Below are 66,645 nucleotides of genomic sequence, written 5' to 3' on the forward strand. Positions count from 1 at the left end.
CGGTGTATTTTGCGTCGTACCTGAACTCTAATTCCTATTAATATTTTTAACATCTATAATTTTCAAGTCAGAAATAAAGATCAAATCGCTAAAGAACATCTAAGAGTGTTATGAGAAAATAATTTATATATTTATACTGCGATATTTGATTCTAACTAGCATACTTTTTGTATTCCTCCATTATATTTTTAACTGTCATCAGATAAATCGATATTTCATTCGTAATAGCCTTATTTGTATAATTTCATTACACTTTAAACAAGCGAAAATTTTGTTCTATTCTGTTCTTTTTATATTAAGAATTTTAGGCTATGAAACCTTTTAAATAGATACATAATATTATCTGAAAGTACATTGTCAGTTAAAGCCATTGTAACAGATAAACTATCCTATGAATTTAAGAGAGAATACAATAGAAATTATAACATGTAAATTATACTATAAATATAAGAAAGAATAGAATTGCAATTATAACATATAAACTATCTTATACATTTAAGAAATCATACAACAGAAATTATAACATAAACTATCCTATGAATTAAAGGGAGAATAAAGTAGCAATTATAACATATAAACTATTCTATGAATTTAAGAGAGAATACAATAGCAATTATAACATAAAATATCCTATGAATTAAAGGGAGAATGCAATAGCAATTATAACATATGTACTATCCTATGAATTTAAGAGATAATACAATAGCAATTATAACAAACTATTCTATGAATTTAAAAAAGAATACAATAGCACTTATGACATATAAACTATCCTATAAATTTAAGAGATTATACAATAGCAATTATAACATAAAATATCCTATCACTTAAGACAGAATACAATAGAAATAACATAAACTATGAATTAAAGAAAGTATATAATAAGTATCTATTAAAAAGCTTGCCCTATGTCTGAATACTCTATGTAAAATTTAAAAAGTTTAGACCAAGAATTGGCTGAGTAATTTGGTAGAGACTGCAGAGGTCAATTTTTTAAAACTTTGACTCGAATTAAAAATATTGATTTATGTTTAAGTAACCTACATCTAAAATTCAAAATGTTTAGACAAGTCAGCTTGTATTGAAATGAAAATTTCCAATCCAAACAAAAGGGGATGTAGGTATAGGTAGATGAGAATCCTACAGACAAAGACATGTCAACGTGTATTCTAATGAAAATTTCTAAGTCCATACAATAGAGCACGTAGGTATAGGTAGATGAGAATCCTATAGACCAAGACAAGTCAACGTGTATTCATTTGAAAATTTCTAAGTCCAAACAAGAGGGGATGTAGGTATAGGTAGATAAAAACCTTATAGGCTCAGACATGTCAGCATGCATTCAAGTGAAAATTTCTCTCTAATAAAGAGGGGGTGTAGGTATCAGTAGATGAGAAGCTACTTCACCAAGACATGTCAGCGTGTATTCAATTGAAAATTTCTAACTCCAAACCATAGAGAACGTAGGTATAGGTAGATGAGAATCCAACAGACCAACACAAGTCAACGTGTATTCAAACACAAATTTCTAAGTCCAAACAAGAGGGGATGTAGGTATCGTGAGATGAGAAGCTACTAGACAAAGACGAGTCAGCTTGTATTCAAATGAAAATTTCTAATCCAAACAAAAGGGTATGTAAATATAGGTAGATGAGAAGCTACTAGACCAAAACATGTCAGCGTGTATTCAATTGAAAATTTCTAACTCCAAAAGAGGGGATGTTGGTACCGGTAGAAAAGAAGCTAATAGGCCATGACGTGTCAGCATGTATCCAACTGAAAATTTCTAAATCTAAACAAGAGGGGATGTAGGTACCGGTAGATAAGAAGCTTATTGGCCAAGACACGTCAACGTGTATTCGATTGAAAATTTCTTAGTCCAAACAAGAGAGGATGAAGGTCCCGGTAGATGGGAAGCTTATAGACCAAGACACGTCAACGTGTATTAAAATTTCTATGCTCAAACAAGAGAGTATATAGGTAGCGGTAAATAAGAAGCTAGTAGACCGAGACATGTCAACATGTATTCAATTGACAATTTCTAAGTCCAAACAAGAGAGGGTGTAGGTATAGGTAGATGAGAAGCTAATAAACCAACAGTCAACACATGTCAGCGTGTATTCAAGTGAAAATTTCTAACTCCAAACTATAGAGAACGTAGGTATATGTAGATGAGAATCCAATAGACCAGGACGAGTCAACGTGTATTCAAACACAAATTTCTAAGTCCAAACAAGAGGGGATGTAGGTATCGGGAGATGAGAAGCTACTAGACCAAGACTCGGCTTGTATTCAAATGAAACTTTCTAATCCAAACAAAAGGGGATGTATGTATTGATAGATGAGAATCCTATAGACAAAGACATGTCAGAAATTTCCATTGGAATACACGCTAAGTCCAAACAATAGAGTACGTAGGGATAGGAAGATAAAAATCCTATAGACCAAGACAAGTAAACGTGTATTCATTTGAAAATTTCTAAATCAAAACAAGAGGGGATGTAGGTATACGTAGATGAGAAGCTAATAGACAAACACAGGTCAGCGTGTATTGAAATACAACTTTCTAAGTCCAAACAACAGGGAATGTAGGTATCGGGAGATGTGAAGCTCCTAGACCAAGACAAGTCAGCTTGTATTGAAATGAAAATTTCCAATCCAAACAAAAGGGGATGTAGGTATAGGTAGATGAGAATCCTACGGACAAAGACATGTAAGCGTGTATTCAAATGAAAATTTCTAAGTCGATACAATAGAGGACGTAGATATAGGAAGATAAGAAACTAATAGGCCAAGACAAGTCAAAGTGTATTCAATTGAAAATTTCTAAGTCCAAATAATAGGGGATGTAGGTAGGGTAGATAAGAGGCTGATAGACCAAGACATATCAGCGTGTATTCAATTGAATATTTCTAAGTCCTAACAAGAGGGGATGTAGTTATAGGTAGATAACAAGCTTATAGGTCAAGACAAGTAAACGTGTATTTAAATGAAACTTTCTAAATCAAAACAAGAAGGGATGTAGATATAGGTAGATGAGAAGCCAATAGACCAAGATAAGTCAACGTGTATTCAATTGAATATTTCTAACTCCAAATAAGAGCAGATGTAGCTACCGGTAGATAAGAAGCTGATAGGCCAAGACAAGTCAAAGTGTATTCAATTGAATATTTCTAAGTCCAAACATAGAGGATGTACGTATAGGCTGATGAAAACCTATAGACCAAGACAAGTCAACGTGTGTTCAATTGAAAATTTCTAAGTCAAAACAAGACGGGATGTAGGTATTGGTAGATAAGAAGCTAATAGGCCAAGATATATCAGCGTGTATTCAATTGAATATTTCTAAGTCCTAACAAGAGGGGATGTAGTTATAGGTAGATAACAAGCTTATAGGCCAAGGCAAGTCAACGTGTATTCAATTGAAAATTTCTAAGTCAAAACAAGACGGGATGTAGGTACCGGTAGATAAGAAGCTACTAGACTAAGACATGTCAGCGTGTATTCAAATGAAAATTTCTTAGTCCAAACAAGAGGGGATGTAGGTATAGGAAGATGAGAATCCTATAGACCAAGACAAGTCAACGTGTATTCAAATGAACATCTCTAAGGCCAAACAAAGGGGAATGTAGGTATAGGTAGATGAGAATCTAATAGGCCAAGACAAGTAAACGTGTATTCAATTGAATATTTCTATGTCCAAACAAGAGAGGATGTAGGTATAGGTAGATAAGAAGCTAATAGGCCAAGACAATTCAACGTGTATTCAAATGAAAATTTCTAAGTCAAAACAAGAGGGGATGTAGGTATTGGCAGATAAGAAGCTACTAGACAAAGACATGTCAGCGTGTATTAAAATGAAAATTTCCAAGTCCAAACAGTAGAGGGTGTAGGTATCGACAGATGAGCATCCTATAGACAAAGACAAGTGAACATGTATTCAATTGAAAATTTCCAAGTTCAAACAAGAGGGGATGTAGGTACCGGTAGATGAGAAGCTAATAGGCCATGACGTGTCAGTGTGTATTTAGGTGAAAATTTCTAAGTCCAAACAAGAGGAGACGTAGGTATGGGTAGATGAGAAGCTAATAGGCCAAGACATGTCAGCATGTATTCAATTGAAAATTTCTAAGTTCAAAACAGTGTAAGAAAGTATCTGGAATGCCCGATCGAGCCTGCTGCCACCTTGGGTACATGTAGACGTTGCAAAATGCTTTCTAATCTGCTAGGCCCATCGAGACTTAGTTTTTTTCTTTCTCTGGACCGTGTAGGTTGGCGTCTGGAAGTGCCCGATCTGCGCCTACTCTTACCTTGACATATCAACGTGTATTCAAGTTGACACTACTAAGTTCAAAACGGGCGTTAGGTACCGGTAAATGTGAAGATTATCAATCTAGACATGTTGAAATTTATGTTCACACATAGGGGATGGCGAGAGGGGGAATAGGGATAAAGAATAAAAAGAGAGAGATAGACAGATCTAGATAAATACAGAGGTATAAACTGAGACAGGGAACACAAGCATTGTTTTTACTGGTTAATTTTACACCAGAATACACTTTTAGATTTTATGTAGATTTTTTTCTGTAGGGAACAAGCAAATAGCACACATAATATCTAGACATAAATATATACATAAAACAATTAGTTATGAGATATATCTGAACTACTCCAAAAAGACAATAATAATGAATATCATCACTCACCTTTGAAAATTATCCAGGCTGTATGCCTACTTACATTCCATCAAACACCAGAAAATCATGATCCATTGTTTGGTTGACTTTTTATTTTGTTTAATTTTTTTTTTTCTTTTCATACACATTTGTAATTGTGTCTTGCTTTAATCAAGTATTTTTTTTAGTTAACCTGTGGTGTTGGGAGAGGGGTTAACATGAATCAATCGGAGAGAAGTTAACATGAATCAATTTTGCTTAAACATTTTTTTTAATATATATGTATATATTAGTTTACGGAGTCATTGCAGTACCAAGTCTGACACTGTAATTGCTTGAAAAGTATTGCATTGGGAAGGGTTCTTTTATTTATTTTTTTTTTTTCTTGAGGTGTGCGGGAATTTCAGTAGGGGAAGTTTCTGCTGATTTCAGGTTCCAAGACAGTAAAGTTGTATTTTATTGTTTGTGCATCAATTTCTTACAGATTTTTTTGTGTTATGAAGTGAAAATGAATGACTTGCAAAGACATTTACATGTTTGCATTCTTTTTTATTTTTTAATTCTTCACTTTTTTTTTGTTTTAATGTCCCAAGAGTGAACGAAGACGGATAAGTCTTATTCAGCAGAGTGGAAAAAAAAACAGGGTACTTTTGGCTGTCCTCAATAGATCTGTCCAGAGTAAAATGTGTCCAAGTTATTGCCCTAATAAAGTGAGAACCATACCCCAAAACTAATGCAGAACTCTACTTATGTATTGCACAGCTACAAGAGCTAACTTGTCTAGGATAAGTGCCATATAAATTTGCAAAACTCACTATATAGCTCTACTTATTAACCGATATGAACTTAAATTGCCGAACATGTCTCAAAAATTTTCTACAGAGCTCTACTTAGAAATGAGCACTCTCAAAGAATTTGTCCAACATAATTTTGAAATATGTTTTTTTTAAGTTACCATAGAGCTCCCAAATAGGAAACTTGTTTCAAATTCTTGTCATATGTATATGTATATATTTTTAAAAAACTACAGTATATCTATCCTTATGTATTGACATTTATGTTTTCAAAACATACTGCAGAGCTCTTCATGTTTTCTGAATTTTATGCCTTCATCTATTAATGTATTGAGCACTCTCAAAGTATATTCGTGTAGCTGAATTGCCATACATGTTTTCTGAAAGTCTATATTTAGCTCGACTAATGTATTGAACACTGTCAAAATAAATTTATGCAGTTGAAATGCCATGTCTGTTTCTCAAATGTTTTATTTAGCTCTACTAATATATTGAGCACCCTGGAAGTAGATTTGTCTAAAATAATTGCCAAAATGTTTCCAAATCTTACTACAAAGCTCTATAAATTCATTGAGCACTCTCAAAGTAAATTCGTCTTGCATAATTAAACAATGCAATTTTAAAATTTACTACACAGCTATACTAAACTATGGAGCACATGCAAGCATCATTGGCATATATGTTTTAAACTTACAAAAGAGCTTTACTCGAAGTAAATTTGTCTAGAATAAATGAGAAAAATTCTTTCAAATCTTTCCACAGGAGTCTACCACAGTATTAAGCACTCTGGTAATTACTTTTCTAGCATACTCGCAATACACAATTTTAAAACTCACTACAGAGCTGTACTTATCTATTTTGCAGTCTCAAAGAATTTTGGATCGCATAACAGAAATTTATATTTTTCACATAACTTCAAAGCTTAACTCATACATTGAGCACTCTTAAAGGAAATTTCTCTGCTATAAATGACAAATGTTTTCAAAACTAAATACAGAGTTTGGAAAAAAGAGCTGATATTATTACAGGTTACTTTTCTTCAAATAGATATAAACGAGCGTTATACAAGAGTGCTCAATAAGACATAGAGCAATAAAGACATTTTATTTAGATTTTTACTTAATGATTACACTATCAATAGTGCTCAAAACTAGACAGAGCTGATATTATAAAACGTTTATTTTATTACAGGTAAATAAATATTAAGATTTAACCAGAGTTATATAAGAGTGCTCAATAAGACATAGAACAATAAAGACATTTTATTTAGAGTTTTACTTAATAATTACACTTTAAATAGTGCTCAACACTAGAAAGAGCTGATATTATCAAACGTTTATATTAATGAAAGAAAATTATATGTGAGTGCTTTATCATACATAGAGCAATATTGACATTTTAGATTTTTCATTGAGAATTCATAAAAATGTGAATAAAATTAGTAAAATGTATATTATAATATGTCATTAAAACAATACAAAAAAGTGTGGCCATCTAAATTGACGTATGCATTTTTTAACTTATTAACTTGCTCTACTGATGTATTGAGCACTCTACATATAAGTCCTGTCATTTCAATTTCTATATATATATTTTAAATCTTAACAGTTAGCTCTACTAATGCATTGAGCACTCTAGCAGTAGCTCTTGTCATCTAAATTCCATACATATTTCCAAAAATTTAACAACTATCTCTACTAATTCATTAATCACTGTATATATTTATCTTTCTGTCTCTCATTATCTATCTATCTATCTATCTATCTATAAAAGTGAAAATGTCTGTCTGTGTATGTGTGTGTAAATTTTCCTACGCAATAACCTTTCAATTTTTAGTCTACAGACTCAAAATTTGATATACAGGGTACTGAGATATGTGAAAATCTGTGATCAGTTTTTGGACAGAAATTTGGCGATTAAGGGGTCAAAGTTCAACGATTTGAACTTTGAGAACTCTACAAAACTCCTCCGACAATTATGGGTCTGAACACTTGAAATATTAGATATAGGTTCCTTAAACATGGCTCTAACTTAATAACTTGATTCGAGCACAAAACAATAAATTTTAAGGGTTCATAATAGGGGTCAAACTTGAAAAAATTGACGGTTTTTTTTTTTTTTTTTTTTTGGTTGGGGTGGGGTGTAGCATACAACGCCAAAAAACCGGGCAACGCCGGGAACCCATGCTAGTATATATATATTCAACTGAGAATTTTTATATAGATCACATAATTATTAGAAGTGTTTGTATATAGATCACATAATTATTAGAATTTTTTTCCATCAATTTTTTGACTTGGGTTATCTTTTTTTAATTGACACATGAAAAAAATCTATGTGCTATTCAAGACAAGAAATAAAAGAAATAAAGAAAATTCTTACCTGTTACCTCCCAGGTGTTATCTTCACTTTTTCTCTTTTCTGGTTCTTGCTGAAACTCATGGCAATTTAATGTTTGTTTGTGTTCTTTGTTACATATATATATAATTTTTACTGTGATGATTTTTTTCTTTTAATTATTTAAAAACATTTTTTTAGATTTATATAATAAAGAGAGACAATAATATAACTAGTGGATCTTTTTTAATGATATATTTAACTTTCTGGCTATGATCAAACACCTATGTACTTTTTTTGTAGTTGCATAAGTTAGCTGATGAGAAGAAATACAAGCAGAACTGCATTCATTTAAATAAAGCTAATAGTTTAGAATTTGATTGTACCCAGATGTGCATGTACACAAAGAAAGAAACACTTACTTGAGGACTTCTGTAACTACAGGAAACATGTGGCAGCCAGGATAGGTGATGCTGCTGGATTCAGTTGTTTTTTTCCAATCCACATAATTCTCACAACAGCTGATAGTAGAATTCCATCATGATCAAGAGGAGTACATGAAATTACAAGAAATACACACAGAAGGAAAGAAAAAGAATACTTACTCTACTTCTATGACAATGATTGCTGCAAAGACTTTGAGATGCTAATGTTGGAAGAAACAAATAGACATACATCATACAGAGTTTGATTGTACCCAGATGTGCTTTAACGCAAAGAAAGAAATACTTGATTCAAACTGTACAGCACATGTGGAGACAGGAACGGTGATGCTGCTAGGTTTCGTTGCTTGTTCCAATCTATAAAAAACAGATCATATTTATAGTGTTGATAATCTACTGCTGTATGAAAGCTCGAACAATGGAAACAGTTAAATTAAATTTTCACATCACAAAGATTGAAATCGAAATAGAAAGAAGAAAGGGTGATACTATACTCATCTTCCTGTCGGAGCAGACCACTTGCTGGTGACTGTTCGTTCGCCATTAAACTGGAAAGTAAAAAAAAAAAAGAGGTTCCGCCTGGGAAAGCTCTCGTCTGGGCAGCGAGGTGATGAACTCCCGAAAGGAGGGGCACTATATAAAAACAAGCTTTGCTGCAAACATCTCCTAAAAAGCGGTTTCTACTCAGAATAACAGGCGGAGCAGAAAACAGAGGTGTTCTCTCTACCCAACAGGATTTGTAAAGATACCACTAGTTTGTGTTCATAAGACGGCGATGATCGCTCACAAAACTGGCATTCCTACTATCATATCGGAGGACGGTCATATATAATTGCACTACCATTTCGTATCAGAGGACCGTCATATATAAATGCACTACCATACCGTTTCGGAGTTTGTAGACAGTAGGAATAATAAAAGCGGCCTTAAAGCGGCTTGTGAGCACACAATCTAGTCGAACTCTAGTCGTCCTTGGTCGAGTCGAGGCAAGCATGCATTACATAGTAACACGAGCACGTGTCGCCTGCTTAGAGGGTAGCCCCCATGGGGAGATTCGAAAGCGCACCTCACAGCGGAACAGCTTCGGAACCAATCGGACCGTACCCAGACTTGCAGCTATTTGTTAACTTGGAAGTGGAGTCAACACCCTGACACTGAGAATAGAGCTTTCGAAAAGCTCAAACCCAGTTGCATGCAAAGTCGGGGAAACTGGGAGCAGGCTGGGGAGAACACGCTCAATTGGGGCCTTGGAAGCAAACGGGAGGCCCATTTTTCTCTTTCGTTCGGTTTACATCTTTCGGGTATTGTTCTCCTTTCAGCCTGCCCCCCTTCACGCCTTTTTGCTCGCCACATGCAAGCGTATAAAAAGACGACCAGATGACGGACGCAACAAACTCATGCCGACATTTTCTGGATTTCTTTTTTGCCAGAGCCCATTTAGCCGTGTAGCTGTTAAACTACAACGTTACACCCCCCTACCACGGTGAGGATAGGGTTGGACTTTAGGGGGGAAAATACACATCCACAATTACTAATCTTACTATTCGCGTGCTTTACATTAAGGTTAGGAAAAGGAGTTAAAACTAAAAAATTATACAAAATACTGTCAGAAACACACCCAATATTTGTCCGCCTATCTGACCGGAACATATATTAAGTGAGTTTATAATAGCATTTTGTATAATTTTCTAGTTTAAACTCATTTTAACTTCACGTATTCAAGAGAAATCTCGCCAACATTTGTCTTCTTTAAATATATCGATAAACACTGAATGTTTTTCGAACATAAACATAAACGTCCTGTTTTTTTTTATTAACAATAAAAATATCAATTAAATAAAATACTTTAGAAGACTACCTAACATTTGGAATATGACAAAACATTTCAAAGACAGTTACAGAAAAAAATTTTTTTTTAAAAACCGTTAGAGAAATTTGGCGGTCGGCGGTATTTTTTATTAAAAATTAAAATGTCTAATAGAAAAAGTACCTAACGTTTGGAATATGACAAAACATTTAAAAGACAGTTACAGAAAAATGATAAATAAAATTAAAAAAAAAAAAAACGTCAGAGAAATTTGGCGGTCGGCGGTATTTTTATTAAAAATTAAAATATCTAATAGACAAAGTACCTAACGTTTGGAATATGACAAAACATTTCAAAGACAGTTACAGAAAAATAATAAATAAAATTAAAAAAAAAAAAAAAAACCCGTATGAGAAATTTGGCGATCGGCGGTATTTTTATTAAAAATTAAAATGTCTATTAAAAAAACATTTGGAATATGAAAAAACATTTCAAAGACAGTTACAGAAAAATAAATAAAAATTAAAAAAAAAAAAACCGTTAGAGAAATTTGACGGTCGGCGGTATTTTTTTTATTAAAAATTAAAATGTCTAATAGAAAAAGTACCTAACGTTTGGAATATGACAAAAAATTCCAAAGACAGTTACAGAAAAATAATAAATAAAATTTAAAAAAAAAACCGTTAGAGAAATTTGGCGGTCGGCGGTATTTTTTATTAAAAATTAAAATATCTATTTGAAAAAGTACCAACCGTTTGGAATATGACAAAACATTTCAAAGACAGTTACAGAAAAATAAATAAAATTTAAAAAAAACCGTTAGAGAAATTTGGGGGTCGGCGGTATTTTTATTAACAATTAAAATGTCTAATAGAAAAAGTACCTAACGTTTGGAATATGACAAACCATTTCAAAGACGGTTACAGAAAAATAATATATAAAATTTTAAAAAAAGCCGTTAGAGAAATTTGGCGGTCGGCAGTATTTTTATTAAAAAGTAAAATATCTAATAGAAAAAGTACCTAACGTTTGGAATATGACACAACATTTCAAAGACAGTTACAGAACAATAAATAAAATTTAAAAAAAAAAAACCGTTAGAGAAATTTGGCGGTCGGCGGTATTTTTTATTAACAATTAAAATGTCTAATAGAAAAAGTACCTAACGTTTGGAATATGACAAAACATTTCAAAGACAGTTACAGAAAAATAATATATAAAATTAAAAAAAAAGCCGTTAGAGAAATTTGGCGGTCGGCGGTATTTTTATTAAAAATTAAAATATCTAATAGAAAAAGTACCAAACGTTTGGAATATGACAAAACATTTCAAAGACAGTTACAGAAAAATAAATAAAATGTAAAAAAAAAAAACCGTTAGAGAAATTTGGCGGTCGGCGGTATTTTTATTAAAAATTAAAATATCTAATAGAAAAAGTACCTAACGTTTGGAATATGACAAAACATTTCAAAGACAGTTACAGAAAAATAAATAAAATTAAAAAAAAAAAACCTTTAGAGAAATTTGGCGGTCGGCGGTATTTTTTATTAAAAATTAAAATATCTATTTTAAAAAGTACCAACCGTTTGGAATATGACAAATCATTTCAAAGACAGTTACAGAATAATAAATAAAATTAAAAAAAAAAAAAAACCGTTAGTGAAATTTGGCGGTCGGCGGTATTTTTTATTAAAAATTAAAATATCTAATAGAAAAAGTACCTAACGTTTGGAATATGACAAAACATTTCAAAGACAGTTACAGAAAAATAATTAATAAAATTAAAAAAAGAAACCGTTAGAGAAATTTGGCGGTCGGCGGTATTTTTATTAACAATTAAAATATCTAATAGAAAAAGTACCTAACGTTTGGAATATGACAAAACATTTCAAAGACAGTTACAGAAAAATAAATAAAATTTAAAAAAAAACCGTTAGAGAAATTTGGCGGTCGGCGGTATTTTTATTAACAATTAAAATGTCTAATAGAAAAAGTACCTAACGTTTTAAATATGACAAACCATTTCAAAGACAGTTACAGAAAAATAAATAAAATTTAAAAAAAAACCGTTAGAGAAATTTGGCGGTCGGCGGTATTTTTATTAACAATTAAAATGTCTAATAGAAAAAGTACCTAACGTTTGGAATATGACAAAACATTTCAAAGACAGTTACAGAAAAATAAATAAAATTAAAAAAAAAAAAGCCGTTAGAGAAATTTGGCGGTCGGCGGTATTTTTTTTATTAAAAATTAAAATATCTATTAGAAAAACTAACGTTTGGAATATTCTATCCAAGAAAACACGGTCTATAAACTGCACAATTGTCACGCTAATTCTACAGTTTACGGACCGGCCTTAAATAATAACATTATATGCGTGCTTTCATCTAACAAATTATAAAAAAACGTTAATTTCTATTTAAATTGAAATATTCTAGCCAAGAAAAACACGGTCTATAAACTGCACAAGTGAATCTCACATGTGATTATTTTTTTTATTACCAACAATATAATTATGATTTTTTTGTTATTTCAATAAATAAAAATAAAAAAGCGATGTGAATATTTGAAATTAAATAAAACTGAAATAAAATTATAAATGAAAAAAAAAGGTGTGGTCATACTAAGAAATCTCATTTGATTAATTCTATAGTTTACGGACCGGCCTGAAATAATAATATGTGTGTAATATGTGTATCTAAACTGCACAAGTGTCACGCTTTCTAACAGTATAAAAATTAAATATAAAAAGACGTTAAACTTGAAAATACTGTAAACTACACAAGTGTCGAAATTTGAAAAGAAATTCGACGTGTTTGTGAACTGTGCTCATACTAACAACGTTCATTTGAACACTTGTGCAGTTTACACATCTGAAATAAATGCGTCGTCTACTTTTGGATTTTGAAACGATGAAAATGTGTTGTTACCTTAAATTTGTTTGACATCAGAGAAGCAAACAGAAATATAGCAGCGGCAGGGCGTCGGGTTAGCTGGGTCTCCTGGCCGGTCATCTATTATTCTGGAAACTCTTCTCGCTGCCACGGTCAAACTGAATTTCGAGCCCGTTTTAGGGCTCTTTTATATTTCATTATCGGCGTGAAAACCGTTAACTTTTTCCGGGAAAAATCGAAGTTCGTAGTCGACGTTACAACCTTTTTACCTTTTATGGAGTTTGTGTTACGTAGCTGCCTTTTCATTGGTTGATTTAAACTTGTTTGGTTTGAAGTGGGATGTGGACACACGCACACACACACACACACACACACACACACACACACACACACACACACAAGTTTATAGAGACCGAGAGGGCGAGAGAGAGAGGGAGGGAGAAAGAGAGAGAGAGAGAAAGAGAGAGAGGGGGGGTTAGCACCCGAAACTTTAAAAAGTGATAAAAATATTAAAAAAACATTGTATTTTATACATCTATCTATCTATCTCTCTCCCTCTCTCTCTCTCTCTCCCTCTCTCTCTCTCTCTCTCTCTCTCTCTCTCTATATATATATATATATATATATATATATATATATATATATATATATATATATATATATATATTTATATACATATATGTAGAATTTTCGGCCGAAATTTAAAAAATTAAAACAACAAAAACATTCATATATTTCACAATAATTTCATATAAAGATGAATATCTATATTAAAAGAATTATTATTGTAATAATTAAGAAAATCTAGCAAACGTTGGTGCTTATATAGATCGGCCCCCATGGCCGTAAACATTGGTTCACACCAGTCCCTCTCGCTGAAGTCAACTGCAAATAAAGACATTATTTTTTATGCTTATTTGAGGAGTGACAGCTCGTAAAATAACAAGAGAAGAATTTATCTCCCATAGCAAAACATAACATTGGTTAACTGCCCTACAAATTTTGAATGACCTCGAATGGCCTTAAACTTATGTGTGCTCATGTAAGATATTACTTGCTTGAAATGGAAATGAATTGTATAGCATGTACAGTTTACTACGAAGTTCTGTTTCAGCATTAAATAACTGCAAAAAACAGTTGAAGTAAGAGTCAAAGCCAAACCATCTTCAAAATAACTTTCAACTTTCAGAATTTAAAAGTAATTTTTAAGTCTTTAAACTGTTGAATAGAAATTAATTTGTTGAGGGAACAGAAGACAAAATAGTGAACAGCTGTTGCGATAACGCAAACTGATTTGCAATGCTTATTAAAATAGGAGGCTGGAAATCTGGGAATGATGGTTAGTTGCCTCCCTACGAGGGCAGAGTTTGACACAGGATCGATTTTAATGTGAGAAAATCCAGCTCTCCGTCTATTTGTTTTATTTAAATATTTTATTTCTCGATGGGGGGGGGATAAGTCTAGGAATGGTGGTGTTATCGAAGGAGGGGAAAAATCTGGACACTGCCACGGAAAACAAAATATTATGACAAAAAATAAATTTGACGGAGGACGAATTTTTCTCAAGATTTAAAATGTGAAACTTCATTCGATGGTCCATAAATTTTACGTTTTGTTTGTTTTGATTTTTTTTTTTTTTTGCTTCGTGAAATGAAAATCCTCGGAAACTGCAGTGAATACGATTCTAATGTTTACGTTACGCAGTCTTGCTATCGTATAGAAAAGTCGGTACTTAGTAGCATACAGGGTAATTTTTAAAGGTGGAGACCAGAGAAGAAGGCGAAAAAATAATAAAATAGTTTTATATTATTTTTATTAATTATTAATAAATGAAATGAATCATTTCTATTTAAAATCCATTACGTATTATGCATGCAAAATTTAAAAAAAATGCTTCAAATGCATGTGAAGAAGCTAAAGCAAAACTAAATGAATTTGACCTGATGTCGAGTTTATCTAAAAGCGACACCCGATTTTTCACTTGAAATTATTCCTCGTTCAATATATAGTTATATTCAGTTATCATATAATATTTATTAATAATAATATTAATTAATATTTAACAAAAACAACATGATATCATTTTGAATGACTATGCAGAATTTTTATCGCATTTTTTTTTACTGCGATCTTTAAACATTATCGTGTACTTTCACCTAACAATTTAAAAAAACATAGCATAAAAACTGAATCTAATGTGAAACTCTACTAAAATATAGCACGTACCGAAAAGTCGTTTTTATTTGTGTTCAAACTCGGGAATCTTTTTATTTGTTTTCAGACTCGGGAATCTTTTTATTTGTGTTCTGACTCGGGAATCTTTTCATTTGTGTTCTGACGTGGTAATCTTTTTATTTGTGTTCTGACTCGGGAATCTCATAATTTGTGTTCACACTCGGGAATCTTTTTATTTGTGTTCACCCTCGGGAATCTTTTTATTTGTGTTCCGACTCGGGAATCTTTTTATTTGTGTTCCAACTCGGGAATCTTTTTATATTATATTTGATACGGGAATCTTTTTATCTTTGTTCTTATTCGGGAATCTTTTTTATTTGTGTTCTTACTCGGGAATCTTTTTATTATTGTTGTGAATCGGGGATGTTTTCATTCATATTTGAGGCGGAAATTTTTGTTATTCGTGTTTTTTTTTTCACGAATCTTATATTCATGATCTGACTCTGGAATCTATTTTTCATATACAAATTCAGGAACCTTTTTATGCATGGTTTTACCCTGTAATCATTTTATTCGTGTTCTGATACAGAAATTTTTTTATGTTTTCAACTTGATAGCTTTTTTATTCGTGTTCTGATTAAGGATTTTTTTTTTATTCGTGTTCAAACTCGGAAATCTTTTTATTCGTTTTCCAACTCGGGAAACTTGTGCTTCATTTTGAAAATGGGTTGATATGCCATAAAACCATGAAAAGTAAATGGCCGGATTGCACCTGACATTAAATGTGTCTAACTTGACTTTCCACTCAAATAGATATTCGCCATTTTGATCCCGTTCAGATATATACATGAAGAATACTCTTATTAACGTGCTAGTGCGAAGATCTGAGTGGCGACAAATTGTCGGGTGTCAGCGTTCTTGTTACTATTAACGTACTAGTGCAAAGATCTGAGTTAAATGAAATAGATTAAAAATGGCTCGGCAAAGTTGTATCTGAACTTTTTATTCTATGAAACTTAAGATTAATAAAACGAAATAATCGAGACCCGTGGAAATGCCACGGCGAATATTTCGAATTCAATAAAACAAAACGGAAGAATAGTCAACAAATAGGAAATTTAATAAAACATAAAAACTGAATCTAATGTGAAACTATCTAAAATAAAGCCCGTACCGAATCATCTTTCTTATTCGTGTTCTGACTCGGGAATCTTTATATCTGTTTTCCGGCTCCGGAATAGTTTTATTTGTGTTCAGACTCGGGAATCTAATAAGTTGTGTTCCGACTCGGGAATCTTTTTATTTGTGTTCACACTCAGGAATCTTTTTATTTGCGTTCCTACTCGGGAATCTTTTTATTTGTGTTCCGACTCGGGAATCTTTTTATTTGTTTTCCGACTCGGGAACCTTTTAATTTATGTTCAGACTCGGGAATCTTTTTATTTGTGATCTGACTCGGGAATCTTTTTATTTGTGTTCCGACTCGGGAATCTTTTATTTGTGTTCCGAATCGGGAATATTTTTATTTGTGTCCAACTCGGGAAATTTTTTTATTGTGTCCCGACTCGGGAATCTTTTTATTTGTGTCCCGACTCGGGAATCTTTTTATTTGTGTCCCGACTCGGGAATCTTTTTATTTGTGTTCCGACTCGGGAATCTTTTTATTTGTGTCCTGACTCGGGAATCTTTTTATTTGTGTTCACACTCAGGAATCTTATTATTTTGTTCCAACCCAGGAATCATTTTATTTGTGTTCTTACACGGGAATTTTTTGATTTGTGATCACACTCGGGAATCGTTTTATTTGTGTTCCGACTCGGTAATTTTTTTAATTTGTGTTCAGACTCGGGAATCTTTTTATTTGTGTTCTGACTTGGTAATCTTTTTATTTGTGTTCCGACTCGGGAATCCTTTCATTTGTGTTCACACTCTGGAATCTGTTTATTTTTGTTCTGAGTCGGGAATCTTTTTGTTTATATTCCGACTCGGGAATCTTTTTATTTGTGTTACGACTCGGTAATTTTTTTTATTTGTGTTCTGACTCGGGAATCTTTTTATTTGTGTCCCGACTCGGGAATCTTTTTATTTGTGTCCCGACTCGGGAATCTTTTTATTTGTGTCCCGACTCGGGAATCTTTTTATTTGTGTCCTGACTCGGGAATCTTTTTATTTGTGTTCACACTCAGGAATCTTATTATTTTGTTCCAACCCAGGAATCGTTTTATTTGTGTTCTTACACGGGAATTTTTTGATTTGTGATCACACTCGGGAACCGTTTTATTTGTATTCCGACTCGGTAATTTTTTTAATTTGTGTTCAGACTCGGGAATCTTTTTATTTGTGTGCCGACTCGGGGATCTTTTTATTTGTTTTCTGACTCGGGAATCTTTTTATTTGTGTTCTGACTCGGGAATCTCATAATTTGTTTTCACACTCGGGAATCTTTTCATTTGTGTTTACACTCGAGAATCTTTGTATTTGTGCTCCGATTCGGGAATCTTTTTATTTTTGATCTGCCTCGCGAATCTTTTTATTTGATACGGGAATCTTTTTATCTTTGTTCTGATTCGTGAATCTTTTTATTCTATTTCTGAGTCGGGAATCTTTTTATTATTGTTGTGAATCGGGGATGTTTTCATTCATATTTGAGACGGAAATTTTTGTTATTCGTGTTCTGATTCATGAATCTTATATTCATGTTCTGACTCTGGAATCTATTTTTCATATACAAATTCAAGAACCTTTTTATGAATGGTTTTACCCTGTAATCATTTTATTCGTGTTCTGATACAGAAATGTTATTATGTTTTCAACTTGATATCTTTTTTATTCGTGTTCTGATTAAGGAATTTTTTTTATTCGTGTTCAAACTCGGGAAACTTGTGCTTCATTTTGAAACACAAAAATGGGGTGATATGCCATAAAACAATGCAAAGTAAATGGCCGGATTGCACCTGTCATTAAATAACTCGAAAAATGTTAATAAAAACTTTAGCACGACTGTATGTATTTAAAGTTGTGTAAAGTTTTTACATTTAATAGATTAAATCAACTGTTATAATTTATATAAATTGTTCTCGTGTCTAACTTGACTTTCCACTCAAATTGAGATTCGCCATTTTGATCCCGTTCAGATATATACATGAAGAATAATTTTATTAACGGACTAGTGCGAAGATCAGAGTGGCGACAAATTGTCGGGTGTCGGCGTTCTTGTTTCTTTGGAGAAGGTCAGCCTTCACAAGTTTGGTTTGGAATGGATTTCTGTTTTCAACAGAAATGGAAGCCAGTAAGAATAACAATACTAAGAACAACAATTATTATCATCAAGGGTGAAAGGCGCTTTTAGTGTACGAGCACAAAGGAATCATAATTATTGGCTTCTCCATTTCATTTTCAACAGACAGACTGTTCCGCTGTATTACAGTTCTTAAGTGTGACTAGACTAAAACTTATCATAGCCAGTTATCCAATTTACAACCAGCTAATGGACAGCCGACACATTTATTGAGACATGCGATAAGCACTAATTGTCCACAGACGAACTGTTCCACTGTATCACAGTTCTGAAGTGTGACTAGACTAAATTAATCAGAGCCAGTTATCGAATTGATAACCAGCTAATCGACAGTTAACACTTTTACTGAGTCATGCTATTATCTCTAATTGTCCACAGACGGACTGTTCCGCTGTATAACGGTTTTTAAGTTTGACTAGACTAAAACTTGTCAGAGCGTATCATCGAATTTACAATCAGGTAATTAAATCTAACACTTTTACTGAGTCATGCTATTATCGCTAATTTTCCACAGACGGACTGTTTCGCTGTATCACAGCTTTTAAGTGTGACTAGACTAAAACCTATCAGAGCCAGTCATTGAATTTACAACCAGCTAATTCGACAGTCGAAACTCTTAGGGAGTGTTCCGCTGTATCACACTTCTTATGTGTGACTAGACTAAACTTATCACAGCCAGTTATCGAATTTACAACCAGCTAATCGACATCGATATAAACGTTAATGCCCCCATTCTACTTGCTTTAAAACAATGATAATACTGTGTAACTGCAGTAAAATGACATAGCTTTTGATTATTGTTTGGAAACGATTAAATATATTTATACCGTTTATAACCTTTAAAAATATATATTTGTTATAAGCTCGCTGAAATAAAAAACTACAAAATATGTTTAACTTTAACGACGTCGGTTGAAGTAATTCTTTTTAATTCGTGGTTGAGCGGCGAAAAGTCTATTTCAACGGACAACTTGAATCTTTCACGTGCCGACAAGTTGTTCACTGTCTTGTCACCGAGCAGGAAGAAGAAAGAAAGAATCGATTGAAGAGAGAAAGAGAGGAGGTGGGGAAAGGAAAGGGAGGAAGAGTCGAATCCTCTGCACGTGCCAGGGTGCGGGGTCGAACGGAAGTTAAATGAAATAGATTACAAATGGCTCGGCAAAGTTGTATCTGAACTTTTTATTCTATGAAACCTAAGACGAAATAATCGAGACCCGTGGAAATGCCACGGCGAATATTTCGAATTCAATAAAACAAAACGGAAGAATAGTCAACAAATAGGAAATTTAATAAAACATAAAAACTGAATCTAATGTGAAACTATCTAAAATAAAGCCCGTACCGAATCGTCTTTTTTATTCGTGTTCTGACTCGGGAATCTTTATATCTGTTTTCCGGCTCCGGAATAGTTTTATTTGTGTTAAGACTCGGGAATCTAATAAGTTGTGTTCCGACTCGGAATCTTTTTATTTGCGTTCCGACTCGGGAATCTTTTCATTTGTGTTCCGACTCGGGAATCTTTTCATTTGTGGTCCGACTCGGGAATCTTTTCATTTGTGTTCTGACTCGGTAACCTCGGGAAATTTGTGTTCTGACTCGGGAATCTTTTTATTTATGTTAAGACTCGGGGTTCTTTTTATTTGTGTTCACACTCGGGAATCTTTTTATTTGTGTTCCGACTCGGGAATCTTTTTATTTGTGTTCCGACTCGGGAATCTTTTTATTTGTGTTCCGACACGGGAATCTTTTTATTTGTGTTCACACTCGGGAATCTTTTCATTTGTGTTCACACTCGGGAATCTTTTTATTTGTGTTCCTACTCGGGAATCTTTTTATTTGTGTTCTGACTCGGGAATCTTTTTATTTGTGTTCCGACTCGGGAATCTTTTTATTTGTGTTCTGACTCGGGAATCTTTTTATTTGTGTTCTGACTCGGGAATCTTTTTATTTGTGTTCCGACTCAGGAATCTTTTTATTTGTGTCCAACTCGGGAACCTTTTTATTTGTGTTCAGACTCGGGAATCTTTTTATTTCTGTTATTACTCGGCACTCTTTTTATTTGTGTTCCGACTCAAGAATCTTTATATTTGTGTTCTGACTCGGGAATCTTTTTGTGTGTCTTTTGACTCGGGAATCTTTTTATTTGTGTTCCGACTCGGGAATCTTTTTATTCATATTTGAGTCGGGAATCATTTTTATTCTTTCACTGACTCGGGAATATTTTTATTATTGTTGTGAATCGGGGATGTTTTTATTCATATTTGAGTCGGAAATTTTTTATTCGTGTTCTGAAATCTTTTATTCATGTTCTTAGTCTGGAATCTATTTTTTCATATACAAATTCAGGAACTTTTTTATGCATGGTTTTACCTTGGAACCTTTTTATTCGTGTTCTGATTCGGGAATTTTCCTAATTCGTTGTTTTACCCTGGAATCATTTTATTCGTGTAAGACTTGGAAAACCTTTTATTCTTGTTCTGATTCAGGAATGTTTTTATTCGTGGTTTTAATCTGGAATCTTTATATTCATATCCTAATTAAGGAATGTTTTTATCCGTGTTTTTACCCTGGAGTCTTTTTTATTAATTTTCTAACTCGGGTATCTTTTTATTCATACACTGATTCAGGAATATTTTATTCATGTTTTTACTCGGGAATCATTTTATTTGTGTTCTGATACAGAAATCTTTTTATTTTTTCACCTTTATAGCCTTTTTATTCGTGTTCTGATTAAGGGATTTTTTTTAATTCGTGTTCAAACTCGGAAATCTTTTTATTTGTTCAGACTCGAGAATCTTGTACTCCATTTTGAAACACAAAAATGGGGTGATATGCCATAAAACAATGCAAAGTAAATGGCCGGATTGCACCTGACATTAAATAACTCGAAAAATGTTTATAAAAACTTTAGCACGACTTTATGTATTGAAAGTTGTGCAAAGTTTTTACATTTAATAGATTAAATCAACTGTTATAATTTATATAAATTGTTCTCGTGTCTAACTTGACTTTCCACTCAAATTGAGATTCGCCATTTTGATCCCGTTCAGATATATACATGAAGAATAATCTTATTAACGTACTAGTGCGAAGATCTGAGTGGCGACAAATTGTCGGGTGTCGGCGTTCTTGTTTCTTTGGAGAAGGTCAGCCTTTACAAGTTTGGTTTGGAATGGATTTCTGTTTTCAACAGAAATGGAAGCCAGTAAGAATAACAATACTAAGAACAACAATTATTATCATCAAGGGTGAAAGGCGCTTTTAGTGTACGAGCACAAAGGAATCATAATTATTGGCTTCTCCATTTCATTTTCAACAGACAGACTGTTCCGCTGTATTACAGTTCTTAAGTGTGACTAGACTAAAACTTATCATAGCCAGTTATCCAATTTACAACCAGCTAATGGACAGCCGACACATTTATTGAGACATGCGATAAGCACTAATTGTCCACAGACGAACTGTTCCACTGTATCACAGTTCTGAAGTGTGACTAGACTAAATTAATCAGAGCCAGTTATCGAATTGATAACCAGCTAATCGACAGTCGACACTTTTACTGAGTCATCCTATTATCGCTAATTGTTCACAGACGGACTGGTCCGCTCTATTACGGTTCTTAAGTGTTACTAGACTAACACTTGTCAGAATCAGTAATCAAATTGACAACCAGCTAATCGACATCTGGCACTTTTACTGAGTCATGCTATTATCACTAATCGTCCACAGACGGACTGTTCTGCTGAATCACAGTTCTTAAGTTTGAATAGACTAAAACTTGTCAGAGCGAGTCATCGAATTTACAACCAGGTAATTAAATCCAACACTTTTACTGAGTAAAGCTAGTATCACTAATTGTCCACAGACGGACTGTTTCGCTGTATCACAGTTCTTAAGTGTGACTAGACTAAATCCCACGGCGAATATTTCGCATTTAATAGAACAAAACGGAAGAATAGTCAACAAATAGGAAATGTAATAAAACATAAAAACTGAATCTAATGTGAAACTATCTAAAATATAGCCCCAACCGAATCGTCTTTTTTATTCGTGTTCTGACTCGGGAATCTTTTTAGTTGTGCTCCGGCTCGGGAATATATTTATTTCTGTTCACACTCGGGAATCTTTTAATTTCTGTTCTGACTCGGGAATCTTTTTATTTTTAGTTCACACTTGGGAATCTTTTTATTTGTGTTCACACTCGGGAATCGTACTGTTCCGCTGTATTATAGTTCTTAATTGTGACTAGACTAAAACTCATCATAGCCAGTTATCCAATTTACAACCAGCTAATTTATTGAGACATGCGATAAGAGCTAATTGTCCACAGACGAACTGTTTCGCTGTATCAAATTTCTGAATTGTGACTAAACTAAATTAATCAGAGCCAGTTATCGAATTGATAACCAGCTAATCGACAGTTAACACTTTTACTGAGTCATGCTATTATAACTAATTTTCCACAGACGGACTGTTCCGCTGTATCACAGGTCTTAAGTGTGACTAGACTAACACTTGTCAGAATCAGTAATCGAATTGACAACCAGCTAATCAACATCTGGCATTTCTTCTGAGTCATGCTATTATCGCTAATCGTCCACAGTCGGACTGTTTTGCTGTATAACAGTTCTTAAGTTTGAATAGACTAAAACTTGTCAGAGCGAGTCATCGAATTTACAATCAGGTAATTAAATCCAACACTTTTACTGAGTTAAGCTAGTATCGCTAATTGTCCACAGACGGACTGTTTCGCTGTATCACAGTTCTTAAGGTTGACTGGACTAAAACATATCAGAGCCAGTCATTGAATTTACAACCAGCTAATTCGACAGTCGAAAGTCTTACGGAGTGTTCCGCTGTGTCACACTTCTTTTGTGTGACTAGACTAAACTTATCACAGCCAGTTATCGAATTTACAACCAAGTAATCGACATCGATATAAACGTTAACGCCCCAATTCTACTTGGTTTAAAACAATGATAATACTGTGTAACTGCAGTAAAATGACAGAGCTTTTGATTATTGTTTGGAAATGATTAAATATATTTATATCGTTTATAACCTTTAAAAATATATATATTTGTTATTTGCTGAAATAAAAACTTAGAGATTAAAAAATATGTTTAACTTTAACGACGTCGGTTGAAGTAATTCTTTTTAATTCGTGGTCTAGCGGCGAAAAGTCTATTTCAACGGACAACTTAAATCTTTCACGTGCCGACAAGTTGTTCCCTGTTTTGTCACCGAGCAGGAAGAAGAAAGAAAGAATCGATAGAAGAGGGAAAGAGAGGAGGTGGGGAAAGGAAAGGGAGGAAGAGTCGAGTCCTCTGCACGAGCCAGGGTGCGGGGTCGAACGGAAGTTAAATGAAATAGATTACAAATGGCTCGGCAAAGTTGTATTTGAACTTTTTATTCTATGAAACCTAAGATTAATAAAACGAAATAATCGAGACCCGTGGAAATGCCACGGCGAATATTTCGAATTCAATAGAACAAAACGGAAGAATAGTCAACAAATAGGAAATTTAATAAAACATAAAAACTGAATCTAATGTGAAACTATCTAAAATAAAGCCCGTACCGAAAAGTCTTTTTTATTCGTGTTCTGACTCGGGAGTCTTTATATCTGTTTTCCGGCTCCGGAATAGTTTTATTTGTGTTAAGACTCGGGAATCTAATAAGTTGTGTTCCGACTCGAAATCTTTTTATTTGCGTTCTAAAATATAGCCCCTACCTTGACTCAGGAGTCTTTTTATTTGTTTTCCGGCTCCGGAACCTTGGAAGTTGTGTTCAGACTCGGGAATCTTTTTATTTGTGATGAGACTCGGGAATCTTTTTATGTGCGTTCTGACTCGGGAATCTTTATTTGTGTTCACACTCGGGAATCTTTTTTATTTGTGTTCTGACTCGGGAATCTTTTTATTTGTGTTCCACCTCGGGAATCTTTTTATTTAATATTTTAGGGTCGGGGATCATTTTTCCATATTAATTTAACGTAAAATGCGCACCCACATATTGGCTATCAAGCGCTCAATGAGACATGCCAACCCTAGCATCTTTTCAAGAGGGGAAGGGCAAAACATTACAAATACAATTTGCTTTTTTTGTGGGAGGGGTGAGGGAGACGGGAATTTAAAACATAAAATAACGATAAATCTAATTCATTTTTATGAGACAACCCTGTACTTTTATCTAACAATTTCATAAACAAAATGAGCCCCCACTTTGGGGAGGGGCATTACAATGACGAAAAATTTCATTTAATTGTTTTTGGAATTCATTTTTTTATGGGTTCTGCCTACTTGGCAAGTTGTTTTTTTTTGCGATCGCACGGGCCTTTGCTGCTATTTTTATTGAAACGAAAGTTGTAATTATTTATTTTTAATTATTTTTTTTGGAGGGGGGGTCTTTCCAGTGCTCAATATCCGGAGAAGAGTTTATTCTCTTTGTACTCCTTCTGCCGAAATATCTGGTGGAGAGGGTATTACATACAACCTTTTTGGGGCGATGTTTTATTTTTGGGAATTGTTGTGGGGATATCCACGTTGCCCATGATGAAAGTGATTAGTATAGCAGGTGTGTTCCAAACGGAACTTCATGTCAACCCAGCCAACGCCGGGTACCCAGGCTAGTATTTTTTTTACGCAGTGGTCACCCCTTATCAAGGCCCGGAAGCAACTCAGGGATAAGGGTTATTGAAAGTACATTACGTTAGTGTGGAGATTTGATGAAGTGTTTACTTAAGGTGGCGGTTCATTAGGAATTTGTTAACGTTGGACTTGAAGACATCCAAGTTGTAGTTATGTGGGTAGCAGGCAGACGGAACAGAGTTCCACAGGCGTGCAGTTCTAAGAAAGAAGCTTTGTTCATGGAATCCACGTTTTGATTTAGGCACAGATAAAGAGTGGGGGGGGAATTCTTCACAGTGGATTCAGCTAGACGGTATATATATAAGATTTTAAGAATTGATACAGAAAATTTATCGAAATTAAAAAAAAAAAATTTAAAAACCTATGAGTAATGTTTTACAAAATTTTTATTATTCAACAAGGAATACACATAAAACAAAAAAAAAATCTTATTCCATGCAAACAGTTAATAAAACATGTTAAAAACACTTTGAAAAAGAGGTAAAAACATATTTAATCTGAAAAGGAAACACTAGATGAGTGGATAGTCCTTAATCCGCTTCCATAACAAGTGCTCGTCTGAGCTCCAATCCTCGTCAATCTTTCACGAAAAACACCCGTCTAACTGAAACCACTGTCAGAAAAAAGTAAACGTTTTGGTTTCTATTCTCGGTGTTGGTGGACGAGAATTTTTCTTTTTACTTTTTAAATCATTACTATATCATTATTATTGGGTTTATTATGAATCGTTCCTTTATGCGTATTTAGCTGGTTAAAAAAGTTTTTAAGGGGTCAAAAATGAGTCAAAATTAAAAAACATCGTTATAAATTTTGTAAATTCATCTTAGTTTATTTTTAATTTTTAATTTTTTAACAGTTCATACGCATGTCAAGCGAATTTAAATATTTAGAAAAGCAGAACTATTATTAAATGTCCATCTACAGTGATTGCGTTACTAGAAATTACGATTTCGACTTTTCGTTAATGGACACTAAAGACACATTGAAAGTGAGACAGATAACACTCTTCCCTTCTTGGATGTTCTTGTTGAACGTTCAAGAGAGGTCTTTTTTCACTACCATTTACTGGCTTACTGTAAACATAGCAGGGAGACCTGACGTTACCTGGGATTGGATGAGGATCAATCAATGCTTCTTCGCCTATATTTTATTCTCACCGAAATAGGTAAAGTCGTCCATTTTCAATCTTCCCCGCAGTTACATAGTCCTCAATACATTTGAGTCTACATTGCACTGTAGAGAACCTAATGTTGATTTTATACAATTATATATATATATATATATATATATATGTGTGTGTGTGTGTGTGTGTATGTTCCAAAATTTTTCCCGATTCCGATACAATTACCGATTCCTTTCAAAATTTCCGATTCCGATCCGATTCCCGATTCCGATTCTTTAAAAATTTATACATATTTAATTAGAGATTAATTTATATGGGCTACTAACTCTCCATCCTAAATTCTTAAATACTTTTGTTTTTAGTGGGTTCACAGATATCGCTCAAAAGTAGAATTTCAATGTGGGTGGGGGGTATTTTTAAATGTAGATATAATTTCTGTTTCAATTTGAAAATTTTCTAAATGTTTTCTCTTTATCTATTTTATCCAGACTTTGATAAATTCATTGTGATATAATCATGTGTATATTAACGTTTGTGAAACCCCGAGAATGATACCATAAAAAAACAGCTGGTGTCAGACAAAGTGGCTCCAGGAAAATAAAATAAAACTCGCCCAGACGTTTGAATTTTTCTGTGAACTCCCTGGGAAGCGGCCTGTAATCATTTGGCAACTAGGTGCGAAAAAATACACGACCGTTTTAAACTGTTTGATATGGGGATGGACAAGTGACCTCTAAAACATTTGCTTAAAACAATAAAAAATGAAATGAAAGTTGAAATCGATTCCCCTACAAAAATACAAAACAAAATCAATTGCTTTTTTTCGCCATTCCTTGTCATATTTGCAAATGCCGAGTAAGGGAGCGGACAAAAACCTAACCGGACAAAATCCAACACTATTATATTCTACTTTTGATTTAATTAGCAATAATGTTTGATATTATTTTTATTGACAAAATATTTCTTTAAATTTAAACAATTTTTCAATACCTTGCAAATAAACTGCATTCTTCTAAAGGTTATCTAGCGAATTTTATTTTGTTTATTTTACACAGATAAAATATATTTAGATCTTTTAATGTTATCATGATCTATAGAGGTTAGTTTTACTAATAGTTTAAAAGGAATAAATATTTATCAACGGTATCAGCAATGAAAAATTATAAAGTATCGGTTTTGGAATCGGAACAAACAGGCACAAATTTTTCCGATTCCGATACCGATACCCCGAAAACTACCGATTTTTCCGATCCCCAATTCCGATTAATCGGTACAACACTAATATATATATATATATATATATATATATATATATATATGATTAGTTTTTTTTTGAAAAAGAATTCCAGCAGAGTGCTCAATTAAAAGGAAAATCCAAAATGTAAGAGCGTATTTATATTTTGTGTACAGAAAGTTGTTAGTTGAAACAGATCATTGGTACCGTCGGTTTCAAGCCCGATAATAAGGCCCGTTTAAGGTATCCTTATCAAGCTCTCTTCATTTGGATGAAATATTAAGATATTGACTTTTTTACTGTTTGTAACACACAAAAATAATAAAGCAGTTAACAATTTCAAAGAATTTCTACAACAAAATAAATTAAAAAAAAAATCAATGACACAAAATCAAATAAAATTAAACTAAAGTTTTATTTTATTTAAACTCATTTATTCACGGAACCATCTTGTTTAAAATTAAAATTCCATCAAGCTTTGCATTTGTTGAAAACCGACTCCACTGGTTTTCCTTCCTTGCTTACAGTACGCGTGTGGATTGGCATTTTGAACGCCCTGCAACAAAGGGAAAATATCTACAATTATAAATCTGAAACAATGTTTTCATTACAAACGTGTAACTATACGAGATGTTTTCAATAAGTTTCTAGACTTTTTTCGTATGTGAACTTTTATTGATAGTGCATGCATTAAACTCTAGTCCCCTTCGAAGTAATCTCCCCCGGTTGCAACGAAGTTATTGTACCGTTCTAATAACGTCTGCACGGCTCAATGGAAGTCCTCTTGGGTGAGTATGTCAATCACCCTCCTCACAGCCACTTTCATCTCCTCAATTGTCTCATAATGACAGCCTTTAAAGTTTCCTTGAGCTTAGGGAATAACCAAAAGCCACACGGTTCAAGGTCTGGACTATAGGGAGGGTGAGAATCTGAATTGATCAACTCGGCCATCTTCCTGCTGTCATGGCAACGTCTTTCTTTCTTTCTGAACATCCTTCTGAGAAATTTCGCGCAAATCTTCCGCATCTTGAGTTTCCCGCAAATAATTGTGTGTACAGTTCCCACACTGATATCAAACTGTGCACTTATTGTCTCTACACGACGATCCTTATCCATGAAATTCTTTATTTGGTCAATCAACTGTAATCTTCTTTACTCTTCCATCTCCTCTCATCATCCATCGCAGACTCCCTGTCCTCTTTGACTCTCTTATGCCACTCAAAAACTGATGCTCGATTCATAAAAGATGGTCCAAAAGCAGTCTGAAGCATTCTGTACGTTTCTGTGGCATTTTTTTTTTACCAAGTTTAAATAAGAAATTTATTACATAACGTTCTTCGAAAGTGTCTTCATTTCCCACCTATCCTCACCTGAGCTGCCTTCTGTTGTATTGATCCATCCCGCTACTACCGTTTTTTTTTACACCTATCTCCACCCGGGCTTCCTATATAGATAAATAAACGACAAAAGTCTATATTCCAAAGTTCATGAGGGTGACCATCTTATAATTTATTTCTTTTTATTCAGAAGCTGTAACTACCGTATAAATCGAAATTCAAAATGGCGTAATGGAAACATAATATAAGGTATTGGTAGCTTCTCTTACAATTTTCGGATTTTAATCATGTAAAAACTTTATTTCCTTTTGATAGGTTGATTGTTGCTATTTTTCTGATGAGTTAAGGGCAAAATAGATTCATTGATTAATATAATAAGCTGATTGATTTTGCGCTATGAAACATACTTTCAAGTATTGTAAATGTCAACTGAATTAAAGGAATACATTATAAGATTCTCAACATCATGAACTTTGGAATATAGACTTTGGTTATTCATTCAATATATATATATATATATATATATATATATATATATATATATATATGAATATATAAATATAAATATAAATAAATAAAACTGTACCCTGCCACGCGTTGCTCTGGCTAAATTTGGTGTAATGGAAAATTCTAATAAAAAGAGAAAATGCATGTTTCTTATATTCTTAGTACAGCAATCCACTCTAAAAAAAAAAGAAAAATATGAAAAAAATGGTACTCTTGCAGAATTGGATCCTGATCCTCAGGATTGCCGTCAATCATGGCTTGGGCTCGACCAACAATCAGTGGATAAAGCTAACGTTGAAACGCTAATTTTTTTTTTCTGTATACAAAAATGTGAGTTAGTAATTAATATTTGAGTGATGGGGGGGGGTTACTATACACAGATTCGAAAAAGTTGTCCAAAAACAAATGAAAGCAAAGGTAAGGTAAGTTACATTTCTACCTAACTGGATAGTTGTTTAGTGTTTTTATGTAAGGTAAAATGTTTAATCGGCTGGAAAAACAGAAATGGTTGCAAACTGTTGAATACGTTAAGTTTGGGAAATGAAGTTGAAAACTAAAAACTATACAATACAGTGTCAAAAACCCACCGAATACGTTACCATGACATAGGCTGACATAATCGGTGGGTTTGTGACAGTATTTTTTATAGTTTTTTAGTTTTAACTCACTTTCTCAAACTTACCATAATTAACAGTGTCCGCCACCATTTGTATCTTTCAAATACAACGATAAACAGTTTTTCGAGCTGACTAAACGTTACATTAAATGAAAAGGGTTTGTATTAACAGATACAAAGAAGTTGTCAAAAAATGAATATATAACAAATAAATGTTATCAAAGGCAAGAAAAGTAAATGTTCTACCTAACTGGATAAGATTGTAGTGTTTTTATGTAATGTATAATGTTTAATCAGTTCAAAAACATGCAGTGTTTATCGGTATATTTGAAAAATACAAATGGCGGCAGACTGTATCGAACATGTTAAGTTTGGGGAAATTTTGGGAAAATGAGTTTAAACTAAAAAACTATACAAAATACTGTTAGGAACTCACTCAGTATATGTTACTGTGATGTAGGCTGACATATAATCAGTGGTTTTAAATTTTGATCGATACAGGTAACAACTTTTAAGTCCCTTTTAGTGATTACCTGGTTTGAGGATATTATACAACTAAATTGCAAATCTGCCCCAAAAATCCGGTATTTACTTTAAGGCCCGTCTCATGTTCGATTGATTACATGCTCCTGGTTAGGACCCATAGCTGGAGGAAGCTTCACATGCCTCCGAACAGTATCTTAGTCCAAAATACACTGTAGCTTACATTGCTTTGTAGAGAACCTACACTTAATTTTATTTAAATAGGCTGTCATTATGAGAAAATTGAGATGAGAAAAGAGTCCGTGACGAGGGCCATTGACACGCTTTCACAAAAGGATTTCAATTGGGCATCCCAGGAGTTGTTTGAACGGCACAGCAAGTGCATTGCAGTCGTAGAAGTTTACTTCGAAGGAAACTCGGGATTCTTGTGTGTATTGTCGATCAACTACTTTATTTAATCACCTAAATTAATATACGAAAATATAATTTTATGCGTAAATGTTCAGTATTTACTTCAACGGTGCTCAATACATATGTAGAGCTAGGTAGTAAGTTATAAAAATTAAACTACACAGACTATTTCGCGTTTCATTCTCGTACGCCTGACGCAATCTCACGAGAATGAAATGCAGAATATTCTGTGTAGTTTAATTGCCATATATGTTTTTATAACTTACCATATGTATATATATGTATATATATATATATATATATATATATACACACATATGTGTGTATATATATATATATATATATATATATATATATATATAAACTATTAAATCAACTTGTACATGGGCAAAGATAGTATCCATAATTATACCACACGACTACTTACTGCTTGTCCACTATGAAGTTTATTTCATCATCGGATGAAATTGCGGCGTCTATTTTGCTGGGAATACCACGGAAGTATTGATTTACTGGGTATTTATCCCTCTGATCGACGTCCTCATCTTTCGGATAGAATATGTAAAAATGGCCCTCCTGCAAAAATGCAAACAACAATATTTGTAAAATTATTAAACCGCCTACATCTCTACATTTCAATCTTGTTTAGCATTGTCGAGTATATATTGCTTACGTGTCGATATATTTCATCGTCTATAACAATTATAACAAACAGGGACAAATAACAGTCTCTTAGGGTTCACATCGGTCAATAAAGAAACATACCAGGACTGGTCCTGCCTTGATAGAGTTCACAGTAGACTTCGTAACCTCGTAGGAGATGTCCTTTTCTCTTCCTTGCAACCTCTATCTCACAGAAGAGATGTTGCGAGTTTGTCTCTGTTGTATCGTTATTGTCATGGAAAGTGTTCCACTGAGCTTCAATCTATGGTCCCCCCTCGCCAAACTTTCACAAGAAACACTCGTCTAGCTGTAAACACTATCAATAATTCCCCCCACTCTTTATCTGTGCCTAAACCTAAACGTAGATTCCATGAACAAAGCTTCTTTCTTAGAACTGCACGCCTGTGGAATTGTCTTCCGTTTTCCTGCTTTCCGGCTGACTACAATATGGTTGTCTTCAAGTCTAACGTAAATAAGTTCTTGATGAGCCGTTCCATATAAGTTATCAAATTTACCAAATTGTCATTACTAATGATTAGTATATTGTCCAATTTCTACTGTACACTCTTTAACCCTTATCCTTGAGTGGCCTCTTGGCCTTGATAATGTGGTGATGCCTGTGTAAAAAATACCTTATCCATCTGGGTTCATGTTCATTTGACGGATCCTCGGAAAATAAAGTTTTGTTGCTATTTTCAGCAGCTTTATTTTTGATGTTTCCCTCATTGGAAAGCTGTAACACTGCCCATTAGATTTTTACTATCGATGTTTTCCTCTACTCGGAGCCATTATGGTCTGAGGACCGTAATGGCTCCTTCTGCCTACCAACTAGGTCTGCTCTCTCTGACTCCCAATTCTTGACAAACTCATACGTGTATTTTTAAGTAATCTGATGACATCATTTTGTTTATGTTCGAACAAGTTAACATTTTTCTTTGTGCTAGTTATGAAACAGACAATTTTTGTGCAAGGGCTGGTTTTTAATAAAGACGCTGAAACCAGGCGTCGTGTTTTAAATAAACTTGAAAACGAGCCGAATGAAAAACTACAAAGCTTAGCCGAAGACTGTGAACGGCTTATTGAGTTGAAGCAGGACAGTCGTGACATAGAGGAAAACGGAGTATCGCACATTAAAATGATCCATCAGACGAAAAAATTAACTTAAAAAAATAACCAGAGGAAAAAAACAGGGAAAAGATCCACCTGGACAGTGTTGGAGGTTTGAAGATAAACATTGGTAAAATGAGTGTCCCTACAAATTTAAACAGTGTGACATATGCTACCAGAAATGACATGAGGCATCACATTGTAGGAAAAAATCTCTTAGAAAAAAGACATCCATTAAACTCACAAAATTGAATCTGAAGAACGAAATATCCAGAAATATGTTAAAATGTTTAAAAAGAAAGTAAGACTACAGCTTGATGGTAGGTCTGACATTTCCATTATTAATGTACGTACATGGAAGAAGCTTGGGAGACCTGATATGATTAGATCACATAAAACGGCGAGAAGCGTCAGTGGTGAAATATCATTTTCAAAGGAGAATTATTGACGAATATTTCTTTTCAGAATAAGATTAATGTACATACATGAAAGAAGTTTTTAACATAATAATTTTCCCTTTTAGCAATGGTTTCAACCATTTGTTTGATTAAAAATTCGATAATATGCGTAAACGCTTACTTTCTTAAGTGGTTTTGATCAGGACTGTATATATATATATATATATATATATATATATATATATATATATATATATATATATATGTATGTATATATATATGTATATATATATATATATATACTTTCTTAATCGATGTTTTCTCTTGACAATATATCGGTTGAAAGACGTCTCGAGGTTTATTTTAGTTTTTTTTATAATCACTATTTATAAATATATAAATTTACTCTTAAATCGTTTTTATTAACGCTTTCCCCTTTATTAATTATTTATTTCCCAGCTCGGTATGTCTCCGGATATCTTGTTCAAAGCTATTATTAATATATATATCTGTGTGTGTGTGTGTGTGTGTGTGTGTGTGTGTGTGCGTGCGTGCTTTTGTGTGTAACATTGTACAAACCTTGTAAAGAAAAATGCGTTCACCGCCATCATAATACTGAATTGCACATTCGGGGCTGTGGCTCTTTTCGTTCGAGGTAGCTTTTGGAGAAGTTTCAGACAAAGTGAATTGCCCTGCGGAATTTACCGTATACGCCCATACTTTTTCATCTGAATAATAATTATAAGAAGAATAATAATAAGAAGAACAAAAACAAGAAGAAGAAGAAGAAGAAGAAAAGCAAATAAGTAAAACAACTGAAATATTAAGCAAAACCCTTTGAATGCGCAGACTATTACACATGGACAACATATGAACGTATGATCAATAAAACTTTTCTCTCATGCATGGAGAATTGTTATCATATTTGGGCTTGTGCATCTACTACTAGTCTCTCGCTCATGGACAGAATTCAAAAGAGAGTCGCCAACCTTATAGGTCCCGAACTGTTAGCTGGCTTCAGCTTTTGTCCCATCGACGAAATCTTGCATCCCTCTGCCTGTTTCACAAGTATTTTAATGGTGGATGCTCCGACGAATTACAAATTCTTGTAGCACCTCGTCGTAAATATCACCTAACAGACCCGGCAACAGCAAAATCCCACCCCTACACAGTAGAGATCCCCAGATGCCAGAAAATATTCTACTCTAATAGTTTCTTCTCCAAAAATGCAAGACTTTGGAATTTCCGTCCGGGTCCCTGTTTCCCTGACTGTACTATGCTGAAGTTCAATTGTAATGTAAACAGAGATCTTGCTGCTCAACTCCCTACATAGCATCCTTGCAATTTACGCCCCAGATAGTAGACCCCTACATCAAAGTGGCATTTGTTTTGTGTGAAAATGAAAAAAAAAGTATCAATAAATGTTTAGCTATATTTTCGTACCTCCATTTATAATTCAAACTCATTTCAATACGTACAAGCAATAAATATCAGACCACATTTTGATATACTATGTACTTTTTGATTTTAATTATAAACGTTACAAAACTTTCAGTGCGAACCGTATTTCGTATTTTATAAGATTCACACCTGGAAGATGTGATACTAATTAGAAATACATTTACCTTTAAATAAATAAGCTTTGCTGGTTTTCTTTGAATATACAGCGGCTTGTACCAAATCCGGACCACCGGGGAAAAGAGTTTGGACAGGCGTCTTTTTTCCATTTTGTCCGTCAATAACTTCTCCTTGGTCAACAAACACAAAATCTACTTCTTTTACTGAAAACAGAAAAATAATTAAAATCTTTTAAAATTAAGTACTTATGCAGAATAGATACCGTGCTGAAATAATAACGTTATTATTTAGAACCTCAATCTTAACATGGAGAGAGAAGGGTGTTTTGTAAGTATTCTGTACTTTAACCTTACAATTTCATAAAAAAAGATACAGTAAAACGTGGATTTTACTTGAAAATACTATTTTAAAAAATAGAACGATACTTTCTCTGCACTAACTCATAGGGGATTCTATTTGGGATCAGATTTGCAGGAATACTTTATAGGGAGTTGGGCACATTACACTTGAACTTTTGCATGTCAGTACAGTCACGGAAGTATGGGCCCGGGAGGTAATTCTAAAGTCTAGGAGTTTGAGGAAAGAAGCTGTTTGAGTAGAAAGCTTTGAAGCATCTCGAATTATTTACGTCATCAACAGTGAAAAGATGGTATTTTACTACTTCTCGGGCCATTAATGTCGTGGGAGCTCTACTATGTTGAGTTCGTCCGAGCCTTTTTTATTTTTTATTGAAGCACTTGTAAAACAGGCACGGGAATGCCACATTTCGGCGATGGGACAGTGATTGGAGTTAGGCCGACAGTGTGGAACCTATTAGATTGACGACTCTTTTCTGAACTTTATCTAAGAGCGACAGGCTACTGGTAGATGCACCAGCACAGATGTGACAACAATACTCCATGCATATGCGAATAGTTGCTTTGTAAAGATACAGGGTACTTTCAGGTGTGAGTAATCTCTTAGCACGGTAGAGAGAGTCCATGTGTAAATTCATATTGTTTGTGAATGTTAAGCCTAACAGCTTGAAGGAAGCACTTTAATTCTTTTGACGAGTGTAACTTTTCAGTAAACATATATATACTTAGTGCGAACTCAATTAACCCAAATTACCATGCGGGAGCGCAGGAATACTTGGTTTAGAACCTATCCTATTGGAGCGGCTGTTTTATTATATTAGTATAGTCGTAGTGGGCAATGAAAGGGGCCCTGCACATATCTCCGATGAGCATTCCCAAGGCCACAATCATGTGGATGAAGAGTTGGCAGATGGTCTACATTTTGCCTGTTTGATACTTATGTACATCCAATTTATCCAGCACTACTCGCCCTCAAACTGAAACCATTAACTAAAATGACAGCTTAAACAAAAACTACAATCAAACGAGGCACAAATCCAAATAAAACTAAATCGCCTTTTTCCTTGATGTTCGCAGTCAGAAATATCCGTGGATTTATAACTAATTTAGATAATGTAGAAAATTATTTCTTAGCAAAGTCCCCGGATATCTTAGTTCTAAAAAAAATTAACTTACACTCGCCCGTCTAACCACTCTAAGATGCTTGATTATCTCCCACTCTGCCGTAAGGAATCAGGCAGAATTGCACGGACTTGGAGTCTATATTCGAAACACACTCTCCTTGATGAGAGAATCCAAACTAAAATCAAACAACCTGGCCTCAATGTGCCTTAGACTAAACTTGTAACAATAGCTACTTATATTTTCTTTACCCTTTATCTCGACCCAGGACTGTACCCTAAACAATTAAGTCTCCGACAGCATAGATGCAACACTTTTTTTTAGACATTGGTGCCCAAGTACCTGCATTTGGTGAGTTTAATATCATAGTAATTGGATTAGTTTCTCACACATAGCTTTTCCATATCCCATTCTAAGACAGTCACGTTCCCGACTCGTCTCCCAGATCGACAGGATCAGTAAGTCTCACTTATAGATTTATTTCTGACGACAGTTGCCGGGAATTATGTAACAAATGCTCATAGTCCACTCGAGAATTCCGTTCACATTGTGAGAATCACGCTAAACTTTCGAATCGGAGCTTAAGAGTTATACAAAAAATATGTAACACTTACTTCTCATGGCCGCATCGATGGTTTTGTATGACTGCTGGCAAAAACCAACTTCATCCCCACCTTTAGCATCATCGTCCGGAAGTACCTTATCATCTGTAACTCCACCATTATCTGGTAATGCATCATCTTTACCCCCATCAGCATCGGGGTTAACTGCATCATCATCATCTGTAACCCCACCATTATCTGGTAATGCATCATCTTTACCCCCATCATCATCGGGGTTTACTGCATCATCATCATCTGTAACCCCACCATTATCTGGTAATGCATCATCTTTACCCCCATCATCATCAGGGTTAACTGCATCATCATCATCTGTAACTCCACCATTATCTGGTAATGCATCATCTTTACCCTCATCATCATCAGGGTTAACTGCATCATCATCATCTGTAACTCCACCATTATCTGGTAATGCATCATCTTTACCCCCATCATCATCAGGTTTAACTGCATCATCATCATATGTAACTCCACCATTATCTGGTAATGCATCATCATAATGTGTAACGGCATCATCATCTTTAGTTTCATCATCATTTTGAAATGCCCAATCCTCTGTAACTCCATAATCACCATCATCATATTCATATCCATAATCATCTGCAAGAAAATAAAACCCTTTAAAATAAAAATCACGATCGACAAAACAAAACATATAAAAACAAGGAAATCAAGCCACACTACAAAACCCCATTCTCATGAGTGAATTTCAAAATATTATATGGAAATAAACGCGGTCTATTCTTCAATATGTTATAGATAGATATATTATCAGTAAAATCGATATTCGCTTCTAACTAGCATATGATTTTTCACTAGTGGGATCTGTGGAAGTTCCACAGAGGACACTTTCATATGTAATATATTGATGTTAGCATTCTGTAGATGTTCAGTGTTAATGGAGACTCTCTGATATTATTTTAGCTTTTTTGTTAAAACTGTAATCTGAGCTAGCACGAAGGTCCGGCAAGTACGCTTAAATATGATATTTTAAATATTGCAGTTTTTCTATCTATTATTATAGAGTTAATGTTCTATCGATTTTCATATTTTATAAAATTTCGATTTCAAAAATAAAAAATACATATATTCATAGCATTTGGGTGCATTAGCTTGAATCGAAACCGAAATAAAAACTTATGATATATATATATATATATATATATATATATATATATATATATGTAACTTAAGCTCCTTCAGCCATAATCGAAACCGAAACTAAAGCTTATGAAGAATTCTTGATAAAATTATTAATAAAAAAATTACTGGAGTGCTATCAGTCATAATCGAAACTGAAACCAAAACTTATGAAGAATTCTTGGTAAAATTATTCATGACAAGAAATGGAAGTATATAACAATTAAACGACCCGGATGTAAGCGTGACACAGAAAGTAGCACAAACGCTGTCGTATTAATGTATATATATTATGTCTTCTTCAACTATATTTTTACAAAGCAAAATATAGTTCTATTTTGTTCTTTTTTAATAAAAAAATTGTACTATAGAATTAATCAATGGAAACGAATAAGGATCCCAGGGTACTTTTACACAGGTATACATTAGTCAATGTAATTAGAAGTACAAGCCATGTTTAGTTTCAGAACAGTTTCCGATGGTTCGTTGTCCTGAGATGTGACTGGTTTGCAGTAGACAGAACAGTTCCGATGGTTCGTTGTTCCACACTAATCCTTAGAGGTAACTGGTTTGCAGTAGACAGAACAGTTCCGATGGTTCGTTGTTCCACACTAATCCTTAGAGGTAACTGGTTTGCAGTAGACAGAACAGTTTCCGATGGTTCGTTCTTCCACACTAATCCTGAGAGGTGACTGGTTTTAACTAGACAGTTCCACAGAGAAAAAGATTCTTACCGTGTCGAGACGAAAAAAAAATATGCGAAATTGCTACAGAAAAGGTTTAATATTTATGGAGCAATTCTGATTTCTATTTGGTTGGTAGCAGAACGTGAATTAATTCGATTCGTCAGTTCCTAGCAGCATCGTCTATAAATAGAATCGCCCGACTGTGTAGGATCATACCCCATTATGCATCAAAAATATTGTAACATCCCCCCTATTCTTATAATGGGGAGGTCCCTTGTGTTCGTTCTGCTCAAAAATCAATATATATTTTTATATTCAATTATACATAACAAAAATTAGAAATCATTTGGATCTTAAAATTTTAGCATGTAAAAAGACGCCGTTCAGATGTCAAAACAGATATATCTGTGTACAAAAAAGAGAAATAAAATATATGGAAGGTATTTTTACCTTAAAAAGGGGTGGGTATGTAAAAAAGAAGCCATTTCTTAAATTTAATTATGCGGTTTTGTAAAAAAGAGAAAGAAAAAACGCATACATGTATACATATAAACAAGTATGCATGAAAATAAACATACGTTTAAAGAAAGTTTTTTTGTTTTGTTTTTTTTTTGTTTTGTTTTTTGTTGATTAAAACAATGCACAAAATAAGACATTTTTGAAAAATAAGAAAGAAAACTGATGTGCACCAAAAAAATAAAAGTCAATTTTAATTTATGTCTGCCTTAAAATAAGCATGCAAAAAGTATTTGTCGAAAAGGAAAATTACAAAGAAGAGGTTTTTAACAAGTTACTTTTTTCTTTTTTTTTAAATTTATTTTAGTAAAAGTATTAGTTACGCATTAGTAGATTAAAGTGTTAATACAAACAAAATGGATGCAGCTTAACGTCTTTACCCAGGACTACTTTTTTTTAATATATAGAAATTTATATACATACAGGCCCGTGGAAAAAATTATTCAATCGAATCTCCCAACGAGTTTCGAAGAAAAACGCTTTAACTTTATTCTAATTGCGGGTTTCGTGAATACATCAGCGATATTTTTTATGATATGTAATTCAAAATAATGGATTCCTTTTTCACCTCGGTTTTTACGAAATGGCATTGTATATCTATATGCTTAATTAAATCTTTGGTTGATTATCGAGTTCTGTGCTAAGACTATACTGTCTTGATTATCACAATTAATTACTACGAGGCTTTTAGTTAATTCTAGCTCTAAAATAGTATTTAGGATATTTTTAGGGTAAAGTGCTTCCTGGGTCGTGTGTGTGATCGCGATAAATTCTGCTTCATACGTAGAGAGAGATCCAATCTGTTGCTTTTTAGATTTCCATGAAATAATAGGCCCATTTTCTGAGAGTCTGAAACAATATCCAGATATACTTTTTCGATATTAGTCGTTTCCCCAATCTGAATCCGAAAATCCTTCTAATATTGGGGGATTTTTTTTTTATTTTCTAAATACTAACTTCTGTTCTTTAGTTCCTTTTAAATAACGAAGGACTGGTTTAGCTCTGTTTAAATCCTTCATTGTCGGTTGTGATAATTTTTGTGATAGTTTTGTTACTGTATAGCATATATCGGGTCTGGTCACAGTCATTAAATATATAAGACTACCTATAATTTCCCGGTATAATTTATCATTTATTATTTCAGATTCTGTATGTATATTTTATTAATATCATTTTCGACCGGTGTAGAGCGTTTCTTGTAATCTCCCATTCCAAATTTTAATAGTATTTTGTCGATGTATCTCGGTTGATTCATCGTGACAAGTCCTGTGCTTTGAGTAAATTCTATCCCCCAAAACCAGGATATTTTGCCGAGATCGGTCATTTTGAATCTTTTACTTAATTTGTTCTTAACATCGGTTAACATTATGTCACAATTTGATGCGATTAAAATATCATCGACCCACAAAACCAAAATCAGTAGTTTATCGTCTTTGTGTTGGGTATATAAACAGGGGTCTGCAGCGCATTGTCTAAATTGTTGTTTAATAATATAATCATGAAATACTGTGTTCCAACACCGAGAACTCTGCTTTAGACCATATAATGACTTGTTAAGTTGCCACACGCTATTTTTATTTTTCATTATAAATCCCTCTGGAGGGGTAATATAAATTTCACAGTCTATTGGCTCATTCAAATAAACATTTTTTTACGTCCATTTGATGGATGTTTAGGTCATATTGTGATGCGACCTGCAGTAAAACTCTGATTGTCGTTAGGTTTGTGGTCGGTGAAAACGTAGAAAAATATTCTATACCGTAAATCTGAGAGTACCCTTTAGCAACAAATCTAGCTTTGTACTGTTCTACGCCTGATGCTGTAGTCTTTTTTGTAAAGACCCATCTTGTAGAAATAACATGTTTATCTTTTGGGAGAGGCACTACCGTATAGGTATCATTTTCGGTTAAAGCATCTATTTCTTTTTTCATGGAAATTTTCCATTCATCACAATGTTCTGAATTAATTGCTTCGTTAAAGCTTTTTGGCGCATTTTACATAGAATAGCAATAGTCGTTTTGATAATCTTTTATATTGTCGACCACAAAAAAATCGGGTCGCCTTCTATTTCTTTTGGGATATCTTTCGACTTTATCATCACCATCATCACATCATCATCATCATTATGGATACTCTTGTATCCGTGAATTATTTTGCTTTCATTTGTTTTAATAATTTGAGGAAATATAATTTCATCTTCTTCATATGACGGGGTATTGTCTTTAAAATTAAACGTGTCTGTGAATTTTACACATCGGGTTCTTTTTATTTTATTTTTCTCTGGAAAAAAATATTAAATTGGCTGGACTGTTTTTATCGTATTCAAGAAATATACCTCTGTCGGCTTTCATATTCAATTTACTCTTTTGATCTATATATGCGAAGCAAGCTGAACCAAATATATGCATTCTGCTTAAATTTTTTTTTACCACAGACAGATTCATATGGATTTTTAGATAGTGTTTTGTTAAAGCACTTGTTGCGTATATAGGCTGCCGCCATAAGTGCATTTGAATCAAAACTCCTCAAAACCTCTGGATATAGTTCTATTTGTGCCACATTTTGCTGAGGCGGGCAGCAATTTAAATAACCACCCACTTATGCATAAAAAATATTGTAACAATAGTGTAGCGGGAATTTTGTAACTTGGATTACTTGGGGGGATGGTTCATCAAGAACTTGAAGACAATCAGGTTGTAGTCAGCTGGAAAGCAGGCAATCGGAAGAGCGTTCCACATGCGTGCAGTTCTAAGAGAGAAGCTTTGTTCATGGAATCTCCATTTAGGTTCAAACACACAGATAAAGAGTGTGGGAAATTATTGATAGTGGTTTTGGTAAGACGAGTGTTTTTCGTGAAAGTTTGGCAAGGGGAGACCATAGATTGACGCTCTGGTGAGCATTTGCCATGAAAATAACGATAAAGCAGAGACAGGATCGGAACGTCTTATTACAAGAAATGGATGTAAGAGTGACATAGAAAATAACAAACACACTGTCCTATTAATATATATATATATATATATTATGTCTCCTTCCACACTATTTTTACAAATATAGTTCTATTTTGTTTTTTTTAATAAAAAACATCGTACTATAGAATTAATCATTGGAAACGAATATGGACCCCGGTGTATTTTGCGTCGTACCTGAACTCTAATTCCTATTAATATTTTTAACATCTATAATTTTCAAGTCAGAAATAAAGATCAAATCGCTAAAGAACATCTAAGAGTGTTATGAGAAAATAATTTATATATTTATACTGCGATATTTGATTCTAACTAGCATACTTTTTGTATTCCTCCATTATATTTTTAACTGTCATCAGATAAATCGATATTTCATTCGTAATAGCCTTATTTGTATAATTTCATTACACTTTAAACAAGCGAAAATTTTGTTCTATTCTGTTCTTTTTATATTAAGAATTTTAGGCTATGAAACCTTTTAAATAGATACATAATATTATCTGAAAGTACATTGTCAGTTAAAGCCATTGTAACAGATAAACTATCCTATGAATTTAAGAGAGAATACAATAGAAATTATAACATGTAAATTATACTATAAATATAAGAAAGAATAGAATTGCAATTATAACATATAAACTATCTTATACATTTAAGAAATCATACAACAGAAATTATAACATAAACTATCCTATGAATTAAAGGGAGAATAAAGTAGCAATTATAACATATAAACTATTCTATGAATTTAAGAGAGAATACAATAGCAATTATAACATAAAATATCCTATGAATTAAAGGGAGAATGCAATAGCAATTATAACATATGTACTATCCTATGAATTTAAGAGATAATACAATAGCAATTATAACAAACTATTCTATGAATTTAAAAAAGAATACAATAGCACTTATGACATATAAACTATCCTATAAATTTAAGAGATTATACAATAGCAATTATAACATAAAATATCCTATCACTTAAGACAGAATACAATAGAAATAACATAAACTATGAATTAAAGAAAGTATATAATAAGTATCTATTAAAAAGCTTGCCCTATGTCTGAATACTCTATGTAAAATTTAAAAAGTTTAGACCAAGAATTGGCTGAGTAATTTGGTAGAGACTGCAGAGGTCAATTTTTTAAAACTTTGACTCGAATTAAAAATATTGATTTATGTTTAAGTAACCTACATCTAAAATTCAAAATGTTTAGACAAGTCAGCTTGTATTGAAATGAAAATTTCCAATCCAAACAAAAGGGGATGTAGGTATAGGTAGATGAGAATCCTACAGACAAAGACATGTCAACGTGTATTCTAATGAAAATTTCTAAGTCCATACAATAGAGCACGTAGGTATAGGTAGATGAGAATCCTATAGACCAAGACAAGTCAACGTGTATTCATTTGAAAATTTCTAAGTCCAAACAAGAGGGGATGTAGGTATAGGTAGATAAAAACCTTATAGGCTCAGACATGTCAGCATGCATTCAAGTGAAAATTTCTCTCTAATAAAGAGGGGGTGTAGGTATCAGTAGATGAGAAGCTACTTCACCAAGACATGTCAGCGTGTATTCAATTGAAAATTTCTAACTCCAAACCATAGAGAACGTAGGTATAGGTAGATGAGAATCCAACAGACCAACACAAGTCAACGTGTATTCAAACACAAATTTCTAAGTCCAAACAAGAGGGGATGTAGGTATCGTGAGATGAGAAGCTACTAGACAAAGACGAGTCAGCTTGTATTCAAATGAAATTTTCTAATCCAAACAAAAGGGTATGTAAATATAGGTAGATGAGAAGCTACTAGACCAAAACATGTCAGCGTGTATTCAATTGAAAATTTCTAACTCCAAAAGAGGGGATGTTGGTACCGGTAGAAAAGAAGCTAATAGGCCATGACGTGTCAGCATGTATCCAACTGAAAATTTCTAAATCTAAACAAGAGGGGATGTAGGTACCGGTAGATAAGAAGCTTATTGGCCAAGACACGTCAACGTGTATTCGATTGAAAATTTCTTAGTCCAAACAAGAGAGGATGAAGGTCCCGGTAGATGGGAAGCTTATAGACCAAGACACGTCAACGTGTATTAAAATTTCTATGCTCAAACAAGAGAGTATATAGGTAGCGGTAAATAAGAAGCTAGTAGACCGAGACATGTCAACATGTATTCAATTGACAATTTCTAAGTCCAAACAAGAGAGGGTGTAGGTATAGGTAGATGAGAAGCTAATAAACCAACAGTCAACACATGTCAGCGTGTATTCAAGTGAAAATTTCTAACTCCAAACTATAGAGAACGTAGGTATATGTAGATGAGAATCCAATAGACCAGGACGAGTCAACGTGTATTCAAACACAAATTTCTAAGTCCAAACAAGAGGGGATGTAGGTATCGGGAGATGAGAAGCTACTAGACCAAGACTCGGCTTGTATTCAAATGAAACTTTCTAATCCAAACAAAAGGGGATGTATGTATTGATAGATGAGAATCCTATAGACAAAGACATGTCAGAAATTTCCATTGGAATACACGCTAAGTCCAAACAATAGAGTACGTAGGGATAGGAAGATAAAAATCCTATAGACCAAGACAAGTAAACGTGTATTCATTTGAAAATTTCTAAATCAAAACAAGAGGGGATGTAGGTATACGTAGATGAGAAGCTAATAGACAAACACAGGTCAGCGTGTATTGAAATACAACTTTCTAAGTCCAAACAACAGGGAATGTAGGTATCGGGAGATGTGAAGCTCCTAGACCAAGACAAGTCAGCTTGTATTGAAATGAAAATTTCCAATCCAAACAAAAGGGGATGTAGGTATAGGTAGATGAGAATCCTACGGACAAAGACATGTAAGCGTGTATTCAAATGAAAATTTCTAAGTCGATACAATAGAGGACGTAGATATAGGAAGATAAGAAACTAATAGGCCAAGACAAGTCAAAGTGTATTCAATTGAAAATTTCTAAGTCCAAATAATAGGGGATGTAGGTAGGGTAGATAAGAGGCTGATAGACCAAGACATATCAGCGTGTATTCAATTGAATATTTCTAAGTCCTAACAAGAGGGGATGTAGTTATAGGTAGATAACAAGCTTATAGGTCAAGACAAGTAAACGTGTATTTAAATGAAACTTTCTAAATCAAAACAAGAAGGGATGTAGATATAGGTAGATGAGAAGCCAATAGACCAAGATAAGTCAACGTGTATTCAATTGAATATTTCTAACTCCAAATAAGAGCAGATGTAGCTACCGGTAGATAAGAAGCTGATAGGCCAAGACAAGTCAAAGTGTATTCAATTGAATATTTCTAAGTCCAAACATAGAGGATGTACGTATAGGCTGATGAAAACCTATAGACCAAGACAAGTCAACGTGTGTTCAATTGAAAATTTCTAAGTCAAAACAAGACGGGATGTAGGTATTGGTAGATAAGAAGCTAATAGGCCAAGATATATCAGCGTGTATTCAATTGAATATTTCTAAGTCCTAACAAGAGGGGATGTAGTTATAGGTAGATAACAAGCTTATAGGCCAAGGCAAGTCAACGTGTATTCAATTGAAAATTTCTAAGTCAAAACAAGACGGGATGTAGGTACCGGTAGATAAGAAGCTACTAGACTAAGACATGTCAGCGTGTATTCAAATGAAAATTTCTTAGTCCAAACAAGAGGGGATGTAGGTATAGGAAGATGAGAATCCTATAGACCAAGACAAGTCAACGTGTATTCAAATGAACATCTCTAAGGCCAAACAAAGGGGAATGTAGGTATAGGTAGATGAGAATCTAATAGGCCAAGACAAGTAAACGTGTATTCAATTGAATATTTCTATGTCCAAACAAGAGAGGATGTAGGTATAGGTAGATAAGAAGCTAATAGGCCAAGACAATTCAACGTGTATTCAAATGAAAATTTCTAAGTCAAAACAAGAGGGGATGTAGGTATTGGCAGATAAGAAGCTACTAGACAAAGACATGTCAGCGTGTATTAAAATGAAAATTTCCAAGTCCAAACAGTAGAGGGTGTAGGTATCGACAGATGAGCATCCTATAGACAAAGACAAGTGAACATGTATTCAATTGAAAATTTCCAAGTTCAAACAAGAGGGGATGTAGGTACCGGTAGATGAGAAGCTAATAGGCCATGACGTGTCAGTGTGTATTTAGGTGAAAATTTCTAAGTCCAAACAAGAGGAGACGTAGGTATGGGTAGATGAGAAGCTAATAGGCCAAGACATGTCAGCATGTATTCAATTGAAAATTTCTAAGTTCAAAACAGTGTAAGAAAGTATCTGGAATGCCCGATCGAGCCTGCTGCCACCTTGGGTACATGTAGACGTTGCAAAATGCTTTCTAATCTGCTAGGCCCATCGAGACTTAGTTTTTTTCTTTCTCTGGACCGTGTAGGTTGGCGTCTGGAAGTGCCCGATCTGCGCCTACTCTTACCTTGACATATCAACGTGTATTCAAGTTGACACTACTAAGTTCAAAACGGGCGTTAGGTACCGGTAAATGTGAAGATTATCAATCTAGACATGTTGAAATTTATGTTCACACATAGGGGATGGCGAGAGGGGGAATAGGGATAAAGAATAAAAAGAGAGAGATAGACAGATCTAGATAAATACAGAGGTATAAACTGAGACAGGGAACACAAGCATTGTTTTTACTGGTTAATTTTACACCAGAATACACTTTTAGATTTTATGTAGATTTTTTTCTGTAGGGAACAAGCAAATAGCACACATAATATCTAGACATAAATATATACATAAAACAATTAGTTATGAGATATATCTGAACTACTCCAAAAAGACAATAATAATGAATATCATCACTCACCTTTGAAAATTATCCAGGCTGTATGCCTACTTACATTCCATCAAACACCAGAAAATCATGATCCATTGTTTGGTTGACTTTTTATTTTGTTTAATTTTTTTTTTTCTTTTCATACACATTTGTAATTGTGTCTTGCTTTAATCAAGTATTTTTTTTAGTTAACCTGTGGTGTTGGGAGAGGGGTTAACATGAATCAATCGGAGAGAGGTTAACATGAATCAATTTTGCTTAAACATTTTTTTTAATATATATGTATATATTAGTTTACGGAGTCATTGCAGTACCAAGTCTGACACTGTAATTGCTTGAAAAGTATTGCATTGGGAAGGGTTCTTTTATTTATTTTTTTTTTTTCTTGAGGTGTGCGGGAATTTCAGTAGGGGAAGTTTCTGCTGATTTCAGGTTCCAAGACAGTAAAGTTGTATTTTATTGTTTGTGCATCAATTTCTTACAGATTTTTTTGTGTTATGAAGTGAAAATGAATGACTTGCAAAGACATTTACATGTTTGCATTCTTTTTTATTTTTTAATTCTTCACTTTTTTTTTGTTTTAATGTCCCAAGAGTGAACGAAGACGGATAAGTCTTATTCAGCAGAGTGGAAAAAAAAACAGGGTACTTTTGGCTGTCCTCAATAGATCTGTCCAGAGTAAAATGTGTCCAAGTTATTGCCCTAATAAAGTGAGAACCATACCCCAAAACTAATGCAGAACTCTACTTATGTATTGCACAGCTACAAGAGCTAACTTGTCTAGGATAAGTGCCATATAAATTTGCAAAACTCACTATATAGCTCTACTTATTAACCGATATGAACTTAAATTGCCGAACATGTCTCAAAAATTTTCTACAGAGCTCTACTTAGAAATGAGCACTCTCAAAGAATTTGTCCAACATAATTTTGAAATATGTTTTTTTTAAGTTACCATAGAGCTCCCAAATAGGAAACTTGTTTCAAATTCTTGTCATATGTATATGTATATATTTTTAAAAAACTACAGTATATCTATCCTTATGTATTGACATTTATGTTTTCAAAACATACTGCAGAGCTCTTCATGTTTTCTGAATTTTATGCCTTCATCTATTAATGTATTGAGCACTCTCAAAGTATATTCGTGTAGCTGAATTGCCATACATGTTTTCTGAAAGTCTATATTTAGCTCGACTAATGTATTGAACACTGTCAAAATAAATTTATGCAGTTGAAATGCCATGTCTGTTTCTCAAATGTTTTATTTAGCTCTACTAATATATTGAGCACCCTGGAAGTAGATTTGTCTAAAATAATTGCCAAAATGTTTCCAAATCTTACTACAAAGCTCTATAAATTCATTGAGCACTCTCAAAGTAAATTCGTCTTGCATAATTAAACAATGCAATTTTAAAATTTACTACACAGCTATACTAAACTATGGAGCACATGCAAGCATCATTGGCATATATGTTTTAAACTTACAAAAGAGCTTTACTCGAAGTAAATTTGTCTAGAATAAATGAGAAAAATTCTTTCAAATCTTTCCACAGGAGTCTACCACAGTATTAAGCACTCTGGTAATTACTTTTCTAGCATACTCGCAATACACAATTTTAAAACTCACTACAGAGCTGTACTTATCTATTTTGCAGTCTCAAAGAATTTTGGATCGCATAACAGAAATTTATATTTTTCACATAACTTCAAAGCTTAACTCATACATTGAGCACTCTTAAAGGAAATTTCTCTGCTATAAATGACAAATGTTTTCAAAACTAAATACAGAGTTTGGAAAAAAGAGCTGATATTATTACAGGTTACTTTTCTTCAAATAGATATAAACGAGCGTTATACAAGAGTGCTCAATAAGACATAGAGCAATAAAGACATTTTATTTAGATTTTTACTTAATGATTACACTATCAATAGTGCTCAAAACTAGACAGAGCTGATATTATAAAACGTTTATTTTATTACAGGTAAATAAATATTAAGATTTAACCAGAGTTATATAAGAGTGCTCAATAAGACATAGAACAATAAAGACATTTTATTTAGAGTTTTACTTAATAATTACACTTTAAATAGTGCTCAACACTAGAAAGAGCTGATATTATCAAACGTTTATATTAATGAAAGAAAATTATATGTGAGTGCTTTATCATACATAGAGCAATATTGACATTTTAGATTTTTCATTGAGAATTCATAAAAATGTGAATAAAATTAGTAAAATGTATATTATAATATGTCATTAAAACAATACAAAAAAGTGTGGCCATCTAAATTGACGTATGCATTTTTTAACTTATTAACTTGCTCTACTGATGTATTGAGCACTCTACATATAAGTCCTGTCATTTCAATTTCTATATATATATTTTAAATCTTAACAGTTAGCTCTACTAATGCATTGAGCACTCTAGCAGTAGCTCTTGTCATCTAAATTCCATACATATTTCCAAAAATTTAACAACTATCTCTACTAATTCATTAATCACTGTATATATTTATCTTTCTGTCTCTCATTATCTATCTATCTATCTATCTATCTATAAAAGTGAAAATGTCTGTCTGTGTATGTGTGTGTAAATTTTCCTACGCAATAACCTTTCAATTTTTAGTCTACAGACTCAAAATTTGATATACAGGGTACTGAGATATGTGAAAATCTGTGATCAGTTTTTGGACAGAAATTTGGCGATTAAGGGGTCAAAGTTCAACGATTTGAACTTTGAGAACTCTACAAAACTCCTCCGACAATTATGGGTCTGAACACTTGAAATATTAGATATAGGTTCCTTAAACATGGCTCTAACTTAATAACTTGATTCGAGCACAAAACAATAAATTTTAAGGGTTCATAATAGGGGTCAAACTTGAAAAAATTGACGGTTTTTTTTTTTTTTTTTTTTTGGTTGGGGTGGGGTGTAGCATACAACGCCAAAAAACCGGGCAACGCCGGGAACCCATGCTAGTATATATATATTCAACTGAGAATTTTTATATAGATCACATAATTATTAGAAGTGTTTGTATATAGATCACATAATTATTAGAATTTTTTTTCCATCAATTTTTTGACTTGGGTTATCTTTTTTTAATTGACACATGAAAAAAATCTATGTGCTATTCAAGACAAGAAATAAAAGAAATAAAGAAAATTCTTACCTGTTACCTCCCAGGTGTTATCTTCACTTTTTCTCTTTTCTGGTTCTTGCTGAAACTCATGGCAATTTAATGTTTGTTTGTGTTCTTTGTTACATATATATATAATTTTTACTGTGATGATTTTTTTCTTTTAATTATTTAAAAACATTTTTTTAGATTTATATAATAAAGAGAGACAATAATATAACTAGTGGATCTTTTTTAATGATATATTTAACTTTCTGGCTATGATCAAACACCTATGTACTTTTTTTGTAGTTGCATAAGTTAGCTGATGAGAAGAAATACAAGCAGAACTGCATTCATTTAAATAAAGCTAATAGTTTAGAATTTGATTGTACCCAGATGTGCATGTACACAAAGAAAGAAACACTTACTTGAGGACTTCTGTAACTACAGGAAACATGTGGCAGCCAGGATAGGTGATGCTGCTGGATTCAGTTGTTTTTTTCCAATCCACATAATTCTCACAACAGCTGATAGTAGAATTCCATCATGATCAAGAGGAGTACATGAAATTACAAGAAATACACACAGAAGGAAAGAAAAAGAATACTTACTCTACTTCTATGACAATGATTGCTGCAAAGACTTTGAGATGCTAATGTTGGAAGAAACAAATAGACATACATCATACAGAGTTTGATTGTACCCAGATGTGCTTTAACGCAAAGAAAGAAATACTTGATTCAAACTGTACAGCACATGTGGAGACAGGAACGGTGATGCTGCTAGGTTTCGTTGCTTGTTCCAATCTATAAAAAACAGATCATATTTATAGTGTTGATAATCTACTGCTGTATGAAAGCTCGAACAATGGAAACAGTTAAATTAAATTTTCACATCACAAAGATTGAAATCGAAATAGAAAGAAGAAAGGGTGATACTATACTCATCTTCCTGTCGGAGCAGACCACTTGCTGGTGACTGTTCGTTCGCCATTAAACTGGAAAGTAAAAAAAAAAAAGAGGTTCCGCCTGGGAAAGCTCTCGTCTGGGCAGCGAGGTGATGAACTCCCGAAAGGAGGGGCACTATATAAAAACAAGCTTTGCTGCAAACATCTCCTAAAAAGCGGTTTCTACTCAGAATAACAGGCGGAGCAGAAAACAGAGGTGTTCTCTCTACCCAACAGGATTTGTAAAGATACCACTAGTTTGTGTTCATAAGACGGCGATGATCGCTCACAAAACTGGCATTCCTACTATCATATCGGAGGACGGTCATATATAATTGCACTACCATTTCGTATCAGAGGACCGTCATATATAAATGCACTACCATACCGTTTCGGAGTTTGTAGACAGTAGGAATAATAAAAGCGGCCTTAAAGCGGCTTGTGAGCACACAATCTAGTCGAACTCTAGTCGTCCTTGGTCGAGTCGAGGCAAGCATGCATTACATAGTAACACGAGCACGTGTCGCCTGCTTAGAGGGTAGCCCCCATGGGGAGATTCGAAAGCGCACCTCACAGCGGAACAGCTTCGGAACCAATCGGACCGTACCCAGACTTGCAGCTATTTGTTAACTTGGAAGTGGAGTCAACACCCTGACACTGAGAATAGAGCTTTCGAAAAGCTCAAACCCAGTTGCATGCAAAGTCGGGGAAACTGGGAGCAGGCTGGGGAGAACACGCTCAATTGGGGCCTTGGAAGCAAACGGGAGGCCCATTTTTCTCTTTCGTTCGGTTTACATCTTTCGGGTATTGTTCTCCTTTCAGCCTGCCCCCCTTCACGCCTTTTTGCTCGCCACATGCAAGCGTATAAAAAGACGACCAGATGACGGACGCAACAAACTCATGCCGACATTTTCTGGATTTCTTTTTTGCCAGAGCCCATTTAGCCGTGTAGCTGTTAAACTACAACGTTACACCCCCCTACCACGGTGAGGATAGGGTTGGACTTTAGGGGGGAAAATACACATCCACAATTACTAATCTTACTATTCGCGTGCTTTACATTAAGGTTAGGAAAAGGAGTTAAAACTAAAAAATTATACAAAATACTGTCAGAAACACACCCAATATTTGTCCGCCTATCTGACCGGAACATATATTAAGTGAGTTTATAATAGCATTTTGTATAATTTTCTAGTTTAAACTCATTTTAACTTCACGTATTCAAGAGAAATCTCGCCAACATTTGTCTTCTTTAAATATATCGATAAACACTGAATGTTTTTCGAACATAAACATAAACGTCCTGTTTTTTTTTATTAACAATAAAAATATCAATTAAATAAAATACTTTAGAAGACTACCTAACATTTGGAATATGACAAAACATTTCAAAGACAGTTACAGAAAAAAATTTTTTTTTAAAAACCGTTAGAGAAATTTGGCGGTCGGCGGTATTTTTTATTAAAAATTAAAATGTCTAATAGAAAAAGTACCTAACGTTTGGAATATGACAAAACATTTAAAAGACAGTTACAGAAAAATGATAAATAAAATTAAAAAAAAAAAAACGTCAGAGAAATTTGGCGGTCGGCGGTATTTTTATTAAAAATTAAAATATCTAATAGACAAAGTACCTAACGTTTGGAATATGACAAAACATTTCAAAGACAGTTACAGAAAAATAATAAATAAAATTAAAAAAAAAAAAAAACCCCGTATGAGAAATTTGGCGATCGGCGGTATTTTTATTAAAAATTAAAATGTCTATTAAAAAAACATTTGGAATATGAAAAAACATTTCAAAGACAGTTACAGAAAAATAAATAAAAATTAAAAAAAAAAAAACCGTTAGAGAAATTTGACGGTCGGCGGTATTTTTTTTATTAAAAATTAAAATGTCTAATAGAAAAAGTACCTAACGTTTGGAATATGACAAAAAATTCCAAAGACAGTTACAGAAAAATAATAAATAAAATTAAAAAAAAAAACCGTTAGAGAAATTTGGCGGTCGGCGGTATTTTTTATTAAAAATTAAAATATCTATTTGAAAAAGTACCAACCGTTTGGAATATGACAAAACATTTCAAAGACAGTTACAGAAAAATAAATAAAATTTAAAAAAAACCGTTAGAGAAATTTGGGGGTCGGCGGTATTTTTATTAACAATTAAAATGTCTAATAGAAAAAGTACCTAACGTTTGGAATATGACAAACCATTTCAAAGACGGTTACAGAAAAATAATATATAAAATTTTAAAAAAAGCCGTTAGAGAAATTTGGCGGTCGGCAGTATTTTTATTAAAAAGTAAAATATCTAATAGAAAAAGTACCTAACGTTTGGAATATGACACAACATTTCAAAGACAGTTACAGAACAATAAATAAAATTTAAAAAAAAAAAACCGTTAGAGAAATTTGGCGGTCGGCGGTATTTTTTATTAACAATTAAAATGTCTAATAGAAAAAGTACCTAACGTTTGGAATATGACAAAACATTTCAAAGACAGTTACAGAAAAATAATATATAAAATTAAAAAAAAAGCCGTTAGAGAAATTTGGCGGTCGGCGGTATTTTTATTAAAAATTAAAATATCTAATAGAAAAAGTACCAAACGTTTGGAATATGACAAAACATTTCAAAGACAGTTACAGAAAAATAAATAAAATGTAAAAAAAAAAAACCGTTAGAGAAATTTGGCGGTCGGCGGTATTTTTATTAAAAATTAAAATATCTAATAGAAAAAGTACCTAACGTTTGGAATATGACAAAACATTTCAAAGACAGTTACAGAAAAATAAATAAAATTAAAAAAAAAAAACCTTTAGAGAAATTTGGCGGTCGGCGGTATTTTTTATTAAAAATTAAAATATCTATTTTAAAAAGTACCAACCGTTTGGAATATGACAAATCATTTCAAAGACAGTTACAGAATAATAAATAAAATTAAAAAAAAAAAAAAACCGTTAGTGAAATTTGGCGGTCGGCGGTATTTTTTATTAAAAATTAAAATATCTAATAGAAAAAGTACCTAACGTTTGGAATATGACAAAACATTTCAAAGACAGTTACAGAAAAATAATTAATAAAATTAAAAAAAGAAACCGTTAGAGAAATTTGGCGGTCGGCGGTATTTTTATTAACAATTAAAATATCTAATAGAAAAAGTACCTAACGTTTGGAATATGACAAAACATTTCAAAGACAGTTACAGAAAAATAAATAAAATTTAAAAAAAAACCGTTAGAGAAATTTGGCGGTCGGCGGTATTTTTATTAACAATTAAAATGTCTAATAGAAAAAGTACCTAACGTTTTAAATATGACAAACCATTTCAAAGACAGTTACAGAAAAATAAATAAAATTTAAAAAAAAACCGTTAGAGAAATTTGGCGGTCGGCGGTATTTTTATTAACAATTAAAATGTCTAATAGAAAAAGTACCTAACGTTTGGAATATGACAAAACATTTCAAAGACAGTTACAGAAAAATAAATAAAATTAAAAAAAAAAAAGCCGTTAGAGAAATTTGGCGGTCGGCGGTATTTTTTTTATTAAAAATTAAAATATCTATTAGAAAAACTAACGTTTGGAATATTCTATCCAAGAAAACACGGTCTATAAACTGCACAATTGTCACGCTAATTCTACAGTTTACGGACCGGCCTTAAATAATAACATTATATGCGTGCTTTCATCTAACAAATTATAAAAAAACGTTAATTTCTATTTAAATTGAAATATTCTAGCCAAGAAAAACACGGTCTATAAACTGCACAAGTGAATCTCACATGTGATTATTTTTTTTATTACCAACAATATAATTATGATTTTTTTGTTATTTCAATAAATAAAAATAAAAAAGCGATGTGAATATTTGAAATTAAATAAAACTGAAATAAAATTATAAATGAAAAAAAAAGGTGTGGTCATACTAAGAAATCTCATTTGATTAATTCTATAGTTTACGGACCGGCCTGAAATAATAATATGTGTGTAATATGTGTATCTAAACTGCACAAGTGTCACGCTTTCTAACAGTATAAAAATTAAATATAAAAAGACGTTAAACTTGAAAATACTGTAAACTACACAAGTGTCGAAATTTGAAAAGAAATTCGACGTGTTTGTGAACTGTGCTCATACTAACAACGTTCATTTGAACACTTGTGCAGTTTACACATCTGAAATAAATGCGTCGTCTACTTTTGGATTTTGAAACGATGAAAATGTGTTGTTACCTTAAATTTGTTTGACATCAGAGAAGCAAACAGAAATATAGCAGCGGCAGGGCGTCGGGTTAGCTGGGTCTCCTGGCCGGTCATCTATTATTCTGGAAACTCTTCTCGCTGCCACGGTCAAACTGAATTTCGAGCCCGTTTTAGGGCTCTTTTATATTTCATTATCGGCGTGAAAACCGTTAACTTTTTCCGGGAAAAATCGAAGTTCGTAGTCGACGTTACAACCTTTTTACCTTTTATGGAGTTTGTGTTACGTAGCTGCCTTTTCATTGGTTGATTTAAACTTGTTTGGTTTGAAGTGGGATGTGGACACACGCACACACACACACACACACACACACACACACACACACACACACACACACACACACACACACACACACACAAGTTTATAGAGACCGAGAGGGCGAGAGAGAGAGGGAGGGAGAAAGAGAGAGAGAGAGAAAGAGAGAGAGGGGGGGTTAGCACCCGAAACTTTAAAAAGTGATAAAAATATTAAAAAAACATTGTATTTTATACATCTATCTATCTATCTCTCTCCCTCTCTCTCTCTCTCTCCCTCTCTCTCTCTCTCTCTCTCTCTCTCTCTCTCTATATATATATATATATATATATATATATATATATATATATATATATATATATATATATATATTTATATACATATATGTAGAATTTTCGGCCGAAATTTAAAAAATTAAAACAACAAAAACATTCATATATTTCACAATAATTTCATATAAAGATGAATATCTATATTAAAAGAATTATTATTGTAATAATTAAGAAAATCTAGCAAACGTTGGTGCTTATATAGATCGGCCCCCATGGCCGTAAACATTGGTTCACACCAGTCCCTCTCGCTGAAGTCAACTGCAAATAAAGACATTATTTTTTATGCTTATTTGAGGAGTGACAGCTCGTAAAATAACAAGAGAAGAATTTATCTCCCATAGCAAAACATAACATTGGTTAACTGCCCTAAAAATTTTGAATGACCTCGAATGGCCTTAAACTTATGTGTGCTCATGTAAGATATTACTTGCTTGAAATGGAAATGAATTGTATAGCATGTACAGTTTACTACGAAGTTCTGTTTCAGCATTAAATAACTGCAAAAAACAGTTGAAGTAAGAGTCAAAGCCAAACCATCTTCAAAATAACTTTCAACTTTCAGAATTTAAAAGTAATTTTTAAGTCTTTAAACTGTTGAATAGAAATTAATTTGTTGAGGGAACAGAAGACAAAATAGTGAACAGCTGTTGCGATAACGCAAACTGATTTGCAATGCTTATTAAAATAGGAGGCTGGAAATCTGGGAATGATGGTTAGTTGCCTCCCTACGAGGGCAGAGTTTGACACAGGATCGATTTTAATGTGAGAAAATCCAGCTCTCCGTCTATTTGTTTTATTTAAATATTTTATTTCTCGATGGGGGGGGGGATAAGTCTAGGAATGGTGGTGTTATCGAAGGAGGGGAAAAATCTGGACACTGCCACGGAAAACAAAATATTATGACAAAAAATAAATTTGACGGAGGACGAATTTTTCTCAAGATTTAAAATGTGAAACTTCATTCGATGGTCCATAAATTTTACGTTTTGTTTGTTTTGATTTTTTTTTTTTTTTGCTTCGTGAAATGAAAATCCTCGGAAACTGCAGTGAATACGATTCTAATGTTTACGTTACGCAGTCTTGCTATCGTATAGAAAAGTCGGTACTTAGTAGCATACAGGGTAATTTTTAAAGGTGGAGACCAGAGAAGAAGGCGAAAAAATAATAAAATAGTTTTATATTATTTTTATTAATTATTAATAAATGAAATGAATCATTTCTATTTAAAATCCATTACGTATTATGCATGCAAAATTTAAAAAAAATGCTTCAAATGCATGTGAAGAAGCTAAAGCAAAACTAAATGAATTTGACCTGATGTCGAGTTTATCTAAAAGCGACACCCGATTTTTCACTTGAAATTATTCCTCGTTCAATATATAGTTATATTCAGTTATCATATAATATTTATTAATAATAATATTAATTAATATTTAACAAAAACAACATGATATCATTTTGAATGACTATGCAGAATTTTTATCGCATTTTTTTTTACTGCGATCTTTAAACATTATCGTGTACTTTCACCTAACAATTTAAAAAAACATAGCATAAAAACTGAATCTAATGTGAAACTCTACTAAAATATAGCACGTACCGAAAAGTCGTTTTTATTTGTGTTCAAACTCGGGAATCTTTTTATTTGTTTTCAGACTCGGGAATCTTTTTATTTGTGTTCTGACTCGGGAATCTTTTCATTTGTGTTCTGACGTGGTAATCTTTTTATTTGTGTTCTGACTCGGGAATCTCATAATTTGTGTTCACACTCGGGAATCTTTTTATTTGTGTTCACCCTCGGGAATCTTTTTATTTGTGTTCCGACTCGGGAATCTTTTTATTTGTGTTCCAACTCGGGAATCTTTTTATATTATATTTGATACGGGAATCTTTTTATCTTTGTTCTTATTCGGGAATCTTTTTTATTTGTGTTCTTACTCGGGAATCTTTTTATTATTGTTGTGAATCGGGGATGTTTTCATTCATATTTGAGGCGGAAATTTTTGTTATTCGTGTTTTTTTTTTCACGAATCTTATATTCATGATCTGACTCTGGAATCTATTTTTCATATACAAATTCAGGAACCTTTTTATGCATGGTTTTACCCTGTAATCATTTTATTCGTGTTCTGATACAGAAATTTTTTTATGTTTTCAACTTGATAGCTTTTTTATTCGTGTTCTGATTAAGGATTTTTTTTTTATTCGTGTTCAAACTCGGAAATCTTTTTATTCGTTTTCCAACTCGGGAAACTTGTGCTTCATTTTGAAAATGGGTTGATATGCCATAAAACCATGAAAAGTAAATGGCCGGATTGCACCTGACATTAAATGTGTCTAACTTGACTTTCCACTCAAATAGATATTCGCCATTTTGATCCCGTTCAGATATATACATGAAGAATACTCTTATTAACGTGCTAGTGCGAAGATCTGAGTGGCGACAAATTGTCGGGTGTCAGCGTTCTTGTTACTATTAACGTACTAGTGCAAAGATCTGAGTTAAATGAAATAGATTAAAAATGGCTCGGCAAAGTTGTATCTGAACTTTTTATTCTATGAAACTTAAGATTAATAAAACGAAATAATCGAGACCCGTGGAAATGCCACGGCGAATATTTCGAATTCAATAAAACAAAACGGAAGAATAGTCAACAAATAGGAAATTTAATAAAACATAAAAACTGAATCTAATGTGAAACTATCTAAAATAAAGCCCGTACCGAATCATCTTTCTTATTCGTGTTCTGACTCGGGAATCTTTATATCTGTTTTCCGGCTCCGGAATAGTTTTATTTGTGTTCAGACTCGGGAATCTAATAAGTTGTGTTCCGACTCGGGAATCTTTTTATTTGTGTTCACACTCAGGAATCTTTTTATTTGCGTTCCTACTCGGGAATCTTTTTATTTGTGTTCCGACTCGGGAATCTTTTTATTTGTTTTCCGACTCGGGAACCTTTTAATTTATGTTCAGACTCGGGAATCTTTTTATTTGTGATCTGACTCGGGAATCTTTTTATTTGTGTTCCGACTCGGGAATCTTTTATTTGTGTTCCGAATCGGGAATATTTTTATTTGTGTCCAACTCGGGAAATTTTTTTATTGTGTCCCGACTCGGGAATCTTTTTATTTGTGTCCCGACTCGGGAATCTTTTTATTTGTGTCCCGACTCGGGAATCTTTTTATTTGTGTTCCGACTCGGGAATCTTTTTATTTGTGTCCTGACTCGGGAATCTTTTTATTTGTGTTCACACTCAGGAATCTTATTATTTTGTTCCAACCCAGGAATCATTTTATTTGTGTTCTTACACGGGAATTTTTTGATTTGTGATCACACTCGGGAATCGTTTTATTTGTGTTCCGACTCGGTAATTTTTTTAATTTGTGTTCAGACTCGGGAATCTTTTTATTTGTGTTCTGACTTGGTAATCTTTTTATTTGTGTTCCGACTCGGGAATCCTTTCATTTGTGTTCACACTCTGGAATCTGTTTATTTTTGTTCTGAGTCGGGAATCTTTTTGTTTATATTCCGACTCGGGAATCTTTTTATTTGTGTTACGACTCGGTAATTTTTTTTATTTGTGTTCTGACTCGGGAATCTTTTTATTTGTGTCCCGACTCGGGAATCTTTTTATTTGTGTCCCGACTCGGGAATCTTTTTATTTGTGTCCCGACTCGGGAATCTTTTTATTTGTGTCCTGACTCGGGAATCTTTTTATTTGTGTTCACACTCAGGAATCTTATTATTTTGTTCCAACCCAGGAATCGTTTTATTTGTGTTCTTACACGGGAATTTTTTGATTTGTGATCACACTCGGGAACCGTTTTATTTGTATTCCGACTCGGTAATTTTTTTAATTTGTGTTCAGACTCGGGAATCTTTTTATTTGTGTGCCGACTCGGGGATCTTTTTATTTGTTTTCTGACTCGGGAATCTTTTTATTTGTGTTCTGACTCGGGAATCTCATAATTTGTTTTCACACTCGGGAATCTTTTCATTTGTGTTTACACTCGAGAATCTTTGTATTTGTGCTCCGATTCGGGAATCTTTTTATTTTTGATCTGCCTCGCGAATCTTTTTATTTGATACGGGAATCTTTTTATCTTTGTTCTGATTCGTGAATCTTTTTATTCTATTTCTGAGTCGGGAATCTTTTTATTATTGTTGTGAATCGGGGATGTTTTCATTCATATTTGAGACGGAAATTTTTGTTATTCGTGTTCTGATTCATGAATCTTATATTCATGTTCTGACTCTGGAATCTATTTTTCATATACAAATTCAAGAACCTTTTTATGAATGGTTTTACCCTGTAATCATTTTATTCGTGTTCTGATACAGAAATGTTATTATGTTTTCAACTTGATATCTTTTTTATTCGTGTTCTGATTAAGGAATTTTTTTTATTCGTGTTCAAACTCGGGAAACTTGTGCTTCATTTTGAAACACAAAAATGGGGTGATATGCCATAAAACAATGCAAAGTAAATGGCCGGATTGCACCTGTCATTAAATAACTCGAAAAATGTTAATAAAAACTTTAGCACGACTGTATGTATTTAAAGTTGTGTAAAGTTTTTACATTTAATAGATTAAATCAACTGTTATAATTTATATAAATTGTTCTCGTGTCTAACTTGACTTTCCACTCAAATTGAGATTCGCCATTTTGATCCCGTTCAGATATATACATGAAGAATAATTTTATTAACGGACTAGTGCGAAGATCAGAGTGGCGACAAATTGTCGGGTGTCGGCGTTCTTGTTTCTTTGGAGAAGGTCAGCCTTCACAAGTTTGGTTTGGAATGGATTTCTGTTTTCAACAGAAATGGAAGCCAGTAAGAATAACAATACTAAGAACAACAATTATTATCATCAAGGGTGAAAGGCGCTTTTAGTGTACGAGCACAAAGGAATCATAATTATTGGCTTCTCCATTTCATTTTCAACAGACAGACTGTTCCGCTGTATTACAGTTCTTAAGTGTGACTAGACTAAAACTTATCATAGCCAGTTATCCAATTTACAACCAGCTAATGGACAGCCGACACATTTATTGAGACATGCGATAAGCACTAATTGTCCACAGACGAACTGTTCCACTGTATCACAGTTCTGAAGTGTGACTAGACTAAATTAATCAGAGCCAGTTATCGAATTGATAACCAGCTAATCGACAGTTAACACTTTTACTGAGTCATGCTATTATCTCTAATTGTCCACAGACGGACTGTTCCGCTGTATAACGGTTTTTAAGTTTGACTAGACTAAAACTTGTCAGAGCGTATCATCGAATTTACAATCAGGTAATTAAATCTAACACTTTTACTGAGTCATGCTATTATCGCTAATTTTCCACAGACGGACTGTTTCGCTGTATCACAGCTTTTAAGTGTGACTAGACTAAAACCTATCAGAGCCAGTCATTGAATTTACAACCAGCTAATTCGACAGTCGAAACTCTTAGGGAGTGTTCCGCTGTATCACACTTCTTATGTGTGACTAGACTAAACTTATCACAGCCAGTTATCGAATTTACAACCAGCTAATCGACATCGATATAAACGTTAATGCCCCCATTCTACTTGCTTTAAAACAATGATAATACTGTGTAACTGCAGTAAAATGACATAGCTTTTGATTATTGTTTGGAAACGATTAAATATATTTATACCGTTTATAACCTTTAAAAATATATATTTGTTATAAGCTCGCTGAAATAAAAAACTACAAAATATGTTTAACTTTAACGACGTCGGTTGAAGTAATTCTTTTTAATTCGTGGTTGAGCGGCGAAAAGTCTATTTCAACGGACAACTTGAATCTTTCACGTGCCGACAAGTTGTTCACTGTCTTGTCACCGAGCAGGAAGAAGAAAGAAAGAATCGATTGAAGAGAGAAAGAGAGGAGGTGGGGAAAGGAAAGGGAGGAAGAGTCGAATCCTCTGCACGTGCCAGGGTGCGGGGTCGAACGGAAGTTAAATGAAATAGATTACAAATGGCTCGGCAAAGTTGTATCTGAACTTTTTATTCTATGAAACCTAAGACGAAATAATCGAGACCCGTGGAAATGCCACGGCGAATATTTCGAATTCAATAAAACAAAACGGAAGAATAGTCAACAAATAGGAAATTTAATAAAACATAAAAACTGAATCTAATGTGAAACTATCTAAAATAAAGCCCGTACCGAATCGTCTTTTTTATTCGTGTTCTGACTCGGGAATCTTTATATCTGTTTTCCGGCTCCGGAATAGTTTTATTTGTGTTAAGACTCGGGAATCTAATAAGTTGTGTTCCGACTCGGAATCTTTTTATTTGCGTTCCGACTCGGGAATCTTTTCATTTGTGTTCCGACTCGGGAATCTTTTCATTTGTGTTCCGACTCGGGAATCTTTTCATTTGTGTTCTGACTCGGTAACCTCGGGAAATTTGTGTTCTGACTCGGGAATCTTTTTATTTATGTTAAGACTCGGGGTTCTTTTTATTTGTGTTCACACTCGGGAATCTTTTTATTTGTGTTCCGACTCGGGAATCTTTTTATTTGTGTTCCGACTCGGGAATCTTTTTATTTGTGTTCCGACACGGGAATCTTTTTATTTGTGTTCACACTCGGGAATCTTTTCATTTGTGTTCACACTCGGGAATCTTTTTATTTGTGTTCCTACTCGGGAATCTTTTTATTTGTGTTCTGACTCGGGAATCTTTTTATTTGTGTTCCGACTCGGGAATCTTTTTATTTGTGTTCTGACTCGGGAATCTTTTTATTTGTGTTCTGACTCGGGAATCTTTTTATTTGTGTTCCGACTCAGGAATCTTTTTATTTGTGTCCAACTCGGGAACCTTTTTATTTGTGTTCAGACTCGGGAATCTTTTTATTTCTGTTATTACTCGGCACTCTTTTTATTTGTGTTCCGACTCAAGAATCTTTATATTTGTGTTCTGACTCGGGAATCTTTTTGTGTGTCTTTTGACTCGGGAATCTTTTTATTTGTGTTCCGACTCGGGAATCTTTTTATTCATATTTGAGTCGGGAATCATTTTTATTCTTTCACTGACTCGGGAATATTTTTATTATTGTTGTGAATCGGGGATGTTTTTATTCATATTTGAGTCGGAAATTTTTTATTCGTGTTCTGAAATCTTTTATTCATGTTCTTAGTCTGGAATCTATTTTTTCATATACAAATTCAGGAACTTTTTTATGCATGGTTTTACCTTGGAACCTTTTTATTCGTGTTCTGATTCGGGAATTTTCCTAATTCGTTGTTTTACCCTGGAATCATTTTATTCGTGTAAGACTTGGAAAACCTTTTATTCTTGTTCTGATTCAGGAATGTTTTTATTCGTGGTTTTAATCTGGAATCTTTATATTCATATCCTAATTAAGGAATGTTTTTATCCGTGTTTTTACCCTGGAGTCTTTTTTATTAATTTTCTAACTCGGGTATCTTTTTATTCATACACTGATTCAGGAATATTTTATTCATGTTTTTACTCGGGAATCATTTTATTTGTGTTCTGATACAGAAATCTTTTTATTTTTTCACCTTTATAGCCTTTTTATTCGTGTTCTGATTAAGGGATTTTTTTTAATTCGTGTTCAAACTCGGAAATCTTTTTATTTGTTCAGACTCGAGAATCTTGTACTCCATTTTGAAACACAAAAATGGGGTGATATGCCATAAAACAATGCAAAGTAAATGGCCGGATTGCACCTGACATTAAATAACTCGAAAAATGTTTATAAAAACTTTAGCACGACTTTATGTATTGAAAGTTGTGCAAAGTTTTTACATTTAATAGATTAAATCAACTGTTATAATTTATATAAATTGTTCTCGTGTCTAACTTGACTTTCCACTCAAATTGAGATTCGCCATTTTGATCCCGTTCAGATATATACATGAAGAATAATCTTATTAACGTACTAGTGCGAAGATCTGAGTGGCGACAAATTGTCGGGTGTCGGCGTTCTTGTTTCTTTGGAGAAGGTCAGCCTTTACAAGTTTGGTTTGGAATGGATTTCTGTTTTCAACAGAAATGGAAGCCAGTAAGAATAACAATACTAAGAACAACAATTATTATCATCAAGGGTGAAAGGCGCTTTTAGTGTACGAGCACAAAGGAATCATAATTATTGGCTTCTCCATTTCATTTTCAACAGACAGACTGTTCCGCTGTATTACAGTTCTTAAGTGTGACTAGACTAAAACTTATCATAGCCAGTTATCCAATTTACAACCAGCTAATGGACAGCCGACACATTTATTGAGACATGCGATAAGCACTAATTGTCCACAGACGAACTGTTCCACTGTATCACAGTTCTGAAGTGTGACTAGACTAAATTAATCAGAGCCAGTTATCGAATTGATAACCAGCTAATCGACAGTCGACACTTTTACTGAGTCATCCTATTATCGCTAATTGTTCACAGACGGACTGGTCCGCTCTATTACGGTTCTTAAGTGTTACTAGACTAACACTTGTCAGAATCAGTAATCAAATTGACAACCAGCTAATCGACATCTGGCACTTTTACTGAGTCATGCTATTATCACTAATCGTCCACAGACGGACTGTTCTGCTGAATCACAGTTCTTAAGTTTGAATAGACTAAAACTTGTCAGAGCGAGTCATCGAATTTACAACCAGGTAATTAAATCCAACACTTTTACTGAGTAAAGCTAGTATCACTAATTGTCCACAGACGGACTGTTTCGCTGTATCACAGTTCTTAAGTGTGACTAGACTAAATCCCACGGCGAATATTTCGCATTTAATAGAACAAAACGGAAGAATAGTCAACAAATAGGAAATGTAATAAAACATAAAAACTGAATCTAATGTGAAACTATCTAAAATATAGCCCCAACCGAATCGTCTTTTTTATTCGTGTTCTGACTCGGGAATCTTTTTAGTTGTGCTCCGGCTCGGGAATATATTTATTTCTGTTCACACTCGGGAATCTTTTAATTTCTGTTCTGACTCGGGAATCTTTTTATTTTTAGTTCACACTTGGGAATCTTTTTATTTGTGTTCACACTCGGGAATCGTACTGTTCCGCTGTATTATAGTTCTTAATTGTGACTAGACTAAAACTCATCATAGCCAGTTATCCAATTTACAACCAGCTAATTTATTGAGACATGCGATAAGAGCTAATTGTCCACAGACGAACTGTTTCGCTGTATCAAATTTCTGAATTGTGACTAAACTAAATTAATCAGAGCCAGTTATCGAATTGATAACCAGCTAATCGACAGTTAACACTTTTACTGAGTCATGCTATTATAACTAATTTTCCACAGACGGACTGTTCCGCTGTATCACAGGTCTTAAGTGTGACTAGACTAACACTTGTCAGAATCAGTAATCGAATTGACAACCAGCTAATCAACATCTGGCATTTCTTCTGAGTCATGCTATTATCGCTAATCGTCCACAGTCGGACTGTTTTGCTGTATAACAGTTCTTAAGTTTGAATAGACTAAAACTTGTCAGAGCGAGTCATCGAATTTACAATCAGGTAATTAAATCCAACACTTTTACTGAGTTAAGCTAGTATCGCTAATTGTCCACAGACGGACTGTTTCGCTGTATCACAGTTCTTAAGGTTGACTGGACTAAAACATATCAGAGCCAGTCATTGAATTTACAACCAGCTAATTCGACAGTCGAAAGTCTTACGGAGTGTTCCGCTGTGTCACACTTCTTTTGTGTGACTAGACTAAACTTATCACAGCCAGTTATCGAATTTACAACCAAGTAATCGACATCGATATAAACGTTAACGCCCCAATTCTACTTGGTTTAAAACAATGATAATACTGTGTAACTGCAGTAAAATGACAGAGCTTTTGATTATTGTTTGGAAATGATTAAATATATTTATATCGTTTATAACCTTTAAAAATATATATATTTGTTATTTGCTGAAATAAAAACTTAGAGATTAAAAAATATGTTTAACTTTAACGACGTCGGTTGAAGTAATTCTTTTTAATTCGTGGTCTAGCGGCGAAAAGTCTATTTCAACGGACAACTTAAATCTTTCACGTGCCGACAAGTTGTTCCCTGTTTTGTCACCGAGCAGGAAGAAGAAAGAAAGAATCGATAGAAGAGGGAAAGAGAGGAGGTGGGGAAAGGAAAGGGAGGAAGAGTCGAGTCCTCTGCACGAGCCAGGGTGCGGGGTCGAACGGAAGTTAAATGAAATAGATTACAAATGGCTCGGCAAAGTTGTATTTGAACTTTTTATTCTATGAAACCTAAGATTAATAAAACGAAATAATCGAGACCCGTGGAAATGCCACGGCGAATATTTCGAATTCAATAGAACAAAACGGAAGAATAGTCAACAAATAGGAAATTTAATAAAACATAAAAACTGAATCTAATGTGAAACTATCTAAAATAAAGCCCGTACCGAAAAGTCTTTTTTATTCGTGTTCTGACTCGGGAGTCTTTATATCTGTTTTCCGGCTCCGGAATAGTTTTATTTGTGTTAAGACTCGGGAATCTAATAAGTTGTGTTCCGACTCGAAATCTTTTTATTTGCGTTCTAAAATATAGCCCCTACCTTGACTCAGGAGTCTTTTTATTTGTTTTCCGGCTCCGGAACCTTGGAAGTTGTGTTCAGACTCGGGAATCTTTTTATTTGTGATGAGACTCGGGAATCTTTTTATGTGCGTTCTGACTCGGGAATCTTTATTTGTGTTCACACTCGGGAATCTTTTTTATTTGTGTTCTGACTCGGGAATCTTTTTATTTGTGTTCCACCTCGGGAATCTTTTTATTTAATATTTTAGGGTCGGGGATCATTTTTCCATATTAATTTAACGTAAAATGCGCACCCACATATTGGCTATCAAGCGCTCAATGAGACATGCCAACCCTAGCATCTTTTCAAGAGGGGAAGGGCAAAACATTACAAATACAATTTGCT

General features: G+C 33.5%; 1 protein-coding gene across 1 annotated transcript; it reads right to left on the reverse strand.

Annotated features, from left to right (window-relative positions):
* Positions 1-27,869: 27,869 nt before the first annotated feature.
* On the reverse strand, positions 27,870-37,299 carry LOC145274878 (uncharacterized). Its single transcript, XM_080127492.1, has 5 exons — positions 36,624-37,299; positions 34,579-34,734; positions 33,533-33,681; positions 31,213-31,361; positions 27,870-27,987 (listed from the first exon to the last, which is right to left on the reverse strand). The coding sequence occupies exons 1-5, from the start codon at positions 37,282-37,284 to the stop codon at positions 27,903-27,905; spliced, it is 1,200 nt and encodes a 399-aa protein (XP_079983618.1). The 5' UTR covers positions 37,285-37,299; the 3' UTR covers positions 27,870-27,902.
* Positions 37,300-66,645: the final 29,346 nt, after the last annotated feature.

This window comes from Euprymna scolopes, unplaced genomic scaffold, assembly GCF_053919585.1.
Source record: "Euprymna scolopes isolate OS-2025 unplaced genomic scaffold, ASM5391958v1 sca5, whole genome shotgun sequence".
NCBI lineage: Eukaryota > Metazoa > Mollusca > Cephalopoda > Sepiida > Sepiolidae > Euprymna > Euprymna scolopes.

Coding starts and splice junctions, on each gene's coding strand:
- LOC145274878 (XM_080127492.1), bottom strand. CDS start 37,284: ATGTTTTGTTTTGTCGATCGTGATTTTTATTTTAAAGGGTTTTATTTT. Junction 34,735..36,623: donor CATCGATGCGGCCATGAGAA/GTAAGTGTTACA, acceptor TTCTGTTTTCAG/TAAAAGAAGTAGATTTTGTG. Junction 27,988..31,212: donor AACTTCATAGTGGACAAGCA/GTAAGTAGTCGT, acceptor CCTTTGTTGCAG/GGCGTTCAAAATGCCAATCC.